The 63,513-nt window shown below is 54.4% G+C and overlaps 2 protein-coding genes across 2 annotated transcripts; both read left to right on the top strand.

Moving 5' to 3' along the window:
* Positions 1-3,358: 3,358 nt before the first annotated feature.
* Positions 3,359-15,247, top strand: TFAP4 (transcription factor AP-4 (activating enhancer binding protein 4)). Its single transcript, XM_012647593.1, has 7 exons — positions 3,359-3,604; positions 11,338-11,503; positions 11,611-11,709; positions 12,136-12,306; positions 12,839-12,979; positions 13,187-13,342; positions 14,229-15,247. Exons 1-7 carry the CDS (start codon positions 3,516-3,518, stop codon positions 14,421-14,423), a joined length of 1,017 nt encoding a protein of 338 aa, XP_012503047.1. The 5' UTR covers positions 3,359-3,515; the 3' UTR covers positions 14,424-15,247.
* A 9,789-nt stretch (positions 15,248-25,036) lies between these two features.
* Positions 25,037-56,925, top strand: SRL (sarcalumenin). Its single transcript, XM_012647595.1, has 6 exons — positions 25,037-25,114; positions 49,452-49,553; positions 50,551-50,646; positions 53,132-53,248; positions 53,990-54,223; positions 55,703-56,925. Exons 2-6 carry the CDS (start codon positions 49,484-49,486, stop codon positions 56,512-56,514), a joined length of 1,329 nt encoding a protein of 442 aa, XP_012503049.1. The 5' UTR covers positions 25,037-25,114; positions 49,452-49,483; the 3' UTR covers positions 56,515-56,925.
* The last annotated feature ends 6,588 nt before the right edge of the window (positions 56,926-63,513 follow it).

Below are 63,513 nucleotides of genomic sequence, written 5' to 3'. Positions count from 1 at the left end.
TTTTTAGTAGAGACGGGGTCTTGCTCTTGCTCAGGCTGGTCTCGAACTCCTGAGCTCAAACGATCCGCCCGCCTCAGCCTCCCAGAGTGCTAGGATTACAGGCGTGAGCTAACAGCCTTTGCTAGCCACCCTCTGAGGGCTCCAGAGGGCACATGGCTTTAGGAAGTTGGGAGGGAATGTACACAGCCTCACAGGGACAGAGTTTGGGAACTCCTGGCGTTACTACCAGAAAGAGGAGTCAGCGAAGGGGCAGAGTTAGGGTGGGCGAGGGGTGCGTGGTCATGGTATTTCAGGCCTTGGGGAAGGAATGGACTGAGTGAGATGATGGGTGTTTGGGTCTGTGCATCTGAGATGCCCGAGGGCGCTGGGCTGGGCACAGCAATGAGAAGGAGCCTTTGGCAGAACTGCCAAGGCCAGTCTGAGTGACCGTGTGCTCACTGGAACCAGGCGCTGTCGAGGCCGTTCTGTAGGAGGGGAGTAAGGGGCAGATGTGCTTTTTCCAGCCGTCATTCATTCATTCAGGCAGTGGAGAATTCACTCAGTGTGTACAGTTATGTGGTCCTGCATCATACATTGTTTCCAAAATGTCATCATTTCCCGGGCACATTCTGTGTCACTGCAGTGTGGCTGGGAGCTCCTTGAGGGCAGCATTTCTGCTTTGGGGTAAAGGTTTCCCCATTCCCTTAATGCCCACGTTTCCTGGGGACTGAGGGGTTCTGGGAAGGCTGATGGGCAGCCCTGATGCTGCTGCCTCCTGCCCAGGGTCACAGCGAGCCGCTCGGCAGATGGGGTACCCACAGGAAAGCAGGGTTAGGGTGAGACCAATGAGGCACTTGCTTGGGAGACAAAACTTAAGGGGGCACCAAACCCTTAGCAATCAAGATAAACATTTTAATGCAATACTTGAAAAAAATCAAAATGCCAAAAATTTACAATGAACAAGATATAATAATTTTAAAAAAAGGACAGTGTTGTGCCGTGCCGAGCTGTACTAAAGCCTGAGGGAAAGGGAAAAATCAGTCATACTGAGCCTGTCATTACAGTGTGGATATTTTGTTCATCATGGGTTCTTGGCAGTAATTTTGATTTTTGAAAATGTTAAATTAATATATAATTTGAGTGTTGAGTTTTTTTGGCGCTCCCTTAAATTTGGTGACCTCAACTCACTTGCCCCAGGAACCAGGGTCTGTGCGGGCCTGGAAATGCCTTCCAAGAGAAACAAAAAAGCAGCACTCTGCCCCCCTAGGCAGGACCCCAAATGCCACCGCCTTGGGAAGCTTCCTTGATTCATCAGCAGAGGGGGCTGTTGCCCACTACCCAGCTCCATGTGGGTGGGCAGCTCCCAGGTCTCCCAGGGTCACCCACTTGTGCCTAGGGTCTCCCTCTCACCCTCTCTGCAAAGGCTGTCTCCAGGGACATCAGCTTGGCCGGATCACTCCCTGGGATTCAGATGCGTGCCCAGCCCGGTGAAGACCAGAAGGAGCAAAAGCACAGGCCCTGTTAGGACAAAACTGGACCAGGGAGATATCTAGAGAACAATTTTATGGCCACATATACCAAGTGTGACAGAATGTTCTGCTCTGCGTGAGAGCAAAAGCAAGTACAAAATAAGGCCCTGATCGCCGCGGTGAGATGGACGGGGTAGGGTGTGAGTGGAATATAAAGACCAAGAGCTTTCTGGAGTCAGCACTCCTGGGTGCATCCTTATCTGCCACTGTAAGCCTCTGTCTTCTGGTCTGCAAAATGGGACGACAAAGAGCTGAGTTAAAGATATGCTTCCCAAACCTCAGCTTCCAGCAGATTCTGTAGGCCTGGGGTGGGGCTCAAGGGTGCTGATTTTAAAGGAAGCCTTCCAAGGACTTTGGTGTGAAGTGCTCTGGGATCCGTACTTAGAGAAACTGCCTAACAGGTTGCTTTGAGGATTGGAGAACGTATGCAAAACTGCCTGGCATCTAGAGGGTGCTGGCAATATCTAATAATAATATCTAATAATAATTCCAAATAATAATAGTAACAATTGTTGGTAGGAGTATTTCAATCAGGAGGCGCGCTTTAGGCGGAACCTGGAAGGCGGACGGGATTGGGAAAGGCGGTGGGCAGGATCGAGGACATTCCAAAGCAGGCGTGGGCTTCCTGAGCCGGGGGCCAACCCTCCGGGAGCCAGGGGACTGCCTGGGGCCGGAAGGTGGGGCGTGGGGAAGGAGGACGGAAGCCACCCCAAGTCATCGCCCTCTCGTGGAGAGCGCGCCCTGGTGGAGGAGCAAGCCCCGCGCCGGCCTTGTCATGAATGAGCAGCGGCAGCCTTCAGTCCGCGGGGAGGGAAAGTGGGGGTGGGGGGGACCTGGCAGCAAACGCCAGACCTCCCGGCCGCGCTGGCAGCCTGCTCCCGAGGGCCGCTGCCGTTCTGGCCCGCCTCCACCCTTCGCTCCCTAGGGGACCCCCGGCTTCCCAGGGTAGCCTGAGCATCCGAGGAGTCCTCTGCGGTCCCCTCCCGGGCTCCGGGATTCCCAGGCTCCGGAGCCCGCGCCCGGCAGCCGGCGGCAGGCAGCTAGGCAGGGAGGGAGGAAAGAGGCTGGCCCGCCTCGGAAGTCAGCCCCAAGTTACATGTGGGAAGCGGTGGCTGTGACGCAAGTTTCCAGGGGGCCCTGGGCTCGGCCCGGAGGGAGCGCGCCAGGGGCTCCGCTCCGTGCAGTTGCAATGGTGACAAGGCAAAGCCCCACGCGCGGACCCCAGGCCGCCTTCGCCGCCGCCGCGCGCCCGGCCAGCCGCGCCTCCGCCTCCCCCGGGGCCGCCGAGCGCGCAGACCCTGCACCGGGCAGTCCCTTGTAGACTCGGGCTGCACGGGCTGGGCTCCCCGCGCGGTGGCTGGCTTTTTTTTTTTTTTTTTTTTTGCAACGCTTGCCAACCTGTCAGCTGATGGACCTCATCACCCATAGTGGCGCATGTAGCTCAGCCGCAGCTCGCTCCATTCACGCCGCGCCCCCCCGGTCGGCTCGCGGCCCCCGACCCCCAGCGCCCGGGGAGAGGCCTGCAGACCCCGGCCGCAGCCGGCCCCCGGGGGCCCGCGCCCCTCTAGCCCAGTCCTCGCGCCGCCCGGGGGGGCGCTGCAAATAGTCCTTTGTTTACATGCAATTCCTTACTCCGCGGAAGGAGGCCCGGGGAGTGCTGAGTTTTCACCAGCTGTTTCCCGCCTTGAAACAGACATCTGATCAGCTGCAAACACACACACACATACACACGCCCGGGGAGGCAGGCCGGAGAGACCTCCCTCCCGCCCCTCCCGCCCGCCTCCCTCCCCTCGCCGCCGCCGCCGCCGCCGGCCGGAGAGACCTCCCTCCCGCCCCTCCCGCCCGCCTCCCTCCCCTCGCCGCCGCCGCCGCCGCCGCCGCCGCCAGCATCTGGGACCGGCCGATTCTGCACCTCCGTCCGGCGCTGCCCTTTGATTCGGATTTCCATCTTGCATTCTCTGGCGGATCGCGGGACCCGGCTCGTGCAGAGGAGGGGGGCCGATCGCTATGGAGTATTTCATGGTGCCCACTCAGAAGGTGCCCTCTTTGCAACATTTCAGGAAAACAGAGAAAGAAGTGATAGGAGGGCTCTGTAGGTGTGTACTCCTCCTCCCCCCCAACCCCTTCCTACCATTGCAGCCCCCGGCCAGCCCGCTCGGGCGGGCGCGCGTGTGCGCACGCATGGCCCGCGCCGCCGACCCCGCTCGCCTTTCTTAGCCGCTCGGGGGGCTGCAGCCCCGTGCGCCGGGTTCGCGCCGCCCGGGAACCCTCCTCCTTTGGAACGTGGGGGCCCCGAGCGGCCCCGGCCACTTTTGTCCGCTGCAGGCGGGCGAGTCGCGACGTTTGTAAATTGCAAACAGACCCACGTGGTTCTGCAGCAGTCCCGGCCATGCTTGGTGCTGGTGGCCTTCCCCCGCGCTTCCTCTTCCCCCCTCCCTCGGCGGCTTCCTTCCTCTCCCTCCTTCGTTGCGCTCTCTGGGCTCCCCGATCCAAGGGGGCCTGGGGGTCCCGGGCGCGCGTGGGCCCGCAGCGAGGGCGGCTACAATACAGCCATGCCGCGGCTCCCGGCGCGGGGGTGGGGGCGGGGAGCCGGGTGGTGTGCGTGTGTGCAGAGAGCGGGGCTGCAGCGGGTCGGGGGGCGTGCTCGCGTGTGGATGTGGGGGTGGGCGGGTCCCCAGGGGCCTGCGCAACCGGCCGGGGCGCCGCGGCTCGGGGCACGTTGGCAGCCGCTCGCCTGCTCGCCCGCCAGCGCCCGGGCGCTGTTTACTAGCGAGGCCTGGACGTGACTCTGCAGCCCTCTTGGAGTAGGCGGACCTCTGCACGCGCGGCCTCGCGGGAGCTGTAGTTCTCCGTGCCCCGCGGAAGCGGCATTGTGGGACTTGTAGGCGTTCCTGGGCCACGCTTCCCCAGCACAAAGCTCGGCTCCCCGGGCAAGAGAGGCAAGACAGGCCAGGTGGGGAGGCTTTTTGGGGAGAGGACACCTGAGGCCGCCCCTAGCCTCGCGGGGCCGCTTCCTGTCGCACGTGGGTCTCCTCTGCAAACTTTCCCATTCGACGTCCCTCCCCCCAGCCATAAACCGAAAGCGCTGGGTCTCCCTGCCAGGTGGGTGGCCAGAAGTCCGCAGTCCTCCCCAGGAGTCACATGCAAGCTTGGCCCTGGGTTGCTCAAAATCCACCCGTTGCCAGAGGGTGATAGGTTCGTGGACCACACGCAGCTAGGTCACCCGGGACCGTTGTTAAAATGCACATGCCTGGAACTCTGATCGCTAGGGCCCGGACATCTGCATATCGAGCACGACCCGCCGGCCCGGGTGCGGGGGAGGTGTGGGTTCTCCCGCGTGCGCAAGTTTAGGACCAGCGGCCCCTTTCCTGCCGCGCTGCTCCAGGAGTGAAATGGCTCCCCAGGGCTGGAGCCACGTGCTCCGCTTCCTGAGGCAGTCTGGGCGGGGATTGAGGGAGGAGGAGCGCGAGCGGTGTGGCTCCGGTTGGTGGACACCGGGGGCTGCAGAAACCGGCCTTCCGCTGAAGATTGCTGCACGCCTATAGACACCCTCCCAACCCCGGCCCCAGGGCTCCACCTTAACGCTACTCTCAAGTTCAGAGTCAATTCCTAGGGATGGATGGGCCAATTGATGGGTCTGGCTACCAGCAGGGCCACCCTGAGGGCTGGCCCTTCCACAGGGACCACTTGAAGGGCCCAGCAGGAATAAATAATAAAAAAATTCTGGAGTTGTTTATATGTTCTGGGACACACTTTGCTGGAATTTTCTCATTGAATTGTCATCTTTCTGTGAGTCAAGGTGCCTTATGATTCCCATGTAAAGATGAGGACACAGAGACTGGGGAAGGGACCAGCTAGAGCAAGTAAGTGGTGGACTGGAACTTGAACCCCTGCCCCAACCCCCGTTTGGAGGAGGCCAGCAGTGTCCCTGGGGTAGTTGTATCTTGACAGGCTGTGTGCAGGAAGAGGCAGAACCTCCCTCCACAGTTGGGCACGGGGATGTCCACTGCGAGACAGTTGTCAGCTGTGCACAGAGCATGGGACCCGGCCCCTGGGTTTATTCATTTTCAGCAGGGGCTGTGGGGTGAGGTGGGAGGCCTGTCCAGGGTGGAATGTGTGGGTTGGGCAGGACCCTCTGGCTGCATGGACTCGATTCTCTGGGGTGGACTTTGCTCCATCTCCCAGTGACTATCAGGGATCCCCCTGCCTCTCTGTCTCCCAGGCCTACCACAGGGGGCTGTGGGGCACAGTGCCACCTGCACAAGCTGCAAGGTTTTGGACCTGTCTCTTAACGGTTCTCAGCCTCTGGAACACCTGTGACAATGAGCTATGAGTAGGATGAGTAGGGAAAGTTCCCAGGAGCTGTTAAAGTGACATTCAGACTCTTTTTATTTTTTTGAGATGGAGTCCCATTCTGTTGCCTGGGCTGGAGTGCAGTGGCATCATCATAGCTCACTGCAGCCTCAAACTCTTGGGCTCTGTATGCACCTGTTGATGTACATCCTGACCAGCCATAATCACTTAGGGTGTCATGAGGGTCCCCAACGTCACCCTTGCTTACTGCTCACTCCCCGTCATTCTGGTTTCAACAGGTATGTGTAAGGGGGTTAAAAACATATATGCTGAACAAAAATGTATTGAGATGATAAACCAACATCCCATTTTTTGGGCTCCTGCCTCAGCCTCCTGAGTAGCTGGGACTACAGGCGCGGGTCTCACTCTTGCTCAGGCTGGTCTTGAACTCAAGTGATCCCCGTGCCTCAGCCTCCCAGCGTGCTGGGGATTACAGGCGTGAGGCACTGTGCCTGGGCTGACATTCAGATTCTTAAAAAAGCAGGTGCATAGTAGTCTCTATCCTTGTATCCTTATCTTTAAAAAAAGCTCCCATAAGGGGTTAAAGAAAATTAAGGGCCTTGGAGTGTTCATTGGTTCCCTGATCCTGTATTTATGAAGCAGCAGCTTTCTGCAGGGACTAAGGATACAGCAATGAACATGACCTGACTTCTGTCCTCAGCAGCTCACAGATTTGTGGTCTTAAAGGATCTTGTTGGCCCCCTAGGAGATTTATGGGTTGTCCTGGACACCTGGACAATAACCCTGGAGAAACGACATCCTGTTATCCTCTCTCTCTTTTTCTTGATCTCTCTTTTTTTTTTTTTTTTTTTTTTTGAGACAGAGTCTCACTGTGTTGCCCGGGCTAGAGTGCCGTGGCGTCATCCTAGCTCACAGCAACCTCAAACTCCTGGGCTCAAGCGATCTTCCTGCCTCAGCCTCCCGAGTAGCTGGGACTACAGGCATGTGCCACCATGCCCGGCTAATTTTTTTTCCTATGTATTTTTAGTTGTCCAGATAATTTCTTTCTATTTGTTTTAGTAGAGACAGAGGATTCGCTCTTGCTCAGGCTAGTCTTGAACTCCTGAGCTCAAACGATCCTCCCGCCTTGGCCTCCCAGAGTGCTAGGATTACAGGCGTGAGCCACCGCACCTGGCCTTTCTTGATCTCTTTTATCCATGTGGAATGAAGCAGTATTTCCTCATTTTACAGATGGGGAAACTGAGGCTTCAAGAAATGAAGGGGCTAGGCTTGGTGTTCCACAGCCAGTGAGTGGCAAGGCTGGAGTTTGCACTAGAACCCAGTGCAGGGTTCTCTCCAATGGGCTGGAGGAGCTTCAGGGAAGGGAGGGAGGGATATTTCCCAGGGAACAAGCGGGCATAGCATGTTAAGGGACGGAGGGGAGAGGTGGCAGGCTGGCCATGGCCGGGCGGCATGGGGAGTTTGGAAACAGAAGCAGCAGTGGGAATGGAGGGTGGACAAGGGCCTCAGACTTGCAAAGTGAGAGAAGGATGAGCGCCTTGGGCACCCTTGGTGGGAGGGTCGTCTTTCTGCTTCCCTTCCCTTTCGGTGTGGGAGAAATCCTGTGTGGACTTCTTCGCCTCTGAGTGACTGTGGGCTGTGTGAGTGACGTCAGGGCAGCGTGCAATGGGAGTTCTCAGGGGCTAGTTTGAGGCTGTTACCAGGCAGGGGTGTGTAGAGGGATGGGGGATACTTGGCCTTGGGCTGGGCAGGAGGGACAGGTGCCAGTCGGGGATCTGGACTTGAAGATCGTGCTCCCTGCCCCCAAGCAGGCTGGGTTGCCACGTCATTCCTGGCAGGTTTCTGTGGGTGCTGTGGTAGGAGCAGCAGCGCTGGTCTTAGCACCTAAGGCTGATGCCCAAATTTTGTTCCTTGGACATGGGCTGCCCAGTGCCCTGCCTTCTTCCTGAGGCCGGGGCAGCCCCTGGTCCCCCCAGGAGACTGGCTGTTGGAGGGCACCCTGGGAGGGTGAGAAGCAAGAGATCCTCTCTGTCAGTGGACTCGGGCCACCTTCACTTCAGGGGGTTAGTGGGACTTTTATGTGTGGCTACTTGCTGTAAATCGAATTTACGTCTGCAAAATCCAGAAAGAGGTATAAGGAACTTTCAGGCATTTGCAGGAAAATCCGCTTTATCCAGTGCAGTGTCACCTGGAAATTCCAATTAACCATCCTTCATCACTAGGAACCCCTGGCTGGTCAGTGATCAGAATCCTTGGTTGGTCAGCATTCCACCAATAAGAATTCCTGGTTAGCTCACACTCCACCAATCACAGCCACTGGGCAGCTCCCATTCCTCCAATCAGAAGCCCTGGTTAGCACGCACGCTGTTACACAACTCTGCCAGCTGGTACTTCCAGGGCTATTTAGGTGAGTTAATAATTGAGGGTCTTGGTGGCAAATGCAAGTCCCCATGAGGAGCTGTAGCTTTGGGGTTACACACCAGGTTGACCAGCAGCGGTTTGTGAGCCGGGGGCGGGGGAGAGGCTGCTGGGGAAGGGGCAGATGGAACCTGGGGAGAAGCCAGGAGTCAGCCTAGCGGCATCAGGTTCAGAGAAGGAGCTGACATAAGCCCCTGCCTGGGCCCCAGGGCCTCTTCCTTCTGGGGACTTCTGGGCTGGAGTTTTCAGGGCTGGGTCCTGTGGTCTCCCTTGGTCTCCCCAGTTAGTGGGTGACCCAGGGGAGAAGGGAGAGGCTGAAGCTTTGTGGACAGATGAGTTGATGGGACTCGGGCTGGAAGGTGCAGAAAGGTGCATTCAGCTGCACCCTCTCTGCCCTTCTGCCAGGTGTGCCTTTGGGCAAGTCACCTCACTTGTGGGCCTGGTCCTTCCCAGGCATTCGGAGGGGAAGGGGCAGGTTGCCCTTGCAGCTACACCCCCTTTCGGTAAGCATGGGGCTGAGTGAGCCGGCAATAGAGGGCGCCGTCGCGGGAGGGGCGGGAGCTTTGGTGTCTGCAGTGCCTGCTGTGTCCTGGCCTGGCTGCCTGACCTCGGGTCCTGCGGGCCCGGCACTTCCCCTCCCAGGGCCCTGCATTGCTCACTGCTTCATGAGGATGCTGCGGCCACCCTAGCGGATTTCCGTAAGAATCAGACAGGGACAAGTGTAAAAAACATCTGAATAAAAAGAGTAAAGAGGCCAGTGCTTCCAAGTGCCTAAGCCTCTTCTCCAGGGAAAACTGTCACCTGCCGGTTAGGATGTCCAGCTCTGTGGGACGGTCAGAGCCCGTTCCGCCCTTTGGCCCAACACCTGCTTTGGGGTCAGAGTTCAATTCCCCACTCTACCACTTGCTGTAGCTGGGCCCTTCCTGAGCTTCTGTGTCCTTTCTACATGGCCATCATCAGGTCACCCGACTTATAGGACAGCTGTGACATTCAATGAGAAGATTCTAGCACTGTGTGTGTCTAGCACATTATGTGAAGAATTCAAGGTTTTGTGTTGTTGTTAACTGTTACCCTGTGGCTGGGCCCTCCGGGTGGGCCAGCTCTCAGATGGCCCAGGGCTGGACTTGGGGCTCCTTTTTCACTTCCAGCCCCTGATCAGCTCTGGCCTTTGGGCCTCAGCAGGAGGGACCCAGAGGCCAGGTGAGCAGGAGTCTCTCCCCATGTCTCTCCTGAGGGGGTGGGGATGCTCCTAGACAGGTGGCAGTTGCCGAGTGTAGTGGCTTCCTCTGTCCATCTCTCCCCATATCCTCGTCCCCCTAAAGACCCTCAGCTTTAACCCACCCCCTGCAGAGCCTTCCCTGTCCCTGGGGGGCCCTCTGGCCTCTCAGAGGGGTGCCACACCTGGGAGCCTAGACCCCCCCGCCCCGACCAAGGGCAGGCTGCAGCTGTGCACCAGGCCCCGTTACCCGCCGCTGTGGGGGCCGGAAACTGGGAGAAGTGAGGTACCCTGGCCCTGCAGTGGGGGAGCTGACATGCAGCTATCTGACCCTAAAACCATGTCCCTCCCCACTCTTAGCCCTATGTCCCCTCTGTAAAGTGGGGGACCTGGGCCCCTTTTCCATCACTGGCGTTCCAAGGCCCTGCGAGGGACCTGCACCTGGGTGGTTTGGGGCCCTGGGCCTTTGGGTCTTGGTGAGGGAGGGGACTGATTTGCCTGCTGCCCCCAGCGGCCACCCTCTCTACTGGAAGAGGTGCCGAGGCCCAGGAAGGGCAGGGATGCATCCAGGATCCCATGGGGAACCCAGGCGGGACAGATGGGGCAGGCTGGGTGGGGCCAGGAAAGGCCTCGGCTGTTTCCAGCTGTTGCAGATGTGCTCCCCTCCTGGGTTTCCATGCTGATTCCTGTCCGCCTGGGGACGGGTAGGGGCCGGTCACAGCGGAGGAGTTAGACTAGGCACCTCCTTGACTCCCGCCCCCCCAGCAATGGAACAGGAGTGGTGCAGAGGCCATTCCCTGTTCCCCCAGATTCAGGGACACAAGCTTCCTTGGCCCAGGCTGGAACAGGTCACCCCAGGAGGGCCCCTCAGGAAGACGCCCGGGCTGTGGCTTTGGGTGGGGCCTGTGGCCTCTGCTGGGAGCCCAGCATCTGGAAGCCATCAGGCCAGGGGTAGGGGGTGTTGCTGGGGAGGGCCAAGGAGGGGGACATGCCTCCTCCAGGCCACACACAGGCCCACCCCTGGGGAGCAGTGGCCTTGGGCCCACAGGCCCTGCCTCCCACCACCGCCTCGGAGCCTGCAGCCTTGCCCCTCCCTCAGCGGCCTTCTCTCACCCCACTGGCCGCTGTCCCTGCCACAGGCGGTAACACTGCCCACAGCATGCCGGCAGCCGCTTCTCCGGCACAGGGTGGTCTGCCTCTTGGAGTGGGTGGGCTTGGAGCAGAACTGTCCCCAGGGCTTGTTGGCCTGGTGTCCTCTTTGGGGAGTGAGTAGTACCTGTCTTTTCTCTGTGAAGTCTTAGCCTAGGGGGGCTTGTGGCTAGAGACATGGCTGTGAGGATGGGAAGGGGAGGGGGGACCTCTTCCTGGGGCTGGGATGGCAAAGCTTGACATGCCGAAGGGGGTGGTACAGCTAGACAGCCAGGAGCTCAGAGGTGTCCCAGGAACAGGTGTCCCCGGAGATTGTTGTCTGGAGCCCACCTGCATCAGAATCCAGGAATTGGCCACCAGGTTTCTGGGCTCCATCCAGACCTGTTAGCCAGACTCGGGGCTGGCACCCGGGTGTTTTTGGTAGCCACACAACGTGGGGAACCTCTGTTCTGGAGAGCCCTCTCCCTGTGAAGAAAGCCAGGGAGGGCTAGATTCTGAGCAGGCTGTCTCTACCTGCTGCCAGCTGATGCAGTCCGCCTGGGTGTCCTAGAGGGCGCCCCTCCATCACCTCTGGGGGTGATCTATTGGGGTGTAGGCATCAGGCAGCAGGGGGGAGGGAAGGATGCAGGTTACACTTGGGGCCCTCTGGAAATGAATTATAAAGACAGGGGCCCGCTGGGGGCAGGGCACAGAGGGTGCTTAGCTTGAACCTGTCCCTGTCCCTCCTGGCAGCCTTGCCAACATTCCACTGACCCCTGAGACTCAGCGGGACCAGGAGCGGCGGATTCGGCGGGAGATTGCCAACAGCAACGAGCGGAGGCGTATGCAGAGCATCAACGCGGGCTTCCAGTCCCTCAAGACCCTCATCCCCCACACAGATGGAGAGAAGCTCAGCAAGGTAGGCGAGGGCCGGAAGGCTTCCTGGAGGAGGTGACTCGAGAGGGGAGAAGGGAGGGAGCTTTGGCAAACACTGCCAGCCTCACTGTCTGTCCCTCCCACCCTCAGGCAGCCATTCTCCAGCAGACAGCAGAGTACATCTTCTCCCTGGAGCAGGAGAAGACCAGGCTGCTGCAGCAGAACACACAGCTCAAGCGCTTCATCCAGGTACCTGGAGGAGGCCACCCTCGCCTCCGTGCCCTGCCCTCATCCCGGCTCCCTCTCCCTGGCACAGGCGCGCCCAGGACCCAGCCACTGGCCTGGGACTCAGAGTGCCTGCAGGTCCCATCTTGCCCACCGACTCACCTACTTCAGGCACTTGTCTTCCTCCCTGAGCCTCAGTTTCCCCACTGGTCTAGCGTGGCAGGAGTGGGCTCAGGAAGGAACCAGGTGACTGTTCCGGCAAGCACGTCCATTCTGCTTCCTTTCCTGGCTTTTGGCCGGTTTATTGAATTTGCAGGACGGACTCCCTAGTGAGGATCCACCTGTGTCGTTTAGCTTTCGGGGACTGCGATGGAGCCCCTGCTCTCCATGGGGGTGCTGGTGGTGGTACAGGGGTGTAGGGCACACTCATTGACCCCTTGGGGTCCCCAGGAGCTGAGCGGCTCGTCCCCCAAGCGACGGCGGGCGGAAGACAAGGACGAAGGCATCGGCTCGCCGGACATATGGGAGGACGAGAAGGCGGAGGACCTGCGGCGGGAGATGATCGAGCTGCGGCAGCAGCTCGACAAGGAACGCTCGGTGCGGATGATGCTGGAGGAGCAGGTGAGGCGGCGCCCCCTGCCGGGCCCGGCGCACGCTGCAGCTGGCGCGAAGCAGGGGTTCGGTCCGCTCTTTCTGCTGTCTTTGGGTTTTGCGGTATCTATAGAAGCGCCTGCTCCTTGCCAGGCCTAGGAGTGAGGGGCAAGCTGGACAGGTCCCTAACCTGGGGGTCACTGTATGCGTGGGGGTGAGGGGAGATCAAAGGATCTCACAGATAAAAATGCAACTGTGTGGCACCAGGGGGTTATTTGACTTGGTTTCCCAGGGGTGCCCTATGGTTTCTCCATGGAAGTGGTAGGTCGAGTCCCGATGTTAACCAGGCAAAGAAGGGAGAAGGGTGTTCCAGGCAGAGGGAACAGCAAAGACAAAGGCCTAGGGGTAGGTGCGAAAGAGGGAGCACGTCCCCATGGAGGCCATGGTGGGAGGTGAGATTAGGCCTCAGGGGCCATGGTGAGGACTTTGGTCTCTGCCCTGAGGGGGGTGCGCCCTGGGTTAGGGCTTTCAGCAGGGATGAACGCTGCTGCTCCACCCCTAGGTGCGGTCCCTCGAGGCCCACATGTACCCGGAAAAGCTCAAGGTAATCGCTCAGCAGGTGCAGCTGCAGCAGCAGCAGGAACAGGTGCGGCTGCTACACCAAGAGAAGCTAGAGCGGGAGCAGCAGCACCTGCGGAGCCAGGTGAGCAGGAGGTGCCCGGGCAGGGGCGTGTGCTACAGCTGGGGCTCTTGGGAGAGAGAGGGGCTAGGGCATCTTGCATGGCTGGAAGCCCCTCCCTGAGCCGCCTTTGTTTCTTAACATAAGAGGGGTGGGGGCTTATATACTGGCCAGCCCCCCATGAACAAGGGAGAAGCCTTGAGACAAAGGCTGAGGGCTTCTGTCTTGCAGCTCCTGCCCCCTCCGGCCCCCACCCACCATCCCACGGTGATTGTGCCGGCACCGCCTCCCCCTCCCTCCCACCATATCAACGTCGTCACCATGGGCCCCTCCTCGGTCATCAACTCCGTTTCCACATCCCGGCAAAATCTGGACACCATCGTGCAGGTATCTGGGCTCAGGGATGGGGCAGCTCGTGGGGTTGCACTCTGGGAACAGGCTCTTCAGGGGAGAACAGAGAACGAGGGTGGGGAGGTGAGCCAGGTGGGGCTGGGAAGGGAGAGGGTGAAGGTCCGGAAGCTGAGTGGCTTTAGCTTTCTGCATCGTGCGTGGTGAACGTGAGGACGGAGAGCTGGGCAGGGCCCACCAGGCCAGCATCCCTTTCCTCGATGTAGGGTTTGCTGGGAGTCCTTTGTTCCCAGAGTCCCCTGGGTACAGAGTGCCTGCATCCAGCTCTTAGGTTCGTCCAGAACTTTCTCTCACCTCCATCTCCCAGGACCTGGGATGCGGGTGGGGGTGGCAGTGCCTGGGTGATTGTTATGCCTCCTATGGAGCAGGAAGAAACTAGGATATCAGGGCCGTGGGTCAGACCTGAAGTTCCAGCCGCACCCAGTCTCGGACAAGACTTCTTGGGAGACCTAACAACATCAAAAAAAATAAATAACTAAACCAAAAAAGCCAAAACAGGAAAAAAATCCTATCAACTCCCCAGAACTGTAGTTGCATGTAAACCTAGCAAATTGCATAATACAATTAATAACAAAGGCCTTGACTACGTTAATAGGCAAACTTTAAAGTATGTAAATATATGAAAGATAATTTCTAAGCACACTGGGACTATTTTCTTTCCAGAAGAGGTTTTCAGTGTAACAGAGGCGTTTTCTAAAGTTTGTTTCCCTGGACTCTGGCGGGCCTTCTGCTGCTTTGCCAGGCTTATTTCTAGACATTTCTAGGGTATGTGTTTTGGGGAGACAGTGGCTGGTGAGGCCCCCGCTGCCTCCTGGCTGGCCGAGTGTCCCTGGCCGAGCCTCCTCAGCGACCTGTCCCTGTCCAGGCGATCCAGCACATCGAGGGGACCCAGGAGAAGCAGGAGCTGGAGGAGGAGCGGCGGCGAGCGGTCATCGTGAAGCCTGTCCGCACCTGCCCAGAGGCCCACACCTCTGACACTGCCTCAGACTCAGAGGCCTCTGACAGCGACGCCATGGACCAGAGCCGGGAGGAGCCGTCGGGGGATGGGGAGCTTCCCTGACCACCCCCCCAGCCCTCCTCTCCCTTCTAGGGGCTGGAGGGGGCCGGGGCAGCAACAGGAAGAGACGTGGGTGAATGAGTGAGAAATTTTTACAAAATTACAATGTCATTTGGGTCTCTTTTATGACCTCTTTTTCAATACTGTAAATCCACCTTTGAACGAAGCCACCCAACCCGAGGTCCCGGAGCTGGGGTGGCCCAGAGTGTGTGGGAGAATCGGGACCCCAGGGATGGGCCTCGGCCCTGGGGGCTGGGGACGCTGACACTGAGGTGCCTGGCCTCTCTCCGCCAAAAAGCATTTTTTCCTTTAAATATGTTTTTAGAAACAGGGAAAATCAAATAAAACCCCAAGGAATTTCTTCCCTCCCCAGAGCCAGCCCTGCGACTGTCAGTCTTACTCCCCTTCCCTCTTTTTGGTTTTCTTCTTTCTCCTTTAAGCACTTACACGGGTTGGGGGTCAGGCTGCGCTGGGGCTTTCTGGGGGTCCGGGGGTCCACGTTGCTTCTCGGTTGGGGTTTGCTGCTGCCCTTCTCCCCTCCTGCTCCCCGTCTCAGCACTAGGATTCGCCACTCTCCACCCCCGCCCCGTCCCACCCCTCCCTTCCCCATCTTCCACCCCGAAAATGTCTTTGTCTTTCTCTTTGTTTGTTGTTGGTTTTTTATTTTTTTGGTTTTATTTTTGGTTTCTGTTTTTGTTTTTTTTTTTACAATTTTGAGGTCTTTGTGTTCAAGGAGAAGCTATTATATTTTGTTAAGAAAGTGGGGGGAAAAAACCAAGAGGCCACTGTGCCTTTGTAAAGAAACAAAATAAAGTTTGTACTTTGTTTTTTAGATTCTGTGTCTCTGGGTGTGTGTGGGCTGTCCTGGGGACACGGGCAAGGCCACCTGGGCCTAGAGTAAAGGGTCTCTTGGGCCCACCAGGGGGCACTGGATGTGGGTGAGCAGGGTGACTCCTCCAACTTGTCAGTGGTGTTGTGATCAGAAATTGGAGTCCTCGGATTCCTCTGGGTTTTCTGCAAAATTGGGAGATGGTGTTGGGTGGGGGGAGTGGCTGTCAACTCCTCTTTCACGGGAGGCAAGGAGGGAATGACCAACCAAGCCACAGGGTCCTAACTCCTGGAGAAGGGACACAGGCGTCAGAGACCCAGTTGATCCCTAAGCGTTGCCACTTCCTTGGCTTGTGTAACCTCCCTGAATCCCAGTCCCCTCATCTATAGGAAGGAAAGAAGCACTCACAACCCCCTTCCCCCAGTGGTGCTCAGGTCCTGGAGTTGCTCTGCCCGTGGTCCACCTTGGACAAACTGCTTTCTCTAAGCCTCAGTTTCCTCTCCTGAAAATTGGAGACGATAATGGCACAAGGGCAGTGCATCTTACTGGGCGTGAGGTGGGTCCTTTAAGTCTCTTAATCCTCCACGGCCAGAGATCACTCTACCACGGGGTGCACTCAACCTGCCTGCTGTACCTCACACTCAGGTGGCAAGTACACAGAGACTGAGGCCGGAGCAGAAGACTGATTCACTTGTTGGATAGAAAGGAGCCTGCTGATTTTTTTTTTTTTTTATACTTTTTAGGTGAAATTCACATAACAAAGTTTGCCATTTTACAGTGAACAATTCAGTTAGTACACTCACAATGTCATGAGCCTATGTAGTTCCAAAACATCTCCATCCCTGAAAAATGAACCCTTACTCTTTAAGTCACTCATTCCTCCTTCTCCCAGGCCCTGGCAACCACCAATCTGCTTTCTGGTTTTAATATATTTTATAAAACTAAAGTAATTACACTCAGTAAAACTCCCACTTTTTGGTTCTGTGAGTTTTGACAAATGCATACAGTTCCAGAACCTGCGCCACAAGACGGGAGTGAGTTCCCTGTGTCCGCTGCTCCTTGAGCCCCTTTGTGGTCAATGCAGCCGCTGGCATCTATTCTCTGCTGCTGTAGTTTTGCTTTCTCCAAAATGTCATATAAATGGAATCATACAGACTTTTGAGTCTGGCTTCTTTCACTTAGCACTGTAATTTTCTCTCTCTGAGCGTATCCAGATAAATTCACATAGGATTTGGGCAGCAGAGCGGCCCCTTTCGGCCAGGTGCGAGGCTGCAGGCCCGACGGGCTCCGGGCAGCTCCTAAGAGGATCAACAGAGGGCGCTGAGGGGCTGCTCAGGTTCCACAGGCTGGAGGCGGGGCTTGGGGGCGGTGCCTGGGAAATCCCCCTTCCCGGACCCGCCACCGAGCGCCCCGCGGTGGGAGGCGGTCTCGCTAGCAAGCGGCGGAAATCAGGGGCGCGGCTGTGGCCCTGCCCCTTCCCGGACTGCCCCACCTCGCCCTCGGCGCGCATGCTCCTTGGCACCTCAGGCCGCCTCGCGCGCGCTCCCGCCCGCCCGCTCGTCTGGCCCCGCCCTCGGCCCCGCCTCCGCGCCCAGCGCCCGCCCACTCACGCACGTCCGCACGCACGCGCCGCCCGCCCCGCGCGCAGGTGACACCCGTGCGGGAGAAGGTTCCGGAAGGTACTGTAAAACAGGCAAGAAAGAGGTGACACGAATTAAGTTAACACATTTACTCTTTACCCAAAGTGCCCGAAACACTGTAATTTCCGCATGTGTGGTGCATAGGAGACGTTTGCGAACGAAATCGCTCGTTCTTCCCTGAGGCCTGGAGCCCCGGCGTCCGTACCGCCCGCGTGCGTCCCGCCGTGGGCCGCGGGTCGAGGCCGGGCCGCGCGTGCTGAGGCAGGAGAGAGGTGGGCAGCCGGGGGCCCCGCGCCCAGCCCGGGAGGTTGAACATCAGGTCTTGGGGAAGCGGAGGCAGGGCAGGGGGGATACGACCGGTGCAACCTTCCGCACAACCCGCTTTTAAAAGCCTCCACGAATTTTCATGAACTGAGCACACACCCATAGAGCCAGCACCCCACCAAGCCCCAGAAGCCCCCTGATGCTTTCTTCCTGTCCTACTATTCCTCAAGTGGCTTATATTCTCTTAGACTTTTTAAATTTTGAAATAATTACAGAAATGTACAGGGAGATCACCCAGCCTCCTCCAGTGTTAGCATCTTGCATTACTACAGTACATCATAGAAACGAGGTAATTGACACTGGTGCTGTCCACGGGGCTTATTCAGATTTTGCCAGTTTTATTTGCGTGCTCTCATTTACGTGTGTTGTATGTACTTCTCTACCGTTTCATACCAGCAATGTATTCGAGTTCCAGTTGCTCTGCCTCCTTACTGGCACTTAGCATTGTCAGATTATTATTATTGTTATTTTAGGCATTATGGTAGCTGTATAGTGGAATCTCACTCTGGTTTTAATTTCTGTCACATAGATTAGTTTTACCTATACTATAACTTCATATAAATCATTCAACATATGTACTCTTTTTGTTTTTTTTTTTTTTTTTGCTCAACATAATGTGTCAGATTCATTTATGTTTTTGTGTATATCAGCAGTTTGTTCATTTTACTGCCAGGTACTATTCCATTGTGTGAATATACCACAGTTTGTTTATCCATTCATCTAGTGATGGACATTTAGGTCGTTTCCAACTTACGGCTATTATGACTATATTTTAGTAGTTACCGTCCCCCAAATGCATTATGCCAATTTTCCTTCCTGCCAACAGCATGCTAGGTGGTAAAGTGGCAATTCAGGAGAACTGTCCCAAGCATGTGTCATTGACCTTTTCGGTGGTGGATTTTTGTTTTTTTAGGAGACAGGGTCTCACTCTGTCACCCAGGCTGGAAGGTGGTGGCACAGTCAAAGCTCACTATAACCTCAAATTCCTGGGCTCAAGTGATCCTCCTGCCCCAGTCTCCCGAGTAGCTGGGACTAGAGTACAGTAGTGTCATCATAGCTTATGGCAACCTCAAACTCCAGGCTCCAGTGATTTTCCCACCTCAGTCTCCTGAGTATCTGGACCACAGGTGCACACTGCTTCACCTGGCTAATTTTTGTGTTTTTTGTAGAGATACTATGTTGCTCAGGCTGGTCTCGAACTCCTGGCCTCAAACGATCCTCCTGCCTTGGCCTCCCAAAGTACTTAGGATTAAAGGTGTGAGCCACCACACCCTGCTGGTTGTTTCTTTGGGAGGTGGGCTAGGCATTCTTGGTTCCTGGTGGCGTTCCCTGCTATATTTTAAGGGTCTCTATTAGGGATAAACTTCATGGAAAATTTGTCTGCTCCAAGAATGTTCTAGAGGATTGTTACATTACCCTGTGCCCTCTTTAGGAGGATTCTCAGAAGAAATTCTTGTCGGGTTATTGGATCTGAGTGGCAGAAATAATTTCACTTGTCCTGAGCATTTGGTTCTTATTTTAGGGACACTGTGAATTGGGCAAGTGATCAAGTTACGCACAAGTGAGGTTCTTAAATATATAGTGTCGTTTTTTTTTTCTGTTAGTCTTACTAATAGCTCCATTTTGTGTGCCTTTCTGTTTTTCTTCTGCTACTTGTAATTCGTGCTTTCTTGCTACATTTCATGAATTCTTGGGAGTCATCTTCATACTTTCCTGGCACGGGGTTGGTTATAATGAATATATATGCCCCTTGTGCCATGATTTGGGGGCATCTTTGGCCGTACAGCATAGCAATGTCCCAACTCTGTTAGATGTTTGAAGGGCCATCTAGCGGAAGAGGGGGCCTTTCCAGTGACCTTGGCCTCCTTAGCGGTTGACTAACTGGCTCCCGACCAGAATGTAAAGCACATGCAAATCCTCAAGCAACTTGGAGCTGGCTGGCCATGCTGTCCTTAGCCTCAGATTATTTTGGCTCTGGCTCCACCCTGTCTCCCCGACCCCTGCCTGTCCTACTGTCCCTTCTTTATTCAGCTGCCTCTCTGTGCTTTCCTCGGTGCTGTGTGGTCTTGTAGCATTTGTCTTTTTCACTCTCTCTCGAGTTCTTCTGCTTGCCCTCCCTCTGCTTACAAATCCAGGGGCAGGGGTGGGGTTAGTGCCATCGTCTGCCTTGGTCCCTTCTCTTCTCTTGCCCTGCTGAGTTGCAAGTTTCTTCTGTTGATTGACAAGAACGTGTGCTGACTGAGAGGAGAGGGATAGGACTGGGCCTGCTCACAGCAGGACGGGTCCTAAGTCCAGCAGCTGTAGAAAGGAATGAGCTCCCCAGCCTGGCTCTCCCCCCACCACACCACTGATTAGAAAAAGAGCTAAGAGTGACAGCTGCAGAGTTTCCTGAATTAGGGGGCCCAAGTGATAGATTCCTGCAGGGTGCAGCCAGTCTTGGTGGACAGCCTCAGAATTAAATTAAATAGAAAACAGGCAAGTGATTCAAGAAGGTTGCAGGTGATACACATACCTCAGAGATTATTCTGTTGATAAATGTATGTCTCCCATTATCTCCTGCCCTGTGGGAGATATAGATAGTGCTCTGAAAATTCTGGCTGTAAAGAGAATTGACACAAATCTGCTGTTCTCTTGTAGGAGGACGAAATACAGGGGCAGCTTGCTTGTGAACTTGGGTCCTTCTAACCTATAATTTCCAAGATAAATGGGAATATACTTTTTTTTTTTTTAAGAGACAGGGTCTTGCTCTGTTGCCCAGGCTGGAGTGCATGGTGTCATCATAGCTCACTGCAGCCTCAAACTCCTGGGCTCAAGCGATCCTCCTGCCTCAGCCTCCCGAGTAGGTGGGACTACAGATGTGTGCCAGGATGTGGAGCTAATGTTTCTATTTTTAGTAGACGGGGTCTCTCTCTTGCTCAGGCTGGTTTTGAACTCCTGAGCTCAAGCAGTCTTCCTGCCTTGGCCTCTCAGAGTGCTAGGATTATAGGTACAAGCCACTGCGCCTGGCCCAGTTGACTGTTTTAAATGTTAAAGATACCTTCACAGCAATGTGAGACTGATGTTGGCAGAACTGGTGCCATAGCCTGGCCAAGTTGACACGTTAACCATCACAATTAAGTGCTCTTCAGTCTGATCTGTAGATTCATTATAATTCCAATTAAAATCCAGGAAGACTTTAAAAAAAATTGACAGACTGATTCTAAAATTCATATGGAAGTGCAGAGGAACTAGAATTTTGTCGGTATAGAATTTTGAGAAAGAAGAACAAGGTTGGAGGATTCGTACTACCTCATTTCAAAACTTACTACTAGGAAGTCACAGTAATCGAGACAGTGTAAAGAGAAGACCTGTGCAAGAACAGACACATAGATCAATGGGGTAGAATATAGCCCAGAAATAGATTCACATGTATATCATCAATTTTTTAAAAAAGGTACAAAGGCAATTCAGTAGCAAAAGGATAGTCTTTTCAACAAAGGGTGCTGGAAAAACTGGATATGTATGTGAAAATCTAAATTGTGTTCCATTTCTTGCAACGTATAAATAAGCAATATAAAAACGGATCACAGATGTAATTGTAAAACTTAAAACTATTACACTTCTGGAAGAAAACATAGAAAAAGAATCTTTGTGACCTTGGGTTAAGCAAAGAGTTCTTAGATAGGACACCAAAAGCATAATTCATAAAAGAACAAATCGATAAATGGGGCTTGATGTAAATGAAGGACTTGTACTCTGTGAAAGACACTTCAGTGAATGAAAAGACGGGATACAGTGCACTATTGCATGTTAGTAACAAAGTTAACGAAATGAAAAGACAGGTCACAGACTAGGAGAAAATATTTGCAAATCATATACCTGATAAAGGACTTAAATTGAAACTATAATGAGATACTATTACACAGTTATTAGAATGACTAAAGTTAAAAAGACTGACCACACCAAGTACTGGTGAGGGTGGGGGAACCCTGGAACCCTCATGCACCCTTGGAATGTAAAACGATATAATCATCTAGAAAAAAACCCAGATACCTGCCATATAATGCAGCCATTTCACTCCTGGACATTCACCCAAGAGAAATGAAACCATATGTCCATAAATTGACTTGTCTATAAATGTTCAAGCAACTTTATTTGTAATAGCCCAAACTTGGAAACAATCCAAATGTTCATCAGCAGGTGAATTGCGTGGTGGTCTGTCCATACGAGGGAACACTGTTCAGTAATAAAAAGGAATGAGCTATTGATACACGCTACAACATAAATAAATCTCCGCCCAATTATGCCGAGTGAAAGAAGCACATAGAAAAGAATGCACATAAGCTGGGTGCTTGCCTGTAGTCCCAGCCTCCGGGAGGCTGAGACAGGAGGATCGCTTGAGCCCAGGAGTTCAAGGCCAGCCTGGGCAACATAGTGATATCCTGTCTCTTAAAATAAGAAAAAAAGAAAGAACACACTATGATTCCATTTATAGCAAAGTCTAGGACATGCAAACTAATGTTTAGTGACAGGGCAGATCAGTGTTTGCCTGGGAAGGGGTAGCGGGGGGGAACAGTGAAGGGACATGAGGAAAGTTTTAGGGGTGAGGAATCTGGTCATTATCTTGATTGTGGTGATGGCTACACAGTTAAATGCATTCGTCAGAATTTATCAGATTGTACCCTTTACGTATGCGTCATGTGGTGTGTGTTGATCACACCTCAACAAAGCTGTTTAAAGATCTCTCAAGCACCTAGCATGGAGCAGATGCCTATTTTACTCTTAGGTCCCTTCCTCCTCCCAGTGACACCATTCCCCCCATGCTAGTCAGCATCTGCTTTCCCTTGGCTTCTTACAGCTGCCTCTCTGGGCCATCACCTGCCCTTAGGAAAACTGCATCAAATGGCACTCTGCAGAGGTGACTGAACGTTCTGGAACCTCTGCGCCATTGGAAATGGATCTCTGTCGCCGCACCCTCTGACTTCCACCACTACCTCAGACACATCTTGCAGCATCCCGATCTCCCTCTGGTCCGCGCTCTCTCTTCTATAAAGGCTGGGACGGTCATGCTCCCAGACATTGACCTCAAAGGTCAGATGTCACAGGTTTTCCTTAACTGATCATTCTCTAGAACGTGTATCAGTGGCTATCAAATAGGATTTCTTTTGATTTACCTGTAACATTTCCTTCCAGCAGAGATGTGCCAAGGTCCCCACCTGCCTCAGACTTGAGGTCAAGGTAGTACCAGTTCTGGGAAGACTCGGATTCCTAACTCCTAGACCTCAGCCCAGGGGATGCCCCACTTTATCCCTGTTACCCCCACCCTATATGCCCCATGTCACGTGATCCCAGGGCTGCTGGGGGTAGGGGAAGAGAATCCAGGCCCGCCCTGCCTTCTGGGGCTGGCAGCTGGGATGGTGGAGGCCTCCGCACAGCCTGCCGGGGTCTGAGCGTCTTCCCCACCATGCCCGCCCAGTTGCCCCAGTGACTGTGTGACCCTTCTCCCTGGCCCCGCCCCGCATGCACCCTATAAATAGAGGTGCAGAGCAGCTGGGCTCTCTTGGCAGTCACCATGAGGGTGCGGGTCCTGCTCTGCTGCCTGGCGGCTTCGCTCCTGGTCTCAGGACAGGCAGGTATGTCCCACCCTGGCACCGGCCAGGCCCAGATTGCACCCCCAGAGCTCCCCCTGTGGTTTTCTGTTTACCGGGCTGGGGGGGTGGGGCCTGCAGCAAACCCCTGCTCCCTGCTGGTCTCACTGTCCTCAGCCTCCTCTCCCTGCAGGGAACAGGAGCGGGTGCTGGGGAGAAAGGCAGTGACGGCTTGCAGAGAGGCTGAAAGGGGAAGCTGCGACCTGAGGGAGGAGGCCAGGCCTGAGGCGTAAGCCGGGGGTCAGAGAGAGGAGTGGCCAGTTGATGCTGGGGAAGAGGGCCCCGAAAGTTGAGGCTGGGGCAGTCTCTGAGACAGACAAAGTGACACAGTCCTGGAGCTGGAGGTTGTAAGGCAACCCTCCTGCCTGGTGGCAGATGGGCAGAGGCCTGGACTCCAGCCGGGATAGGTTTGCATGATTGAGGAAGGGGGGACACAATGGGCAAAGTTGGGGTTCGGAAACAGTGAGGCAGGGGTGGAGGTGGTGTTTTGAAACGAAGGATCCAACACAGCTGGCGGTCGGGCTAGAGACAGAATTGGGCAGAGTTCAGGAAAGGGATGGGAGCCACTGTGGAGTGGGGCCTCTGCTGCTTAGGGGGCTTTCCTGGTGGGGCTCGGCCCCTGTGCCTGGGCTCCCTGTCACACCTCAGCGCTCTGGGTAGCGGGGGTGGTGGCTTCGGTTGCACAGGGGTTATTTATAGGCTGTGAAGGGGACACCAGATCATTTTGCCACCTCTGTAGTTCCCAAGGCTCTTGAGGCTGGGCTCCCCTTTGGGATGCTTCGGGGCTGCTCCAGGGATCCCCCTAGGAATCCAGGACTGCCGCTTTGTCTTCGCCCGACTTGCCGTCTACACTGAGCCCAGCCCTTGGTCTTTGCACCTGAGACCGTAGGGGCCTGGAGTCCAGCCTGGGGTCTCTGAGTTTGAGTAGGGGCTGCAAGGCACAGTCCCAGCAAGGAGGGCAGGCAGGGGGCAGGAACAAAAGCCATTCCTTTGGGGGTTCAAGACGTAAGGTGGGGGGCTCCGGCAGTTGCATGTGCTGGGCCCTGCCCTTGTCTGCCCTTGAGTTAATTTGGGCTCTGTGGAGCTGCAGTGGCTCAAGTGGTGAGTGTTCCAAGTGGCTGTCAGGTGGCTAAGTATGGAAACAGCCGTGTAATTGGATCCCGAGCCCCAGGCCACTGCCACCCTCTCCCCTCGCAGCCCCTCCTCTGCTCCAGCCCAGCCCCATCCCAGCTGCGACCTCGCTGAGCTTCCACATGGCAGGGCCTCGGGAATTTTTAGCCTTTTAGGGACATCCTTTATCTTTCCTCCCACCAAGGGAACTGGACATCTGGAATGTTCCATAGGCTTGCTAGGGCTCTTGCTGTGGGGAAAAGAGGCAGGTAGGTGCTTTGCGTGGAGTCCTCTCTCCTTCCCAGCCCCACCATGTGCATCTGCCTTGGGCCTGGCTGCCAGCGCAGAAGCTCCCCTGCTTTCTCCTGCCACCGTTTGGGCTGTGGATTTTGTCACTAATCTGCTCCAGTTGTAGATTGTACACTCCCCCCTGCACCTGCTGGGAGGTGCCACCCACAGGGCTGGCTTCCTCACACCCCCCTAGTGGTCGATTTCTCCCCAGAATTGTGCCACCCCAAGAAATGCCACCCTACCCACAGGTAGCACCTTTGCTCCTGACTTCTTCCCACCCCACTGCCATGTCCTTATTTCCCTCCCCACTGTGCTTGCCCCTCGGCTGGGTGGCAGCAGTTGTCACTAACTCCCTCCCTGCCCACAGCCTAGGGTGGAGCCCTACAGAGCTTCTCTCCCTTCTTTTTCCCCATGCTGCTCCCATGTCCCTCTGAACTGGGCAGTGGGCTCCACAGCCCCCTCTTCTCATCCGCCTGAGAGGAGACTGAGTGCCCTCCGTCACTGACCATCAGTCACCAGCGCCAGTACCAGGACTGCGATGAGCAGCCAGGCCCTGCACCCCCTGACCTGTCACCCTTGGTCTTGTGTAACTGCCAGGGTCCTGCTTTTTGTCTTGGGCACTTGGCTTGGGGACAGGCCTACTCAAGGATGGGGGAAAGAACCCTAGAGATGGTTTGGTCAGTCTCCTTGTTGTCCAGGCGAGGGAAGGAAACCGAGAGAAATGAGGAGACCTAGCTGACGTCAGATGGTAGGTCAGAAGCAGAGGCAGGCCTGGGCCGGGGCTGCTTTCACCCAGCCAGGGCTTCCTCTCCCGGCCTCAGCCTGTCTCTGACAGCCCCTGCCTGCACTCCTGCACCTCTCTCTGCCTGCCAGGTGTGTGCGAAGGGGGTGAAATGGGGTGGTGGGTGAGGCTGCCCAGGGGAAGCTTCCCTAGGATTGCAGGGTGAAGAGCTGCGCTTTAGGTCTCCCCTGAGAGTGGATGGTGCTGACAGAGCATTTCTTTGGGTTTAAGCCATTGATGTTTATTGCTAAAGGCTGAATTTGGGGCATCTTTGCTTCCTGCTGTCCTTCCTGGTGCTTGATACAGAGATGGGGACCTGTGGATTCTGTGTCCATCCATCCTTCATCCCTCCTCCATGTCCAGCCCAGCCCTGGTTTGCAGACTTGCCAGTCTGCTCTCCCCAGACCCGCCATCCCAGTGGCACGCAGTGGGTGCATGCTGGGGTTGTCCATCTGTGAGTTCCCAGGGCCAACCTGCCCTGCCATGAGAGAGACGGTGCGGAGTGACTCAGGACACCGCCTCCCCACCCCCTCCTCACCCACCCCAGGCTGGTTATTTCCAGAAGGAGGCCCATGTGCCAGTTTCCTCAACAGGGCAACTCAGCTGCTACATCCACCGTGGGAGGGCTGCTGAGAGAGGGTAGTGAGCTCAGGGGTCTGGGGGAGGGAGAGGCCCCAGAAGCCTCTCCAGCCCCCTGAAGCTGCATCCCCAGCTAGTTCCCTGACTCCTATCTCAGTGCAGCTGGATGAGTCCAGAGGGAACATCTAGTTTCAGTTTTCCACGTTGAGTTTGTGGAGCACCAGCCTGGGATATGAGAATGGATGCATCTCCACCAGAAAGTGACACCTTCCTTGGTGGCCTGTGGAACTGCAGTTTGGGAAATGCTGGTTTTGTCCTACGTCAGGGTGTTACAGTGAAGGTCAGATGGCTTGTTCCTGGTAGGCCAGAGCTGGAATCCAGGTCTCGGCACTGCTTGGCCAGTGCTTTTGCCCCCTCATCCCCCGAGAGTGGTCCCAGTGAGGCCAGTTGCATGTAGCTGGCCGTTTGGTGCTCACTGGCTGTGGTGGGCTGGGAAGCAGGCTAATCCCCACGGACATGGAAGGAGGACAGCTGTTTCCTGTGGGGCCAGGGCTAGGTGCAGTGCATCCTGGCTGGAACAGGGTGGCAGCGGGGGAGTGGGAAGGGATGGGGTCTGCCACTGTGGGATGCTGGTGTAGTGCCTGGGCATGTTCCAGACCCAGATTCAGGCCTCCTCATGGCACAACCCTTATGTGTAAATGTCACTCAAATGTGCAAAGCCCTTTCTCATTCAAACACCATGCTGCATTTCATCATCCAGGAACTCATCCCACATTTATTGGGTCCCTGCTATTTTTTAGATACGGTTCTAGGGAGATTCAGGCAGACATTTTGTCCTTGTCATGCTTACAGTCCAGTAGGGGAGATAAGACATCTTCCATCTCATATGTAGCTGCACCTGTTCAGATAATACACACGTAAGTGTCACAAGGGAGGTGCCGGAAAAGTGAGGTGGGGTTAAAGGAAGTGAGGAGGTCATCTTGAGCTGAGTGATCAGGAAATGTTTTACAGATGAGGGAACACGCGAGCTTGGCCTTGAAGAAAGTAGGCTTCGGAGGTAGAAAGATGGCAGGAAGGGAATTCATGTAAGGGGAAGGGGACGAGGGGACTCACAGAGTCAGCAGCCTAGGGCTCTGGCAAGAACCAGGGAAGGAGCCATTGTTCTGTCTCCCATAGGGCAAGTGGATGCAAGTCGGGCCAGGCGATCTATTGGTGAGTCTAGACGGGGCCGAGGTGTGAAGGGCCTTGCTGTGAGGGTGAGGAGGAGGGCTGTGGGAACATCCACCTGGCTGTCGTTGGTAGGAAGGGGTGGGAGGAGGGGAGGCTGGTTAGTCAGCCACGCCAGAAACGTAAGTGACAGGGCGTGGGCTCAGGCACTGGGTGAGAGAGGAGAGAAGGGCAACTTGGCAGGCACTGGCATGGAATCCACCAGACTCCTCACCCTGGTGAGCCGGAGCCGGGCAGAGGGCCCCCAGGCTTCGTGGAGGTCACTGGAGGAATGATATTCCCAGAGAAAGAGATCAGGAACATAGAGGGAAGAACAGATTTTTAAAGTTCAGGTTGGGTCCTTATGAACGTCGGGACGTCTGTACAGAGATATCTAGCAGTACGTAGAGCGGTGGGATTGCAGCTTATGAGGAAAGTTGGGTCTGGGCATCTGGGAATGAGCTTCACCTACATAAGGATGAGAGTGAGGCTAGGAGGCCACTGAGGGGCTACAGTGGGGGAGACAAGAAATTCGAGGGCCGATCCTTGAGAAATGCTGGATTTGGGGAGCAGGAAGAGGAAGAAAATGATAAATGAATTTCAGAAAGATGGGAAGGGACCCAAGAGGAGACATGGGCCTGGAAGCCAAGGGAAAGGACAGCTTCTAGAGGAAGGGGTGGTCGATGGGATTAAATGTCACAGAGGTGCTGAGAAGAGGAAGTGTTGGTTTTGACAACCAGGTTATGAGGGGTTTGAGAGTAGTTAGTGAGGATGTGGAATCATAGAAACTTTTAGAAATTAGGTTTGGGAGGGATAAAGGCCAGTAACAGTAAGCGAGAGTGGGCGGGCTTGTAGAGGTAGAGAGAAACTTCTTTCCACGCTAGAGAAGACTAGTGTGTCCGTGGGCCAGGGAAGCGTGCTAGGGGAGAGAAGGATTGAAGAGCGCGAGGGAGTGTGGGAGGTGGGGTGGCTGAGGTGTCAGAACGCCACCAGTGGGGACCAGGGGAGGCCTGGGGTAGGTCTTGCCAGAGGTGTGTTGTGGCTCTAATGAGAAGCCTTGAGGGACCTTATATGGGTACCATGTGTTAGAGGTGGACACAGTAGCCCCAGTGCCAGCAGGGTGCGCGCTGGAGAATGAGGCTGGAGGATCCTGGTCTACACCAGGTATTGCTCCAGAGGGCGTAGAAGGCCACGAGGAGAAGGAACCAGACTGATCCTCCAGGGAGCCCTGTTGGGGAGGAAGGTTGCCCCAAGTTGTATGGTACTGGACAGTAGGGCCAAGACTGGATCCTGGTCTCCTATGCTGTAGCAGAACTGGGCAAAGCCTGAGAGAGGAGGTGGGGTGGGTAAGGCAAGGCACCCGTGTTTTTATCACAGCGAATGTCGGCAGCCTGCCCTTCAGGTCAGGACGCTGGAGAGTAGAGGGCAAAATCCAACTCCATGCTCCATTATCTAAGATGTTTATTCAACAAATGTCTGTTGAGGCTACGATGGGTAAAGCATTGTAGACTCCATTGGGATTCATTTTTTTTTTTTTTTTGAGACAGAGTCTCACTCTGTTGCCCCGGCTAGAGTGCCGTGGTGTCATCCTAGCTCACAGCAACCTCAACTCCTGAGCTCAAACAATCCTCCCTCCTCAGCCTCCCAGAGAGCTGGGATTACAGGCGTGAGCCACCGCGCCCGGCCCCATTGGGATTCATTTTTAAAGTGGAAATTGGCACAGTAGGCATGTGGCCCGAGTGACCTGGTGACAGCTTTGGTTCTTGTCCTTCCTTGTGGAGTGGAGGCGGGCACCACCTCCCATCCTCCTTTGTGTTGCCTGTGCCCTCTCGTGGCCCATCTCTGGGACTCACTTCAGGGTGAGGGGGATGAGTGAGAGGAACGAGTTGACCGGCTGGCATCTGTTCTGTCACCGGGAGTCCACTCCGCAGAGCCCCGCCCTGCCCTCACCTGCCTTCTCAGGAGAAGTTAAGCCGGAGGGTTCTGTCTCCCGACTCTGTATCCAGTCCGACTTCTTGGCCCCTTTATTCCCTCTTGGTGGCTCCCTTCCCTACCCCGCTGGCACCCTGCTCTGTCCTCTGCTCCCTGCTACCAGGACGCACAGTCGGGAGAGGACCTGGAACTCACTCCCATGGAGGGCCGCTGGCCAAACTTAGATGCCGCTTTTCTCAATCACTGTTTGTTTCAAAGGATTCAGAAGGATTTTAGCTCAGGGTATCTATCTCTAAGGTGGGATTTCCCATTTGATGGGAAAAGTCTTACCCGAAGTTCCTAAATCACAGCACAGAGGCGATAACTAGTCCACTGGTTCTGAGTGTTCAGGGGCCGGGCCGTAGAGCCGAGCTTCCTCCTCCTGGTCCTGAATGCATGAGCCGGTGAGTGGGTGGATTGGAGCCCTGGTGAGCATAGCTGTAGGGCGACCAAACTGGACTCGCCCAGCGCTTGACAGGTCCTGGTCCCCTGGGCTCATCCCCAGCCTGGCGCCCTTGGCAGGAGGTGAAGGTGGTGAGCGTGATGTGACCAATGGCGCGGGTCAGATTTTGCTGATCGTTTCCTGGTCTGGACGGCCTGTGCTGTCATCCTTCTCTAGGATCAGGGAAGTCCTGTCCTATCTGCTTTCAGTCTCATCCCCCTCCAGCCCCAAAGACATACTCAGAGTCAAGGTCCCGGGTGCCCCACTCTGCCGCCTGGGAGACCTGCCTGCCAGTTGTCACTTCCTCACCCTCCCCACTGAGGACTTCCAGAGCAGCCGTTTCTTGAGCTGCCCAGTCTCAAGGTGGGGAGCTTGTGTGGCAGAATCAGAACCAAAGTGCCACAATTAAATGTAGTCATTCATTAAATTTAATTAATAATCAGAATTAAATCAATTTAATTTAGCCAGAATTAAAGTGCCTGAGCTATTAGGAGGTCAGACATTCACACTTCCTAGCCCAGGGCCTCCCAGCAGCCTCCTCCCCACCAGCCCTCCAGCCCTCCCCTAGCTGGTGCCCAGCGGCCTGATTCTGATTGCATCATGAGACTGCGGTACTGGGCAGGCCGCTCCTGCCTGGTGCCATCCCAGGAGCCCATCTTTCCTGAGATCACACCGTCACCGTTGCCGCGTCCAGCTGCAGATCCTGGGGCCCGGGAGGGCTGTGGATGGCACAGTGGCCTGGGCGGAGTAAGCTGCCCCGCTCATTGCAAGGGGTTAAGAAATGGAAAGAGGCTTTTCTTCCCCCCCTCCCTTCCCCAGGGTCCTTCTCCTTCACAACCTTGAGAGCCCTTGACACCTCTTCCCATTCAAAGTACTAAAGAGCACAGAGTGAATGCAGGCTGTGCGGCCCACCCTGGGCAGAGAGGAGGGACTTGGCCAGAGTCCTGAGGAAATGGGAGAGGTGGCCTTCACTGGGGAGCCCACCCTTAAATGCTGGGGAGGGCAGGGTGGACTTGGATTAAGGGTGAAGGGCAGGATGTGATCAGACAGGTGCATGCGGGCAAGACAGAAGCTCAGATGCGCAGGAGCTGAGGGGGCAGGAGTGGGGCATATGACAAGTAGGGGTGAGAGGTGAGGTGGCTGTGGGGCCCCTCCCCATAAGGCCCAGCTCTCAGCACCTCAGCCCTGGGAGGCCTTGGCCAGGCCACACTGTGCAGGCAGTACGCGTTGTTTCTCTGCCCCCAGGAGCTGACCTTCTATTTGGGGAGATGACACGCACTGAAAAAAAAATGTAACTAACATGCCCCGGCAGCCTACGTTCTGGTTGGAGTTCAGAGGATGGCTGGGAAGGTCGGCCTCACCGAGGGGCAGGGTTTCAGCCCAACTTGGAGGGCGGGGACTATCCCTGGATTGTCAGCTTTGAGAGGACAGGGGCTGTGCTTTTGTTTAATTTGCTCATTTTGCATCTCTAGCACTAGCACAGCACAGCACTTGGCTCATCGAAGGCGTTTAATGATGTCTAATGAATGAGCAGATGATTTGTGCACGCAGGCAGAGACATCCGAAGATGGTGATCAAAGCCAGGAGGTGGCGAAGCTTAGGGCATTGCCCTGGCAAGGACGAGATGAGACGAGCTCTGACTAGAATGCAGGGCTAGTGTTCGGGGGAGATGAGGCCACCCTGATGGGTTGGGGCCAGTTGGGAAGAGCTTTGAATGCCGAGTCAAGTTGCTCTCTCCCTAAGCCCTCAGTAGACTCTGGCCTGTTCCCCTTCTGGCTAGCCCCTCTCCGCTTCCCCTCACTCCCAGATATTTTTTGATCCTTCTAGAGCAAGGACTGCACTCTGAGCTCAAATAGGTGCAGGCAAAGTCTGGCCTGGAGTTTGGGGCTTGTAGGAAGTGGGTTGTGCTGGGAACTCAGCCCAGAACCAAGCCAGGGGAGAGCCCTGGGGTTTGGGAGCGCCCCCCCTCCACGGAATCACTGCCCAAACTGCAGCCCCTGGTCTTCCTCCAAGTGGCCATTCGCCATTCGGTTAGGACCTAGGCCAGCCCAGTTGTCTACCATAGAATTTTCCTGAGATGGCAATAGGTAAAGGCTTGACAAAGCTGTTCCTTTGGAAAATACGCCTCTGAAGTGCATTCGATTTGCACAGTGCTTAGGTCCTGGCGCGACTGCATCCCTCACAGAGGCCTCTAGCCAGTTTGCTGATTACCTAGTTTTCTCTGCATTTCCTCCTGCCTTTATTTCAAGTGTCAGGCAATAGAAGGTTACTTATTTTTCTAGCACTTACCCAGGAGGTCAAGAGACCAGCAGTGCTCTCTGGGACCTAGGAAAGGTCTGGAAAAAATGGGGAACGGCCAAGCACCTGCTCTGCCGTGGGGGAGGCCATCCTGTCCTGGGGCTCCCAGTAGAGTGAGCTTGGGTACAAGCTGTGACAGTGATAGGAGTCCGGTGGTGAACCCACCTCTTCCTGAGTCTTTTCCTGCTTTGCTTTTCTTTCCGAGTTGGTAGTTAGGCCGGTGGCCACTCCACCAAGTCCCCCCTCGCCTGAGGCTGCCCATGCAGTGGCAGAGCAGCCCCATGTAGGGGCACCAGGACTCAGGAAAGAGGCAAGTGCTGGTTTTGTCACAGATAAGCCACCAAACCCCTGACCATCTCTGCAACTGCTTCTTCACCCATAAAATGGTGGCTGGACGCGGTGGCTCACACCTGTAATCCTAGCACTCTGGGAGGCCGAGGCGGGAGGATCGCTTGAGCCCAGGAGTTTGAGACCAGCCTCAGCAAGGGCGAGACTTAGTCTCTAAAAAAGAAAAGCAGTGGGCAGCATGGCACTTGCTGTGTTTCCTGCATGGGGCTGTTTGTGGCTAAAATAAGAAAATGGCTATCGGATGCTTAAAATATTTTTTGATATCAAACACTTTGTAAGGTTAAATGGACTATGTCAATAATTATAGGTTATCACTGTTGTGAGGGTGCTGCAATTTGACATTTGCCACCAGTTTCCTCAAATATCATGACACATGACCAACCAGGGGAATCCATCAGTATTGCTGCTCCTACTCAGGGCTGTTAATATCCTTGGGATTCTCTGTCCTCAGAGAGCTCATGAAGCAGGAGAGGAGACAATCCCGCTCCTGGTAGGAACAGGGAGCCATATAAGGCAGACGTAATCAGGGCTAAAAATAAGTAGCCTGAGAGCACAGAGGAAGGGGGAGCGGTTCTCGGGGGAGGCTGGAGCTAGATTTCAGGGCGTGTGGACCCCAGCATGGGGGGGCAGGGACTGGGGCCGTGGGCTGGGGATACGATCGGCTTAGGGTGTGAGGGTGTCGGCGAGGTTTCGTAGGGCTGGGCTTAGGTGCTGGTTTCTATTTTATTTCTTGCGACTCCTGTAACAAATTACCACAACTTGGTGGCTTAAAACCAACAGAAATCTATTCTCCTACCATTTTAGAGGCCAGAAGTCTAAGATCAAGGTGTTGGCAGGGCCACACTCCCTCTAAAGGCTCCAGGGGGGCATCCTTCCTCGCCTCTTCCAGCTTCTGGTGGTTGCCAGCAGTCTTGGCATTCTTTGGCTTGTGGCTTTGTCACTCCAGTCTCTGCCCCTGTCATCACATGGCCTTCTCCCCTGTCGGTGTGTTTCTCCGTGTCCTCCTCTCATCATAGGAGGACATCAAGGACTTTGGATTTAGGGCCCACCCTAATCCAGTATGACCCCATCTTAACTAATTACATCTGCAAAGACCCTATTTCCAAATAAAGTCATATTTTGAGGTTCTGGGTGGATGTGAATTTTAGGGGCCACTATTCAACCCACTACAGTTTCTTAGCTTTGGGCCCCAGATTGTTTAGCAGTTGCTGGCTCCGAATGTGTAGTTCTTGTCTCTCTCCTTGGTGATAGGCTTCCCCTGGCTAGAGGTGGCACCTGTTTCCTTGGTCCTCTCTGGTCCCATGGCCCATGCGATTGCCTCAGTGGCTAATTTGGAGCTCTGCTGACACACCCAGGGCAAGTGTGTTGAATGAATGGAGGGACAGCTGGCGGGGCAGAGAATTCCAGGAGGCAGCCACCCAGCCTAGCAGTAGTTCTAGGGAGGAGGGTGGCTGCCTGGGTGGGGAGAATTGACCAGCCCCTGGGGGGTGTGCCTCAGATACAGAGCCGGTTAGAGCGGGTGAATCCTGAGGGCACAGAGGCCTGGTTCCTGGGTGGTTGTGTGATGCAGAGAGCAGTGCACTGAGAAGCCAGAAACCCAGAACCAGCCTGCTCTGCCGCCTTAGGCCCAGGTGTGTTTCTTCCTGAGCCTCCAGGCCCCCAGCCCTGCACAGTCTCGGCCCCTGGGCACAGCAGGAGCCAAGCAGGGGAGGGTGTGGGACATGGGGCACCTCCTGATCCTCTGCAGAAGCTGCTCGAAAGAACGGACTTTTGAGTGGATCCTTTTTGAATGTTGTAGAGAGGTTCGCTTTCTGTGGCCTCCTCCTTGCCAGTAGCAGGGATTCCCCACTAGAAGGGGGAGGTAGCTGGATCTTCTCGATGTGTAGCAGGTGTCCCCAACCCTGAGCCCAGGGTGTCTGGGCAGCTCTCGGAGCTGGTCACTGTGGCTCTTCCTGGTTCTGGAGGGGAGCAGGGGTGAGGAGACTTCACCTCTTCCCAGCCCCAGAGTCTTCAAGCCTTTTCAGAAATGTTCACCAGTGATCAGGGAGGCCTCGTTTTAGGAACCCTGTCTTCCTCCTTAGCCTGGTGTTCCAGGCTCTCCTTAGTGTGGCTGGTCCCCCCAGTCGTCAGCACAGCCATCATTCCCCCTCACCTGACTCAGCTCCTGCAGTCTCCCACCCTGAGTGACGTCCTCGCCGACCGTGGCCCAGCTCACCTCCCCCTCTAGCCAGATCTTACTGTCTTTAAGAGGGGAATCTTCAGTTCAGCAATTGAGTTCATGTGGCTGTCTCACGATGAGAAGCTGGGAAGGCAGCTCTTCTGGGGACATTGAATCATGAGAAATAGGCCTGGAGAGGTTAAGTGACTTGGCCTGAGGACCCACCACTCCCAGGCACTTTTCTGGTTCTGAATCCTGGTCCTCTCCTGCCTTCTGGAACTCGTTGCCACTGAGTTGAGGGAAGGTCTTCTATTTTGCTGCACCACCCACCCATCCATCCATCCACCCATCTGTCCATCCAATTGCTGTTCTAGGTCCTGGGGATACAAAGTCCCTGACAGGAAATCAAGTAAGTGAGTTATGTGGTTCATCAGAGGGTGGGAGCTGCAATGGAAGAAAATAAACTAGGGAAGGGAGATGGGGAAGGCTGACTGGGAGACAGTATTCAACAGGGCGGCCAGGAAAGGCCCTACCGAGAAGGTGACATTGGAGCAAAGACTTGGAAGAGGAAGGAGTGAGCCAAGCTGCTGTCCGGTTCTTGGGAGAAAGCACAGTGCGTGCGGTGAGACAGGAGGGGGCCTGGAGCCTTCAATGGGGAGCAAATCCAGGGCGCTGGAAAAGGAGGTGGCAGTAGGGAGAGATGAGGTCACAGGGGAAGCGGAGCCAGAGGGCGTGGCCTCCAGGTCACCTTAGGGTGTTGGCCTTTCCTTTGGTGAGACGGGAGCCACTTGGGGGTGTGCAGAGGAGTGATGCCCCATCACTCTGCCACTGTGTGGGGACACGTGGGGTGGGAGGGATGGAAGCAGGGAGCTCCGGTGGGGGACTTCAGCAATCCAGGTGACAGATGACAGTGGCTGGGCTGAGGGAGAGGGGCGCGGAGTGGCAGGGTGGTGGTAAGAAATGCTTAGAGTGAGGGTATAGTTTGAAGGTAGGCAACAGCTTTAATTAAGGTTTCGAAGAAAGAAAAGAATCGAAGATACTTCATTATTTCTTTTAAACAGCTTTGTTGAGGTATAGGTCATATACTGTACAATTTGCCCATTGAAAATGTGTAACGCAGTAGTTTTTGTAGATTCACAGATATGTGCAGCCATCAGCACAGCCAATGTTAGAACATTCTCATCACCTCGAAAAGAAGTGCTGTACCCTTAGCACTCACCCTCCAGTTCCCCCCAAGCAACCACTCCTCTCCTCTCCGCCAGCAGCCACAATCTCTTTCTGTCTCTGTGGATTTGCCTATTCTAGACTGTCATGTAAGGGGAAGGTCACAACATGTGACCTTTCGTGTCTGGCATCTTTCACTCAGCATGGTGTTTTCTAGGTTCATCCATGCTGTAGCGGCTGTCACGGCTTGTTACACACCTGTGTGGCCTCTAGGAGCTCATGGAGGGACATAGGCCACATAGGTGACAGGTGCATCAGGAACACGGAGCACAAGAGGGATCTGGGTCACAGGCCTCTCATGGGATGGGGCCTCAAAGCTGAGATCTGAAGCGGGAGCTGGAGTTAGCCAAGGCCAGGCGGGGCAGGGATGGCAATGGGGACTGCATTTGGAGGGCGACTGGAAACGCACCTTGCGTGAAATCGGCTTCTGAAGGAGTGACTCTGCAGGCCTGCCTCATGTGTCCTTCTGTTCAGCATTTGTCCAGGCCTGGTGGGCACCTAGCAGGTGTTAGGCATAGCCCGGCCCTGGAGATGTCAACCTAGGGGGGAAAATGGGACACACATGCACCCACTAGGGTCACTGCCACAGGAGGCAGGGTTGTGCTTTATCACAGCTCAGTGTGGACAGTCATGGACACCGCAAGTTGGGGCCAGAGGACCCTGTGAGGCCCAGAGCAGTAAGAACTGGAAGGCATCACCAAGGGCGCGGGTGTAGGTGGGGCCTGTGGAGAAGCGGGAGGGCATCTGGGCAGATGGTGGTGGGGGCCATTGCAAGACTTGTTTGGGGTTGGATCATGTCCCCCCAAAAGACATGTCTAAGTCCTGACCCCGGTGTGTCAGAATGTGACCTTATTCGCAGATGCAGTTAGTTAAGATGAGGTCATGCTAGAGTAGGGTGGGACCTAAATCCCATACAATGGTGTCCTTACGGGAAGAGAAGGGACAGGTGCACAGAGGAGGAGGCCCTGCGCAGGTGGAGGCAGAGACTGGATTGATGCTACTACAAGCCAGGGTCGCCAGCAAATGGCAGAAGCCAAGAGGCAAGGATGGATTTGCCCCTGCAGGTTTCAGGGGGAGTGTGGCCTTGCAGACACCTTGACTTTGGACTTCTGGCCTCCAGAACTGGGAAAGAATACATTTCCACTGTTTTAAGCCACTAGTTTGTGGTATTTTGTGATGGCAGCCCTAGGACTCGAATACAAAACTCTGTTCAGGCTTCAGTGTAGGGAGCTGAGAGGGACTCTTCAGGAGGCTGCCTGTGAGCTCCTCAGGTGCAGCCTGGAGGTGGCCACGGGTGGCTCTCAGCGTTGGCCAGGGAGGGTCAGCCGAGGGACAGCATGTGGAATGCACACTCGCTCTAGCCCTGCCCTTGGCTTTAACCTTCCTCTCTCTGGGCGAGCCCGTGGGAACTAAGGAGTAGGTGGCCCGCCCTGGCCTTCCGTGTGGCTGCGAGACTGCCAAAGGAAAAGAAAAGAACACAATAGCCCAGTGGCTCCCGGGCAGCAGGAGCCTTGTCCAGTTGCCGTATTTGTTTGTTTTTTTTTTTTTGAGACAGAGTCTCACTCTGTTGCCCTGGCTAGAGTGAGTGCCGTGGCGTCAGCCTAGCTCACAGCAACCTCAAACTCCTGGGCTCAAGCGATCCTCCTGCCTCAGCCTCCCGAGTAGCTGGGACTACAGGCATGCGCCACCATCCCCGGCTAATTTTTTCTCTATATATTTTTAGTTGTCCAGATAATTTCCTTCTATTTTTTTTTAATAGAGACGGGGTCTTGCTCTTGCTCAGGCTGGTCTTGAACTCCTGAGCTCAAACCATCTGCCCGCCTCGGCCTCCCAGAGAGCTAGGATTACAGGCGTGAGCCACCAGTTGCCGTATTTGAATAGATGAGACAATGCAGAGAGCCTGGGCTCTTGGTGGCACCGGATCCACCAGGGAAGGAGGCTGCTCTGAGGTTTAACGGCCTGTAAGGATTTCTCCCTGGGGTGTGATGTCCAGGGAGGGAGACCCATGGGTGGCCTGAGGGGCTGGGAGACAGCCCGAGGTTCACCCAGGACAGCGTGTACCCATGTGTCTGAGGCTCAGGGGTCTAGGGCACTTGGGGGTGTAAACTGGAGGCCCTGGCAAGGCTGCTCCCAGGGCAGACGTGAGGTTTCTAGAATGGTCCCCCTTAGGGTGGCCTGGGTGTTCTAGACATCTTTGCCTGTGGCATTCCAGGCTCTGGAGTGATAATGCAGGGTAAGGGACAGATTTGCTCTGGAGGCTTTGAGAGCTTGTTCTGTTTGTGGGGTATCAAGGGGGTGCTCTTCCCTCTTTTAGTGGCCCAGACTCTGGAAGGTTCTTCTGATCTTGCCTTCTTGTGGCCTCTGCTGTCTTGAACTCAGCTGAGAGCTGATGTCACATAGCTCTCCTGGAACCAACTGTTCTTTGTCTCCTGGTGTTGACAACAGCGAGACTCTCCCTGCATTCTTCTGGTGACACCGGGAATACCGCAGACTTAATGGGGAATTTGGGGAGTGTGAACCTCACCCGAGTGCTTGGTAGGGTGTCCGTCCGGGGCTGTGCTCAGGGAGGCAGGCCAGCGTTGGCTCCACAGTGGCCACCCAGGCACAGCTCTCTGCCAGTGCTCCCGGGAGGCCACCCTTTGGGGGGACAAGTAGTGAAACGGTGAACAATTCCAAGAGTACCAAGCCCTGGGGAAAGGGTACGGCAGGACCATAAACACCTTAGAAACGTCAGGGAGAAGAGGATGTTGTATTTGTTTGGGACCCCTGTGGGAAGACCACCCTTTAGTCCTTGCTTTGTCCCAACTCACTTGGCAACTTCTGGCAGATTCTTTTTCTTCTCTGGGCATTGGTTTCTTCATGTATAAATGAAAAAGTTGGGCTAATTAATTTCTTTTTTTTTTTTTTTAATATCCTCTTCATCGAGAGCAGGAGCTAGTTAATTTCTAAGTTTCCTTCCAGTTCTAGAAAACTCTAATGAAAAAATGATGATAGGATAAATAATAATACAAGATTTAGGGCCATGAATGTGAGGACCCAGGACTGGAACCTGTCTGTTACGGATTTCGTGACACCTTCTGGTAAAGAAGGTAGAAAAATCTGGCCTCTTGGTGTCTGGATGGCAGTTCTTCTAGAAGGGTCTAGGGCCAGGGCACATAGTGCCTATGTATGACTGCTGCCCCCACCTTGGCGCTCAGCCTGCTCTTCCTCCTTAACCAGCTCTGAGCAGGCTAGGGAATGACAGCTTCTCTGGTCCTCTTCGCAGTTGGGGGTGAGAACTGCTAAGGACACCCCCGACTGGGCGCCCGGTTGCCTGGTGTCCTGGGCAGGGGACTTCCCCTCACGTGGCTCTGCTGACAGGGGCAGAGCTGCTGGTGACAGAGGAGAGGGGCTCGTGTGGCCCTGCAGGCCCTGATGCGAGGCTCTTCAAAGCCATGAAAATATTAGCTTTAATTTCACTCAAGCCACTTGAGTGGGAGCTGGAGCTACCCTTGCCCAGTCTCTGGGCTCAGTCTTCGCTGTGCTCTCAAGGCCCAAGTTGTTTTCAGAGGGCTTATCGTCTCACTCCTGGTGCTCGCTTGTTTTGAGGGCAGTGAGGCCACACGGGCCCTGCCAGTGACCTCCCTCCCATCGTGTTGCCACTGCAGAGACTCTTGAAGGGCCCTTACTTGCTCTCCGCCTTCTGACAGGGCCTCTCACCACTCTCAGAAAGAGTGGGTCTGTTTAAACTCCCCCCAAGTGTGCGTTTGTGTTGGGGTGACATGCAGGGTCGCCTCACTTCAATGGCTGGATGGAGGCGGTCGGGATGTGGTGGGGTGAGGGGAGCTGCATGTGGTCGCCCATGTGTCTGCACGAGTCAGGGCCGACTGAAGCTGGAGTCAGTGACCGCAGGACTCCCGTTGGGTTCAGCAGGACAAGCTCTCAGGCCTGGTCCTGTTCCCAGACCAGCCGGAGCCTCACTCAGGGCGCAGGGCTATCCCCAAGGCTGGCGGCAGAGGAGGAGGAGCCCCAGGCAGAAAAGCTTTGGTCCCCTGACTGAGCCCCCAGACCAAGGAGGTCTGAACGAGCAGACTGCAGGTGAGCCAGCTTGGCTCTTAGAAGCTGGTTCTCTTTTGGAGCACTCGGTGAATTTGGGATTTGGCCTGGCATCTTTGCTCTTCTAGGAAAGAGTGATTATCATAACTGACATTTACTGAATGCTTCTAAACATCACCTGATGTTTAAAACACTTTGGGGGGCTTGGCAAAGCAGGTATTATTACCTGCATTTTATGGGTGATTCAAGTTGGGGCCTCCCAAGGTCGTTAGTAAGGAGCAGTCTTGCTCTCTGGACTTCCCCGTGCATCCCGAGAGACCAGTCTGTCTCCGGGGGCCTGGAGCCTCCTCAGCCTACCAGCCATGGCAAAGGAAACCCATGAACGTGGCCCTGGCCCAGGCTGGGAACGTGTCAGTTCCACTGCCCAAGCCCCCAAGCTTCTTAGCAGATTCCCTCCAGCTTCCCTGCGTTGAGGATGAGGTGGGCCTGATCTCATTGCTCCGGCCACCTGCCAAGCCCGCGATGGCTCTGACCTTAACCCAGACTGTGTGTTAGCCTAGGATCCAGGGCAGCCACACTCCTTCGGCTCACAGTGGGTCTCTGCCTGCCTGGTGCCCCAAAGTTAAAGCGGTAGCTTCTCCCACAGGTCCCAGGGAGATTGAATGTCTTCTTTCTTTGGGCTGGGAGGCAGGGAGAGGGGGAGGCCAGCCACCTGCCTCGGTCTGTCTCTGCATCCAGCCTGCCTCTTTGCCTCCTCCTTTCCCTCTCCTACCGAGCTCAGCCCCGCTGACGGGACAGCACTGCCCAGTGACTCCTGCAGGATCTCTGTTCACTTCGGGCAGGGCCGATTGCTGCAGACGTCGAGTGCTCACCAGACTGTCCCTTCTAATAACTGATTCACACTGAGGGGTTGGGACTTAATGTTTTGCTTCTTCCAGAGGTACTTGCCTTTTAAAAGTGAATGCTCATTTATACTCACAAATCCTCCAGGCATCAGAGACAAGCATGTACATATACGATGGTCATGGAATTTCTGACAGGTTTTCTCTATACCTCTCAAACCAAGAATTCCTAGGGGTTGGGGTGAGGTGGAGTGTGAAATTATGCTGTCAGTTCTCTGGACTTTATGGGTTGAAAACAATTGTGTAGAAGTCTTAAACAATGCTCATTAAAGCGTGGAAGAAGAGCGTGGGCTAAGAAGTCACTGTCCCAAGGCAGATGTAGCTCCTTTTGTCAGCTGGCCAGGTACTAGGAAAGCGTCTGTGAGGAGCTGGGTCTAGGAGCAGCCTGCTGCCACCCAGCCTAACCACCCTGTGGCCTTGGGATGAGCGCTTATCAGGGCTTTAGGGTTTTGCTCATTGGTGAAATCAAACTAATAGGTCTGAGAGAAGGTCCCTTTTGACCACCAAATCCCAGTGTTCTCTCCAATTGCTACTTTTGTCATAGTATCCTGCCATCCCTTTGTCATTGTACCCTGCCATACCTTTGTCACTGTATCCTACCATACCTTTTTCACTGTATCCTGCCATACCTTTGTCACTGTAGCCTGCCATGCCTTTGTCACTGTAGCCTGCCATACCTTTGTCACTGTACCCTGCCATACCTTTGTCACTGTAGCCTGCCATACCTTTGTCACTGTATCTTGCCATACCTTTGTCACTGTAGCCTGCCATACCTTTGTTATTGTATTCTATCCCCTGGGTGAATCATTTTAGGGGCTAGTGTCTAGCCAGGGACACACTGTCCTGGTGGGATTAGCCTTGACTTTAGGAGCTTGGCCAGGAAGCCAAAGAAACCTTCCAAGAATGGCTGCCTCGTGCGCTGCTCCCCGATTGCCCTTGTCTGGGGAAGAGGTAGAGGCCAGCAGAACGGCAGAGAGGGCCTGGGGTCCTGGGAGGGTGCAGACTGGCCTTCTTCTGGCAAGAGTTTTCTCCCAGGAAGTGGAGGAGCAGGAGCCCTGAGCAGGGAGCATTTCCCCTGCAGAACAAGGTCAAGGAAAAATGTGACACCAGAAAGGGCCTCTGGCCTGTGTTTGCCCCGTCCGGGTGTGTTAGAGACAAGATCTAGACTGAGCAAGGGGTCAGGCTGCCCACTCTGCTGCGTGAAGTGCTCCCTGCTACACTTGAGATACAGCCGATGCGAGCTGGAGCGTGGGTGGGGGTGGGGGGCAGACTAGGGAGAGACGTGGGGCTCCTTGCACGCGAGGCTAGCGCTCCTGACTCCCTGGAACAGGTGTAACTAGGTGAGAAATTGGAAAGTGATTTTTCCCCTAGGATTTTATTACTAATGACTCATTTGCATAACTGTATATGAGTAGTGGTCAAAGGTATTTTACTTATCTGTGACTTTGGTCTTGATAGTTCTAGTTCAAATGGATGGGACGTCATGTGGAAGAATAACCTTGGCAGATCCTCGTTGGAAATGTCTGCTAAGGAGACTTGGACAGGCTGGAGTAGAATTTACATTCTATTCCACGAAGGCACTGAATAAATTTAGCACCTAGATGTGGGCTCAGAACAGGTCAACAAAACAGAAGATCTTGAGTCCTGATCTCTCTTCTCCTGATCTCCAGTTTTAATTTCAAGCAGTGGCTGTCAGTCTCTCTGCAGCCTTCCCCTTTGAACGAGTGGGGCAGACAGATCCACGGAGGACAGAAAGTCCAAAGGGGGTGGCTGGGCAGGTGTACAGACCAGGCGGTTACCTCCCAGCTGTTTCATTTTCCCTCACCCCCTTAGCCACTTCTGTGGAACCCTAGCACTTCATGGGACATGGTTAGCGAACCGCTTGGGAGCAGAAGGAGCTCTAGACTGAGGGCCATGGACTTGGGCTCTGACCCAGCCCAGCCCCGACCTTGGGCAATATTCTAAGACTCTCTGGCCGGAGCTTCCTCCTTTACAGTTGGACTCACCAAAGCCCTTGGCAGCTCCACAATTCTGAGTTCACGCGAAAGTGCTCTGGAATGAGATGGGAGCTGAAGAGAAAAAGGGTGTTTGGTCGGTGGTGGAGCAAGGAGAGAGGAGCTGAGCCTGGGTTGCTGCTGAGGCCGTGGGGCTGGGGGGCCGCCTAGAGGCCGGCAGCAGAGGGGCTGGAGGGTGTGAGCAGGGCTGGTTTGTGCGGTGCTCTGTCCGGGGCGTGAGTGGGGCCTGGCACCAGCCTGTCAGGCACTCAGGCCTTCCCAAAATCTCCAGGCTGAGCTGGGGACCTGCTATTCATGTGCCCTGACATCAGCGCCTGGGCCTGGCCGGGCCCGCTGCCTTGGCAGCAGCACATATAATGCAGCACTTCATGTCCTGGGATCAGCCAAGATTCACCTTACTGGGGACTCACCGCTTCCAGGGTGTCCTGGGTCCTTTGTGGCCTCTCCACAGCGCCTGCTCCAGGGCCGGTAGGGGCTTCAGCCAGCAGCGAGGGAGACAGGGAGTGACACCAGCCTGGATTTCACAGGACTGACCTGAGGGTGATCGGAGGCTCCTTGTGCCTTTGCCGGCACCTCCCATAGGAGAACTGGGCCCAACAGCCCTGAGGGCCCAATGGAACAGCTTGTTTCATTGAGAGACTTTCTGTCAGAGAAGTTTTGTTTCACCTGGGAAGGAAGGTCACAGGGCAAGAAGCCATCACCTTCGAACTCCACGTTGTTCAGCAGTTCAGGGGAAGCTCAGCAGTAGGTTGTAAACATCAGGGAAGAGTATGACTGCAGATGTGTATACACACGTGCACACGCTGGACTTCCTGTCCAGGGCCCAGGATTGGGCACACACAGCAGCATGCAGGTCCTGGTAAACCCCCAGCGTCTGGAGGCCTCACCCCCCGGGAAAGAGGGTCTTTTGAGAATGTCAGGAATGTTACAGGATGTCAGACCGAGAGTCTGTTCAGCTCAGTATTGTCACCACCATCACCATGACCATCATCATCATCACCACCACCACCAGCATCACCATAACCATCATCATCGCCGTCATCATTGGAGGGCGGCAGGGACCCGCGGAGAGGGCTGGATTGACTTCCCAGAGGAGAAGCCTCAACCACTACTGTTCAAGGGTAAATGCCAGGCCCTGGGAGGACCACCGGACTTGAGAGCCCCTGTGGGCTCCCTCACAGTGGGAAGGGGCCTGGAGCAGAAGCCTCGGGGTCAGGATTGTTTGCTCTAGCCGTTGCTGTGGTTTGCAGCTTTGCATGTTAGAATTACCAAAGAATTTTTTTTAAAGTCCTGATGTTGGTGCTATACCTCAGACTGTTTAAATCAGAACCACCAAGGAACAGGACTAAGAACCAGGTGATTTAATACAGTGGTCCCCACCCTTTTTGGCACCAGGGATCAGTTTCATGGAAGACAATTTTACCATGGACCGGGGTTGGGGGATGGTTTCAAGATGATTCAAGCGCATTACATTTATTGTATACTTTATTTCTATTTTTATTACATTGTAATATGTAATAAAATAACCATACAGCTGACCGTAATGCAGAATCTAATGCTGCCGCTGATCTGACAGGCGGTGGTGTGAGCCATGAGGAGTGGCTGTAAATACAGATGAAGCTTTGCTCGCTTGCCCGCTGGCCACAGACCAGTACCAGTCCACAGCCTGTGAGTTGGATTTCATATGTAGCTGATGCTGAGAATCACTGGTTGAGAGGTGGTTTTTAAAATTTATTTTTGTTTTTATTCTTTTAGAGACAGGGTCTCACTCTTTTGCCTGGGCTAGAGTGCAGTGACACCGTCATAGCTCACTGCAGCCTCGAACTCCTGGGATCAAGTGATTTACCCGCCTCAGCCTACCGAGTAGCTGGGATTATGAGCTTGCACCACAGCTGGCTAATTGAGAGGCAGTTTTATGAGGGGGTGTAGACCAGCGCCTCTCAAACTGTAACGTGCAGATGAATCACCTGGGCATCTTGTTAAAATGCAGAGTCTGACTCTGGCTGGGCTGGGGTCTGAGGGTCTGCATCTCCGACAGTCTCCCAGATAACACTGATCTTCCTGGTCCTTGGACCGCGCTTTGAGTAGTGAGAGCGTAGAACCCCGCTCAGAGGTCAAACAGTCTCCTTTGTGGCTCTGCAGTCACGGGCCTAAGCCAGCTACTGGCTATGTGACATTGGGTAAGGGCCTCAATGCCTCTGGTTTCGGTCTGCTCATCTGTACAATGGGCATATGAGTCATACTTGTTTTAAAGAAACAAGATTAAATAAACTCAGTAAGATTAAGTTAATATTTTATATAGAAGGTGCTTAAGCATTGCCTGGCAGACTGAAAAATTATGTAGATGTATCTCATATGACACATATTATATATATCTTGCTACTCAGAGGACGGTCTGTCTCCTTGGGTCAAACCAAGTTCCTGCTATTGGGGAAATGAGATGCAGGTAAAGGAATCAGGAGCCAGTATGTAGGCTGTAATGAAAGGATATTTAAATGAGTAACATCCATTTAAATATTCCTCCCTGTCCTGCTCCCTACTAAGGGACCAGGAATGCTTGCTGGTACCCACATCTAACCATGGACCCGCTTTCTATGGGTCAGGCAGGGTCCCAGGCCTTTGGCACACAGAATTAAGACTTGGTTCCCGCAGTCCAGGAGCAGGAACAGCATGGAGCACAAGCCCAGAGAGCAGGTGTGCAGGTGAGGCCGCGGTGCTGATGGCGAGGGGCCCCTGCGCCCCGCCATGCACGTCATGCTGTGCAAAGCCTGGACAAGCAGTCAGCAGTTCTGGGTTTGGTCACACCTCGTGGTGATGTGTCTGGGGCAGGCCAAAGACCTTCTCTAGACCTTCACGAATTCAGTTCTAAAATCTTTCTGACAATAATAAAGAGGTAAAATGGGGCCCTGGACGTGAAAGTACTTGCGGAGAAGTTTTCCGTATCAATGTACAGGGCTCCTCTGTAACAAGAGGCACCAGCGCTTCCCGTCCTTCCGGATTTGACAGCACATTGGCTGTCTGTGGGGACTAATGAGAAGATATTTGTTTCTGATTCCTGGAGGCTGCCCTGGCTTTCAGGGTACCCCGAGGCTTTTCTTTAGAAGTGGGAGGCAGAGATAGGAGTAGCAGGCTGTGGCCCGAGAGAGGGGGTGTCTGCACCCAGCAGACGAGCAGGGTGCTGCTTCCTCAGAGAGAGGCCTTGAGAGTTGGGGGGACGGGGCCAACAGGGAAACCAGGGCTGTGTCAGCTGTCCTAAGGGGGCACCTGCGGTCCCCTTGTCCCCGTGAGCCTGTAGTGTCCTCCCACGGTGGGCCTCCTCTTCAAACAGATCCCAGCCTGAGTGGGAGTGGGCAGACTGACCCCTGACCCCATTTTCCAAACATATTAAACTTGACCCTTGACAGAGGTTTCTGGCGCAGACTTGCCCTCTCCTGTTTTGCCCTTTGCTCTCTGGGCAAAGCTACAGGCCCTTAGAACGGGATCCCCTCGGAAGGGGTTGGCTGAGGCCACCAGGAAGGCCCTGCCCATTTTGGATACCTCCTCCTCAGGCCATGTCCTGTCTAATCTGAGGTAGCAAGGCCAGCAAATGCCTGCCCTTAAGGGGACAGGGTTAGATGTGTGACTTAATAAGGTTGAGAGCCACAAGTAATCCCCTAAGTACTTTGCTGAGTAACCTAGGATTATCTGGCCTGCAAACACCTGTTTTCACTCCTTTGCTGATAGCAGTATAAAAAGTATGCTGGTTAAAGACTCTAGGAACTGGCAAGGGGAGGGGTGTACAAGCATGTGTCCTGTCTTGCACGTGCCCATCAGCAAGGCTGACAGAGGACTGGAAGGGCTCACCCAAATTTCCATCCATACGCAGGTGCCAGGACCCAGTGGGGAGACTCGAAGGTCAGGGTCAGGGTCGTGGGGCTCTTGGATGAGTGCAGTCACTCACGCCCTCAGTGATGGACAGCGGGCCAGTCCTTTAACTCCCTGGTCCACAGTTTGCACATCTTGGGAGGGAGGCTCTGCTTGCTACACACAAGGTAGTCACGAAGAGCCGGGCAGGTCAGTGTGACGCTGACACCAGGTGACACCACACTCCTGGAAGATGGGAGCTAGGTTGATGTAGGCTTTTGAGAAGCAGAGCCAGTGCCAACCCTGTGAAACTGACCAATCATGTTCTAATCATTTAGAACTGCAAGTCTCTGCTTCGGGTGGCACAGAAGATGTTGGCAATTTGTTGGAGAGTCATTTCTCTGCTGGAGACGCAAGTCTAGAGGAGAAAGAAAGGGCGCTTTATGCAGATGCGGCCCCTGGAGACGAGAATCTACTCCTTCACTACCCAGATGGCAGGGAGGCTGAGAGCCCTGAGAAGACTGCTGCCGGGGCCCCTCCTGCCGCCACCGGCCCGGGCTCCGATCCCGAAGCCAGCCTCTCCAATGCCTCAGCCACAGAGTCAGCTCCTCCTGGGGACAGGGATGCTGCAGGGCCTGGGGAGGAAGAGGAGGGCCCCCCAGCAGCAAATGCCCTTCCTCCAGGAGGGGATGAGGGGCCCGTGGAAGAAGAGGGGCGTGAGCTCAGCTCCGGAGAGGGGCCAGGAGAGGAGGCGACTGGGCTTGGGCTCCCCACACAGGGGGCTGCCCTTGGTGGGGCAGAAGGACGGGCTGGGACTGGCGAGGTCCCCAAGGAAGCTGAGGAGGTCCCAGGGGACAGCCAGCCTGAGGCAGAAGGGGACTCTCCTGGCTTAGCAGGCGAGGAGGTCCACGGCCTGGGCTCAGGGGGTACGGGCAGCCCAGGGCCTGGCCAGGAGCCAGCAGTGCTGGAGGGTGCCCCTGATACCGCGGCTGTGGGAGAAGAGCCGGCCGACGTGGACTCGGGAGCCAGGGCAGGGGCCCAGGGCGAGCCTGGCACAGACACGGAGGCCGGTGCAAGGTCTGGGGGTGCCCAGAGCCCCAAGGCAGGGGGCACTGAGGAGGACATGGATGAGGCCTCCTCTGAAGAAGAGGCTGGTGACAACAGTGAGAGCCAGGAAGAAGGAGGAGTCCCGTCTGCAGAAGAGTCGGGAGAAGACAGCGGCGACGGGGCTAGCTCAGAAGAAGCAGAGGGCGCCTCCGAGGAGGCCGGGGAGCCCCAGGAAGCAGCAGGAACCGCGAGCAATGGGGACGAAGGGGCCCAGCTCGGCTCGGAGGAATTGAGTCAGGGGCCCAAGGGTGGTGAGGCCCAGGATGCTGAGGCAAAGGAGCCCGAGGAGGGACTTCCGGGGAGGGAGACTTCCACGACTGCGCCCCAGGGTAGGAGTCAGTTCCTTAAAAGCAACCCAGCGCCTTGGGCAGCTGCATTCTTGTGGAGGTCTTGTCGGGGTGGGGGAGACAGGCAGGGATGGGGTGGGTGGGAGAGCCCCCAGCCAGTCGGGGGTTTGGCAGGGAGGGGGCAGCCAGCAGTCCCCAACCGGGGATGTGCCTTCTGGCTGCACATTAGCTGCCTGCTTCCGGTGTGGAGGGACCCGTGAGAGGGTCCGCAGGGCCTTGGCACTTCTGAGTCAGGCCCCTGAGCCTCCCCTTTGGGGTCCCTGGATGCACTTTAACATGCACCAGCACCTCAGCCTAAAGGACTGGGGGACTCATGGTGGGGTCCCCGGTGGCCGGCTGGTAGAGGGATGTGCAGGGAGTCGGTGGGGGTGGGGTGGGAACGCCTGGGTGATCGTCTGGGTGGGTGAGCACCAGGGGTCTCCCCCTGAAGACAAGGCCATAGGAGGTGTTGAAGAACCAGAACCCAGGCGCAGTGTGACCACTGATGTCTTTCAGATGCCAGGAGCAGGGGGTGGGGGAGAGGGCAGGGCCGAAGCTATTGGGCAACATTAGAGTAGTAGCTGATGCTGGGGACCCACTAGTGCCGACTTAGACCAGAAGCTGGGCTCTCAGGACGGGGCAGGGGTGTTAAGCCTTCACTTTCCAAGACGGCGTCCCCACAGGCTTGCCCGCAGAATTTAAGTGGTGTGCCGCGTGAGATACTTGTGCTCTCCAGAAAGGGATGTGCTGCAGTCAGTGAGGTCCTCCCCTCTCCCTGCCCTCCCTCTTCCTGTTTAGGCAAAGCTCACTGGCTTGAGGTGCTGCATAGAGCATGCTGATTTTTCCTTGCTTCCCAGCCCAAGTGGAAGTGGCCTCCGACTGCCCCACGGTCTGGGTCCATCCCCTCCTAATTACCTAAAATCCTCTCTGCAGGCAGCCTGGGTGGAAATGGCTGGGATATCGGAGGCCCAGGGAGTTGAGCATCCCCCCCCACCAGCCTGCAGCCAGAGTGGACATCTCTTGCTTGCTTGGTCAGAAGAACAGTTGACCCCCCCTCCCCCTGGCCCAACACACACAAGATGTGCTGCGGGGCCCCTCCTAGCCTTTCACACACAGCCAATGTGACCCTGGTAAAGTGCACTTGGCTGTGACAATTGTCTGCTTGGAGCCCTCCCCAGCTTCGTTTGCTCTTAGGATGAAATGCAAACCTCTCGCGAGGCACTCGAGGCCCTGCCAGGCCAGCCCTGTGGAAATCTTCAGCTGCCCAGCGCTCAGCTCTGCCCCACTGTGGCCGGACACCCCTTCCTCCTGCTTCTTGCTAAACAACTCCTGTCTCAGGGCTTTCGCAGGAGACTCCTCTGCCTTCATCTAATTCCTACTCAGCAGTGGAGCTAGGAGGTTTTCTCTGACGCCCTCGCTGAGAGTGCGCAGGCACACTTTTTGGGCCCTCGTAGCTTCTGGAACATTTCCTTCCATAGCCACCTCACCGTATATAATTATTACATCATTTTATTTTTATTTATTTTTTTTAGAGATGGGGTCTCACTATGTGGCCCAGGCTGGTCTCAAACGTCTGACCTTGAGCAGTCCTCCCGTCTGAGCCTCCCAAAGTGCTCGGATTGTGGGTGTGAGCCACGGCCTGGTCTGTTCTTTCATTTTAAAGGCTGTTCATCATCTTTTTCCTCACTGGACTAACGGAAACTGCCTGAGGGCAGAAGGCCTGCCTGGGTGGGCTCCCAGCCCGGCAGTAGGTGCTCAGCACGTATTTGTTGATTAGACAAAATGGCTCACGGAACTTCAGAGCTTCATGCAAGTTGAATTTGGGTTTTCAAAGTCCATCCTAAAGGCAGAACTCAGTCCAGTGCGACTTGACAAGACTTTGCTCAGCCCCAGCTTGAGGCCCAGCTCCGGGCAGGCAGAAGGGGATCGCTGGCTCTTGGCTTTGCCCTAAGACTTTCTCTGCTTCTCTCCCCAGAAGAGACAGAGGATGTGAATGAGGAAGTCCTGATGAGGGACCGCTCCCACATCGAGAAAACCCTGATGCTGAATGAGGACAAGCCAGCGGACGATTACTCTGGTAAGCGGAGCAGGGAGTGGGCCTGGGACGGGGCTGGGAGAGCGAGAGCCAGGGCACAGCAGACGGCAGCGAAGGGAGAGCCCTGGGCTGGGAGGCTCTGTGGGGGCGGCTCCGGGAGCAGGTCCAAGGCTGGGGCTGCAGATGGGCAGAGAGGAGGAGGGCGATGGAACAGGGGACCTGTGTGAGTGGCCAGGGTGACCCCCAGTGCTGCTGCCATGCTGTGGGAGGAGAGGATGGTTAGTAAGAATTCCTCTCCTTTGCTTTGATTTTTAGTTTATAAACCCCTGTCATGTACGGTGTTTTATTTAACTCTCGTAACAACCGAAGATCTCAGCAGGGCTGGGTGTCTCTTTTCATGCACGAGCCAGCTAGCGCTTGGAGCTAGCAGCCATCTGCTCCTAGCCCGCAGCTAGAAGGTGGGGCTCTGGCGAGTCTAGCTAGTGGGACCCTGAGTCCCACAGGCTTCCTCTAGGTGCCTCACACCGGTGGGCTCCCAGGCTTGCCCTGGAGCCGTGCTCTTCCCAAAAGGACACCCGGGATGGCGGACTTCTCCAGGAGAATCTGGGAGGGCAGTGCCTCCTGGGAGTGCAGTGACAGGCCAGGGCCAGGGCCAGGGTATGGTCCTATGGGCCTGCTGGCGCCTAAGCCTCAGGCAGCGCATACAGAGGTGAGTGGCAGGGAGAGAGATGGCACTCTTGTCTGCCAAAGGAAGGGCCTTTGGGTAGGCTGCAGGCTGAGGCAGGGACACACTATTGAGATGCCCAGGGAGGAGGGAGTCAGGTTTAAAAAAACAATAGCTCAGGAGGCTTTGCAGGGTGGGTAGGAGAATGCCTTTTGGTTTGAAGGTTTCTGAGGGTTGAGATGTGCACCAGCTCCATGAATGCTAATATGTCACACAGTTGCTGGGCTGCACGCAGGGTGGGAGACCCCTCCACAGTGGAGGAGCCGCCTGGAGCCCACCCTGCCTGACGCTCTCCCCATACCCCTCTTCCCCCAGCGGTGATGCAGAGGCTTCGAAAGATCTACCACTCATCCATCAAGCCCCTGGAGCAGTCTTACAAATACACCGAGCTTCGGCAGCACGAGATCACAGGTACAGCAGGGGCCTACGGTTGGAGGCCCGCACCTCTGACCACCCAGACAACCCTAGTGCCCGTGCAGGTTCACAGGCTCCAAGCGGAATGTGTGCAAGGACGGTGGTGCTGAGCCCTCCTCTGTCACGCCAGCCACCCTTTCTCCAGAGGAGTGCTGGCGCTCTGCAGGGTTTCGCAGACAGCGTCTCATTGGCTAGCGTACATGCTTCAGTGGTGCAGAGTTTGATCTCCAAGGGCTGTGATGCCGACTTTGACCCCTCCTGTGCTCAAGAGCCCAGAAGTGCTCCCTGCTCACTTACCGACCACAGTCCTCTCCTGGCCTGGACGCCACCTCTCCTCCTGTGGCTCTTCCTGGTCGGCTGCCCTTGGGCCTGGATTCTTTTAAAAACTGGTTTTCAAAGTAATAAAAATAAGGCATACTTGTTGCAAAAAATATTTCAAATAGTGCAGAATAGTATCCATTGAAAAATAGAAATTTAATTCTTGAGCTCCAGCTTCTTTTCATTCTACTCCCCAAGATATCCACCTTTGTAGTCCCTTGTGAATACTTCCAGACATTTCCTCTGCATGTGTGAGCATATAAAAGCCTCTTGTTGTTGTTTTTACAAAAATGGTATCACGTTATGCAATGTGTGTGTGTAGATCTACCTCATCCCTTCTGCTCGTTCTTCTCTAACGTGAACACGCCGTATTCTGTGGGACAAGTAGCCTACTGATGGGCAGTGGGGTGTTTCCCATTTTTCAATTTTTTAAAATGTCCCAGACACTACTATAATCATTACATATTTTGTGCAAGTATGTTTGTAGGATGAATTTTACAAAGTGGAACATGAGAAATTAAACATTTTGCTGGTGTTGCCAAACCGCCTTTGATGATACCAATCCGTGCTCACAGTAACAGTAGATAAATGAGAGTTCTTGTCCCCCACGACAATGCCATTTTTAAGTGTTACTCATCTTCTAAAAACCTTAATGATGGTATCTTACTGTTGTGATGTTAGAAATCTTTCCCTGTGTTAACTGGCTATTTCCATACGCACTCATTTGATTCTCTCTGTGGCTATAAAGTGGATAGGGCATGAGAGGGTTGATGTTCTTCCTACTTTACAGAAGGGGCGTCTGGGGCCCAGAGAAGTGCTGGGTACCCAGGACCACACAGCTGGAGCAGGAGCTATAACTGTCTGTTTCTTCTTGGACAGAATTGCTCTTCTGCACAGCTACCTATACTGTTTCTTGCAAGCCTGAGAGCCACTTGTCCTCTCCCGCTCTGTAGAGGATGCACAGTGGTGTGAGGTGACACAGTCTCCTGATGGCTTTCCTCTGTCCTCTGCGCTTGCCTTCTCTCCTCAACCTAAGAAAGACTTCTTAGGCCCTGCTAGGAAACTCCAGTCTGGACAGCAGCAGGGGCAAGGGGGCTGCGGCTGCTCCCGGGAGTGGCGCTCTGGTGGGGGGCGCCCCAGCTCCTGGCCCTGACCATACTGTCTAGACTTGGCTCTTCCCTCCTGGTCTCTCTGGGCTTCCTCTCCCTTGCCTCGGCCTTGGCGTCTGCCAGCGATGCCCCCTGCTGTAGAGAGCTGGAACAGCAGCACCCGGAAAAGCCCTAACTGGTTCGTCTCACGTTCTCTTCGGCATTGCCTGGGCCTGTGTAAAGAGACTTTTTGTGAAATCTCCATGGCTGTAAACAGAGCAACTCTGTGTATTTACAGGAAAGAGACTGACCACATCCCATGTCAAAAGCCTCACCTCTCTCCACCCCGTCTCCTGGATTTGAGTACTACTCTTCCTCTTAGAGACCCCATCTAGAGTGGCCCATGCAAGGTATTCTCCCCATCATGGCCTTTGGAAGGACACTGGACACAGGGCCCAAGAACCCAAGAATTGCCAGTTCAGCATTTGGTTTTGGACACTGGCAAATTTGCCATGGGCTTTGTAGGGTAATGTTTGAGACTGGCCCTGGAGCCCAGGGTTGGGCTGAGGTAGGGATTCTGGGAGCCCCAGCTAAGAGGAGAGGAGGGCTGCGGAGGCTGGAGACAGCTAGGGCCTGAGTCCAGCTTACCTAAAGTTGTATATGCAGCTTCTGTATCCATGCTTCTCTGTTCTCAATCCGGACTTTCTCTATGTGGAAGCTCCGTCCTCTCCTTTTAATGAACTATTGTCTTCCAGATTTAACAAGAAGACCTCGCCTAGAGTGAGCTCCATGTCGGTGTTTATCGAATTCACTTAGATCTTCCTTGTGGTGCAGGCAGATCATGCCAAGGCTCTGGGCAAGGCCAAAGCAATGACTTCTAGTGTCTTTTAACTGGGCAATCGCACTTAGGTAGCAAAAGAAGTGCCACTGACTGCTACACACTGTCTGATCCAGGTGGAATTCCATGCTTCAATTTGATGGATGGTCTGGGGCACAGAGTGCTTTGGAGCATGGCACCATCCTCATAGTGAGAACGTTTTTTAGTTCATTCCATTTCTAATTCCTGTTGCCCACAGATGGGGAGATCACCTCCAAGCCAATGGTGCTGTTCCTGGGACCGTGGAGTGTTGGTAAATCTACCATGATAAACTACCTTCTTGGGTTAGAAGACACTCGCTACCAGCTCTATACAGGTAATAAATTTTCTTGTGTGATTGTTGGTATTTGAATGTCATATATAAAAGCAGTATGAAAAATTAAATTATTTATATGTATCTTCAACGTAATAATGAAAAGTACGTACAGGAAACTAGCAGCTACATAACACCATTATTCACAATAGCCAGAAAGTTGAAATAGCTCAAATGTCCATCAGGGGATGAACAGATAACCAAAATGTGATCTACCCATGTGCTGAAATATTCTTCAGCCTTAAAAAGGAATGAAATTCTGACATATACTATAACAGGATGAACCTTGAAGACATTATGTTAAGGGAAATAAGCCAGACACAAAAGGACACATACTATCTGATTCCACTTACATGAGGTCCCTAGAGTTGTCATACTCACAGACACAGAAAGTAGAATGGTGGTTACCAGTGGGGAGGGGAATGGGAGTTACCGTTTAATGGGCACAGAATTTCTGATCTGGGAAGATGAAAAAGTTCTGGAGATGGGCGGTGGTGGTGGCTGCACAACAATGTGAATTTACTTAATGCCACTGAATTGTACACCTAAAAATGGTTAAAATAGTAAATTTTATATTATGTATATTTTACCACAATTTTAAAAAAAGAGAAGCCACTAGCTTAGCAAACATATCATATCCTGTGGCAAGACCCGCTCCGAGATGTGTGCTTATCCACACGCGTTGCAGGAGGTCTGTTTCCCAGAGGTCATTGTGTCCCTACTGCCCCCACCCTGTGCGTGTAGGTGCTGAGCCCACTACCTCCGAGTTCACGGTCCTCATGCACGGGCCCAAGCTGAAGACCATCGAGGGCATTGTCATGGCTGCCGACAGCGCCCGTTCCTTCTCACCCCTTGAGAAGTTTGGCCAGAATTTCCTGGAGAAGCTGATTGGCATCGAGGTTCCCCACAAACTTCTGGAGCGGGTCACTTTTGTGGATACCCCAGGCATCATTGAGAACCGCAAGCAGCAGGAAAGAGGTAATTTAGCCCTCATTTCTGAGCAGCAGGAGCTCAGTCTTAGAAAACTGTTTTGACAGTGCGTGGTAGGCAGGGAGGGGAGAGGAAATGTGGCCAGTGTTGTCCAAGACCAGGAGAGGCATTCTTTACTTCTACTGCGTTGTTGTTGTCACTGTGGTGCCACTCGGGCTTTGGAGTGCCTTGTCCTCCTACCTCCCCAAGCACTGATTCGGTTTGGGGATGGTAGTATTTTCCCAAGGGGAGGACTAGTCTTCTCTGCAAGTAGCTCCTAGAGGTCAAAGCTGGGGCTGCGTTGTTTCTGGGAGGCCTAGTCTGTCCTGGGCGGCCAAGGGCCTGGAATAACTGATCCCAGTCCAGGTATATTTGACGTCTGGCTAAATTGAGTCTGGGCTCCTGGAATTGCTCTAAATTGAACCTGACCTTCAACTCTTCCTATTCCCCGTTTCTACTTTATCAGGCCTGCTTCCACGCAGCCTCAATAAGGCTTTCCAAAGCCCTACTTGCCTTCAGGTGGCATGGGAATGCCATTTTGGGCCTGGCGGGCATGAAGCCATGGCATAGGCCACTGAGCAGTGCCATGACGCAAGGCTGTCTGCAGAGATGAGTACTAAACAGGGAGGTTGTAGGAATGTGTGACCAGATGGTAGATCTCAGTTTATGGTTCTAACTAGATTCTGTTTTATTAGTAGTAATATTATCACTAATAATTATAATAGTAAATTAACCTTATTGTACCCCATTATACATTGGATAATTTTATGCATTATTGGTTGATCATTATTAAAAAAAAACATTTCAGTGTTTTCAAGACAGGTATTCCTTGTTTCCTCATTTTGCAAATAAGAAAATTGAGTAAACAAAAAGTTAAAGGAATTAAAATATATTGGGCACTTACTATTAATATATGACTGGCAGTTTTAGGTAGGTGCTTTCCTATATTAACAGCAACACAGTAATCTTTTTTATCACCTTAGGTGTTACTGTTCTTGCTTGTCATCTCGTAGTTAAAAATCCAGAGCTTAGAAGAATTTAACATTCAGTTCGCCAATGGCAAAACCCAAATTCTAGTCCAGGTCTTAAGGCAGGGTCCACATTTCTTTTCCCTAAATCTTTTCCCTAAATCTTTCCCCTACACTTTCAAACCTTATTCCAATTCCCTGATTTGTCTCCTTTAACACCTTTGCCATTGCCCCAGATCTTGTTAGACAATAGGAGAATCTCCATTTCAGACAAATATTTCCCTTCCCTAGAGACTTGGATTTTGCTGTAGATTAAAACAAGTATCAGGCTCTTCTTGGTCGAAGGTTGGCAAGGGGCAAGAGATATGCAATTCATTTTTTTATAGTCTTTAGGAGCCCAAAAAATCCCTAGTACTGTTCCTTCTTTCAACCCACAGAATGGTTTGGTTCAGAAGGGAGGTGCCAGGGACTTTGAGAAAGGCCTTCAACTCAGGTTGACTTCTCACTCCTGTCTCCAAAGGCTACCCCTTCAACGACGTGTGCCAGTGGTTCATCGACAGAGCTGACCTCATCTTCGTCGTCTTCGACCCTACCAAGCTGGATGTGGGGCTGGAGCTGGAGATGCTCTTCCGCCAGTTGAAGGGACGCGAGTCCCAGATCAGGATCATCCTGAACAAGGCGGACAGCCTGGCCACGCAAATGCTCATGCGGGTTTATGGGGCCCTCTTCTGGAGCTTGGCCCCTCTCATCAACGTCACGGAGCCCCCAAGGGTTTACGTCAGCTCCTTCTGGCCACAAGAGTATAAGCCAGACACCCACAGGGAACTGTTCCTTAAAGAAGAGATCTCCCTCCTGGAAGACCTGAATCAGGTGATTGAGAACAGGATGGAGAACAAGATTGCCTTCATCCGCCAGCATGCCATCCGGGTCCGCATTCATGCCCTCTTAGTTGACCGCTATCTGCAGACATACAAGGACAAAATGACCTTCTTCAGTGATGGAGAACTGGTCTTTAAGGACATTGTAGAAGATCCTGATAAATTCTACATTTTCAAGACCATCCTGGCAAAGACCAATGTCAGCAAATTTGACCTTCCCAACCGGGAGGCCTACAAGGACTTCTTTGGCATCAACCCCATTTCCAGTTTCAAACTCCTCTCTCAGCAGTGCTCCTACATGGGAGGTTGCTTTCTGGAGAAGATCGAGCGGGCCATCACCCAAGAGCTTCCCGGCCTCCTGGGCAGCCTCGGGCTGGGGAAGAATCCAGGTGCTCTCAACTGTGACAAAACAGGGTGTGGCGAGACCCCAAAGAATCGCTACAGAAAGCACTAGGTTGTTGTGTGGCTGGTCTCAGGTTCCTGTTGGTGAATGAGCTTGTGTCCTAACTGTCTGAGAAGTCCTGGTGTATTAACCCTTTGAGCCACACTGGCGAGAATTATTACACATTGGAGATTTGGGAGTTCACTGAGGCCAGTGGTGGGGGAAGGTCCGTGGGTCTCGGGAGGAGGGTGCAAACTGTGAATTACAGTGTGCTTGTCTTGTTGCTTCAATGAAGAGGCCTGATTGAGGCAAGTCAGGCTCCACCTGCTTTTCCTGGGTCCCGTCTTGAGGGACAGAGAGCAGCTAAATCCTAGTGTGCACTAAACCAAGGAGGGTCAAATAAGCTAAATGCAGCTGAAATTCCTTCTCTTCTATAAGCTGGGAAAATAGTGAAGACCTGAGTCTTAGAGGGCTTCTCAGGTCCATTTGGATGTCCTTCCATACACATGCAGTCCTCTATTTGTCCCCAGCCCTCCTAAGCTTGGGTTGACTTTCAGTAGTGGACAGTCTCTTGGGTCTGAATCTACCTGGGTTTTGAGCCTATCCCCAGGACCTCTTCCCTGTTCCTCAGGGCAGGGCAGTGGTTTAGGACACTAGACAACAGAGAGAGAACAAGCCTTCCCTGGTTAGGTTAAGGATCTGCCTTCCCCAGTGCCATTTCTCTGATGTCATCCTCAAAGCCAGCCGGGGAGCTTGGACCATTTATTGGTCCCAAGATGAGGGTGAGTGGTCAGTGTACTCAGGTAACATACCTCTTGGTTGTGTCTTAAGTGAAGGTCCTGGAAGGGCTCAGAGGGTTAATTGGTTTGCAGTGTGTCTTTGTCTATTGCATGTCTTGGAAAACTCAGATCCCAGAGGCGCTGGGTTTCAGAGAGAACGGTGGAGACCTTGCTCCTTTTTGTTAGGGACTTCGCTGGGCAGCCAGCCTCCCCAAATGTAGGAGGAGGCTGTTTCCACGACTTCTCTGTGGAAACACTTGGCAGAGGAGTTGTTCCTTCCCAGTTTCCAGTACCATGGCTTTTCCTTTCCTTTCTTCTCCATTCCCTGATGCATCAACACTTAAAATTCAGAGAAATTTCCTAGGAGTCAGAACCAGCTCCTACCACTTGGTGTTGGTGGCAGCTGAGGTTTAACATTCAGCTTCCCAGCTGAACTGGGTGCAGATACCCACGGAACGCACCACGGGAAAGCCAGGGCCTTCGAATGCCAGCAAGTGTGAATATGTGCATCTGTTGTCCAAGAGAGATTAGGGAGATAACATGTACTCGAGGGCACAGAGAAAGAACTCGTGAGAGTCCTGCACGGCTATGAGGACGGTGGGGAGGAGGGCCGGGGCTTGGGGGAAGGAGCAGCCTTCTCTTGCACCGTGTGCGGTGAACAGCCTGTGCACGTCCAAGAGGGCAGCCCAGGGCTCTTCGGGGGGCTCCTTTCAGCACAGCCAGCGCTTCTCCTGGGCACAAGCGGTCCTGGGGCCCTTGACCACAGACACGAGTCAGGACCCACCAGCACCAGGACCAGAAGGAAAGTAGAAACAAAGGCAGAGTGAGAGGCGCTCTGAGGATTAGGCAGTGTAAGCAAATCGCAGTCAGTGAGGTCCATGCAAGAACTGCAGTTTGGGCATCCCTGTTCCTCAGAATTACTAGCACTCGCGCAAGCTGCCAGGGAGCCTGCAGCCTTGGGCTTTGCGGAGGGCCTGGACCCTCCTGCAAGAACACCTGCGGCTCCAAAGCGTCAGGGATGTTGTTTCTAAGGAGCGAGTCAGCCAGAAAAGAAAAGTGAGTTCCCTGAGGGGCATCCAAGGAGCCTGGTGATTCAGGGCTGATGAGCTGGAATGCATCCTGGACTTTTCTTCTCATTACAAAAAAACCCTAAAATCCAAAAATCCGTCGCCTCATCTCCGCATCATTTGCGCTGTTGGCAGCGTACCTGCTGCTTCCTTCCCGTGAGCTGCTTTGGCAGATCCGTTTTTCTCAGCACAGTCAGGGAAATAAAAAATGCAGACCTGTGTGGGCATTGCCTTAGCTGTTGATGTCACCACTGCTGGGGGCAGGGGGGAGCGGGTGGAGTGAGGCTAATATGTTCATAAAATATTTATATTTTCAGAGGGGCCACATTATCAGTGTGTTCCCCACACCTGGGTTTTCTTCCCTCCATCTGTTTTCCTCTTGGTGTTCCTGCTCTCTCACTCTGTTCTTCTTCTCGCCATTGGACTTACCTTCTCTTTGCTGCCCACAGAGATCAGTCAGCACAGGCGTTAGTGCCTGGTTTCTGGCCAGCTCTGTGGAGGTGGGTTCCAAGCAGAATTTGGACTCTTTGCGGGGAGGAGGTTGGGAGTTGGGGAAAATAGGATCCAGAGATTTCCCCAAGAGGAGTATCTGTAAATATTTGTGCCTGAACAGTTGCTGAACCTTTCCAGTGTTCTTTCAATTCTGATTTCATCAGGGAGAAAGTCTCAATAAAGTTCCAATCTCTCTTTAACACCTCGTACTTTCTGATTGTCTCCAGCCAGGCTAATCCCTTTATCTTCCTTTTATCTAGTCAAGTGTTCTCATTTTTAAGTTTCTTGGGGATAGATTGGACATTTATAAATTGCTCACCCTTGTTTTCGATGCCCCAGGTGCCTTCCTTGGGTGCACTCCCTCCTGCGTCTGGCCCTTCAGGAGTTGAAGATGAATTGCTCCCTCCACTGGTGCTGGCCGTGAAACCAGGGCCCGCTGTCCTGTAACCGGAAACTTAGAGAACGTCTCCCTCCTCAGCACCTCACCTCGTCATTCTCCCTGGCATCCACGCAGCTGCCCCAGGAACCTGCCAGCCCCAGTGGAGGAAGCCAGGAGGGCCTGTGTGGACGGCAAGGGTGGCCTCTCAGAAGGTTCTCTGCCCCATCCATGTGGCATGGACTTGGGCCTCCTGCTTGGACCTGTCTTTAAAGAAACCTGAACACATCCTTGGCTCCCTGAGCCCCTCCCACCACATTTTCCTGTCTCCAGGGTCCCCTCCAGAGCAGAGCTCCTTTAATTTTGAAGCTTTACTTCTGGGATCCTCAAAGGAAGGAGTTTTCACCCTTGCTTGAGAGTAGGTTTTGAAGGGGGAAAATCTGGTCCTTGGGGAGGAGGTGGGAGGCTGGAGATATCCAAAAGGGGAGGGGGACCTAATCGCATGGACACCCGCTGACACGGGCATCCCAGAGAGTATGCCAGGGTCATGGCTGCGGCCCCTGAGTCTGGGTTCTCCTAACTCCGGAGGGGTTGACCGTAGGGCTCGGTGATGGGGTCTGCAATACACGGTCTTTGAGCAACCAGCAATCTGACCTAAGGCTACTTCTGTTCACCCATGCCACCATGGGTCCCCACTCACCCATTCCTGGGAGGAATTCAGGGCTTTTCCCCAGAAGAGGGAGGTCTGTTTTGAAGATAAATTTAACTAATATGCCAGAACCTGCCTCAAAATTGGGCTGTTTCACAAGCCTTATACCTTACCACCTTCATGTTATCCGCCTTTAAGGTGACAGAGAAACAAACCAAAGGTCAGTTTTCTGCCCATCCCAATATTTTTTCTACTATATTCCATCACATTAATTTGTGTTAATCTGGAGCCTAAAGCAAGTTGTGCACAGTATATTTTTCTGACACACTAAAATAAGTGATTTTGTGTTTGGGAAGAACGCAAAAATATTTATTATATATTTCCATTTTCTTCAAACCTCTGGGGGTTTTTTGCCACAATTTCAAAAGATCTGGAAATTGGGCATATTTATTAAGTCATACATAGTTTCTGCCCTGGGGGAAGGAGCAATCTGGAAAGGGGTACAGGGCACAGGCACTGGAGTGGTCAGGAAGTCCACAGGAGGACCATGTTTTCCAAATCTTAAATCAGGATACAGGGTCTGGCAAAGAGTTTTCTTTTTCATTTGCAAAGGTAATTATTTGAAAAGCCTGACCGATGCATATAAATTGTTATATGCATAATGGGTTACTTTGTTGAGTAGAATCAATTTACACATCAGAACTCTTCTGAGAATCCTAAGACACACGAAGGGGTGATCAAGGGGTGATTGAGCTTGGGGAAGGAGGGGATTTCAGCCTGCACTTTGAGGGGTGGGCATGTTTGGTGGGTCACAGATTAGGGGGATGGAGCCTGGGGGAAGGAAGCCGTGTGTCGAAGGGTAAGAGAGCAGTTACACTGAGATGAGGTGAGTTTGGGAAAACCAGGTCTTAAGTGGAAGCCCAGGGAGTCTGGGCCTGAGTCCACCGCAGGTTTTTGAGCAGGGGAGGGCCAGGGGGCAGCAGGGAAGATCCAGCTGTAGCTGCACCTGCACCGTGGCCAACCAGAGAGAACAGAGCTTGGTACCCGGGAGCCCACTGCCTTCCCCTGGGGCTGCTGGGTGGCGGCTCGGGGATCTCTGTCGTCCCCGACTCTGCCCCACTCCTATGAGCTGGACACCAGGGCATGGAGCCCCAAAAGGAGGCTGCGAGCAGAAGCCCACCTCATCAGCCTGGCCCTGCCTGAGAGCCCCTGTGGGGCCCTAGACCCCACCTGCCTTAGGCAGACGCCAATTCTGTCCCTTCTCCGGACTTCTGTGGAGCCAGGTAAGATGCAGGTGACAGGACCCGCGAGGACGAGGACACGGGGCTGCTCCTGGCCCTCGTCTGCCCACCGGGCGTGGTGCGGCTCCCTTAGAGGTCAGGGGCAGGGCCACAGGACGACTCCTGGACGAGCCTCTCTGCCTCGCGACCTTCGCCTCTGCTGACCGCGGGGGCTGCAGCCCGCGACCTCACGGCGGCCGGGCCGGCCACTCTTGCCTCGTCTGAGGGAAAACGTCGCGGCTGGAGGGGCCTCAGCCTTCCCCAGTGCACCTCCTCTCCTTAGAGGGGAAACCGAGACCCGGGACAGGGAAGGTCTAGACCAGGGTCGCAGGGTGGGGGAAGCGGGCACCTGTCTGAGCTCGGCCTCGCCCCCGCAGCCAGCTTCTCAAAAACACGTCGTGGCTGTCCCCGAGGCGACCCTGCAGCCGCCGCGTACTCCCACGTTCCGACCGCTCGGCTCGCCCCGCGCACGCGCACCGCTGTGGGGCTCGGCCCCGCCTCCCCCAGGCCGCGCGCTTGGGCGGAGTCTCGCGCTGGGGCCTGCGCAGGCGCAGACGGAGGCGCGCGGCAGCTACGCTTTGCCGATGCCGAGCTGCGGGCGGTTGAGCGGGCGGCGGCCTGGTGCTGGGGGCGGGACGCGGCCGGCGCCCGCTGGCTGCTCACGGGGAGCGCGGGACTGCACTTTCGCCCCTCCTCGCCCCGGACCTTGGCCCCGGGTCCCGGGGAGAGTGCGTTGCCAGCTCCTCGGGTGGCGGCCCTGGCCCCTCAGCCGAGGCGCGCGCTCCGGGCCGCCGCCGCCTCACGCCGCGGGCTCCGCTCCGGGCCTCGCGGGCGAACCTCCGCCCTCCCCGGCCTGCACCGACGGGCTGGGAGGGCGCCGAGGAGGCCAGAGCCCGGAGCCACCCTGGGGGTGAGACTGTGTCCCGAAGGCGGGTGTCGCTGTGCGCTCTCGAGGCCGCGGGACTCGGCCCGCCGCACCCCACAGAGTGGCCGCCGCCAGACGGACGACCCGGAGGCCCTGAGAAAATCTCGAAAGCTTTGATTGGGACCGGAAAAGACCTTGAACTTGCTCAGTAACATGTCGTGATTGAGGCCACGCGGTCCTGGCGACGTGGGGGACGGAAAGAACATCGAGGACAGATTGGTGCTTGCACTTTAATTAGAGTGAGGTTTTCACTTGAGGCCAGCAGGAAATGAGAATTTTAAGAGATTATCCAACCGACGTGCCAGCTCCCTTACCCCAGAAACGGAAAGAACATTGGAATCCAAACTGCCCTCCCCTCCTGTCACTGAAAACAAACCCTGCCCTACCCTGCCCACGTTCCCCTCTTCTGGGGAGGGAGACTAGGACGCCCTTAGGGCAGGTGAAAACTCCAATCGAGGGTAATAGTGTGATTAGAATGGGTCTGTTGTGGCTACTGGGTTCCCTAGGTCACTCATTTTAGGAGCTGAAAAGGCCTTAAGAGGCTCTGTAGGCCAGGAGCGGTGGCTTACACCTGTAATCCCAGCACTCTGGGAGTCTGAGGCTGGAGAATTGCTTGAGGTCAGGAGTTCGAGACCAGTCTGGGAGACTGTGTCCCTACAAAAAAAAATTTTAGTTAGCAGAGCCTGATGGTGCAGGCCTGCAGTCCCAGCAATTAGGGAAGCTGAGGCAGGAGGATCACTTGGGCCCAGGAGTTTGAGGTTGCAGTGAGCTGTGATGATGCACTCCAGCCTGGGTGGCAGAGGGAGACCCTGTCTCAAAAAAAAAATTCTGTAATAGCTCATCAAGTGATCATTAGCCTCAATTTGAAACATGTCAAGTGACAGGGATCTCAATTGAGGGCATTTCATGTCTTCTTAGGGAGGCCGGTTTGGCTCACGCCCTCTGCCCTAGAAGCCAACTGTTTCCCCAGTGCTTCCCAGTGCAGGGACAGCATCACTTCCTGTGAGAATGCTTTGGTGTCAGTGTGAAGCTGCTGCTTTGTTTGGCCCCCTGGGTATGCTAGAACCTGGCACTGGGCCTCTGGCTAACCCAGGGTTGGTCAGTTGGTTACTGAAAGGAAAGGGAATTTATTTTTAATTTCCTGGGTTTTCTTGGCTGTTGCTTTGGAGTGGAGATCATTTAGCATCTGGTTCCCTGATGGCCTGAGAGGAAAAGGAAAAGTCTTTGGAAAGGAGCTAGGTGACTACTAGGTGAGATTGAGCTGACACAAGGGTGGAGAGTAGGGAGAGGTGCTTAGTGGCTAACCTGGCCATTGTCACTCTCTTTATTAAGGAGCTTTATTCTTTTTATTCCCTTTATTCCCTTATGCATCCCTCTCCCAGGTTTAACAGAACACCCGAAAGAACCAATTGTAGCCCAATCCGCTCACATCCACTACTGTGGATGGCAGAACATCCTGGGGCTAGTAACAGTGGGATCTTACCACCTATACATCTAGAGACA

This window comes from Propithecus coquereli, unplaced genomic scaffold (genome assembly GCF_000956105.1).
Source record: "Propithecus coquereli isolate 6110/MARCELLA unplaced genomic scaffold, Pcoq_1.0 Scaffold27, whole genome shotgun sequence".
NCBI classification, from domain to species: Eukaryota; Metazoa; Chordata; class Mammalia; order Primates; family Indriidae; genus Propithecus; species Propithecus coquereli.
Note: the sequence above shows the minus strand (reverse complement) of the source record. Positions and strands in the feature narration are given on the sequence as shown.

Excerpts from the sequence above, each read along its gene's own strand:
- TFAP4 (XM_012647593.1), top strand. The coding sequence starts at position 3,516 with ATGGAGTATTTCATGGTGCCCACTCAGAAGGTGCCCTCTTTGCAACAT. Across the intron at positions 11,504-11,610 it reads ATGGAGAGAAGCTCAGCAAG|GCAGCCATTCTCCAGCAGAC; the intron begins GTAGGCGAGGGC and ends TCCCACCCTCAG. Across the intron at positions 13,343-14,228 it reads ATCTGGACACCATCGTGCAG|GCGATCCAGCACATCGAGGG; the intron begins GTATCTGGGCTC and ends GTCCCTGTCCAG.
- SRL (XM_012647595.1), top strand. The coding sequence starts at position 49,484 with ATGAGGGACCGCTCCCACATCGAGAAAACCCTGATGCTGAATGAGGAC. Across the intron at positions 49,554-50,550 it reads GCCAGCGGACGATTACTCTG|CGGTGATGCAGAGGCTTCGA; the intron begins GTAAGCGGAGCA and ends CTCTTCCCCCAG. Across the intron at positions 54,224-55,702 it reads CCGCAAGCAGCAGGAAAGAG|GCTACCCCTTCAACGACGTG; the intron begins GTAATTTAGCCC and ends CTGTCTCCAAAG.